This window comes from Dendrobates tinctorius, unplaced genomic scaffold (assembly GCF_039654945.1).
Source record: "Dendrobates tinctorius isolate UK_male_01 unplaced genomic scaffold, ASM3965494v1 ptg000158l, whole genome shotgun sequence".
In the NCBI taxonomy this organism is placed as follows: domain Eukaryota; kingdom Metazoa; phylum Chordata; class Amphibia; order Anura; family Dendrobatidae; genus Dendrobates; species Dendrobates tinctorius.
Genome location: NW_027361825.1, coordinates 13,825,087 through 13,897,175, shown reverse-complemented (window position 1 = coordinate 13,897,175; position 72,089 = coordinate 13,825,087). Strand labels below are relative to the sequence as shown.

The 72,089-nt window shown below is 43.5% G+C and overlaps 3 protein-coding genes across 9 annotated transcripts in view; 1 reads left to right on the top strand and 2 right to left on the bottom strand.

Annotated features, from left to right (window-relative positions):
• Positions 1 to 4,777, bottom strand: part of LOC141051882 (uncharacterized) — an 11,976-nt gene extending 7,199 nt beyond the window's left edge. The window contains exon 1 of the mRNA XM_073548997.1: positions 4,402 to 4,777. Coding sequence (XP_073405098.1) covers positions 4,402 to 4,735 — 334 coding nt within the window. The 5' untranslated portion in view covers positions 4,736 to 4,777. The remainder of the gene's footprint in view (positions 1 to 4,401) is intronic.
• A 19,261-nt stretch (positions 4,778 to 24,038) lies between these two features.
• GPANK1 (G-patch domain and ankyrin repeats 1) lies at positions 24,039 to 53,708 on the bottom strand. 3 transcript variants are annotated; one of them, XM_073548989.1, is made up of 3 exons: positions 53,557 to 53,708; positions 38,193 to 38,793; positions 24,039 to 24,551 (listed from the first exon to the last, which is right to left on the bottom strand). In XM_073548989.1, the coding sequence occupies exons 2-3, from the start codon at positions 38,774 to 38,776 to the stop codon at positions 24,092 to 24,094; spliced, it is 1,044 nt and encodes a 347-aa protein (XP_073405090.1). In that variant the 5' UTR covers positions 38,777 to 38,793; positions 53,557 to 53,708; the 3' UTR covers positions 24,039 to 24,091. The 3 variants fall into 3 exon arrangements, with proteins under 3 accessions (XP_073405090.1, XP_073405091.1, XP_073405092.1); XM_073548990.1 differs by lacking the exon at positions 53,557 to 53,708 and adding an exon at positions 53,441 to 53,548; XM_073548991.1 differs by lacking the exon at positions 53,557 to 53,708 and adding an exon at positions 53,357 to 53,474.
• A 520-nt stretch (positions 53,709 to 54,228) lies between these two features.
• On the top strand, positions 54,229 to 68,977 carry CSNK2B (casein kinase 2 beta). Of its 5 annotated transcripts, none has more exons than XM_073548993.1 (7): positions 54,229 to 54,379; positions 57,351 to 57,434; positions 59,666 to 59,768; positions 60,192 to 60,307; positions 65,849 to 65,924; positions 66,011 to 66,200; positions 68,674 to 68,977. In XM_073548993.1, the coding sequence occupies exons 2-7, from the start codon at positions 57,363 to 57,365 to the stop codon at positions 68,762 to 68,764; spliced, it is 648 nt and encodes a 215-aa protein (XP_073405094.1). In that variant the 5' UTR covers positions 54,229 to 54,379; positions 57,351 to 57,362; the 3' UTR covers positions 68,765 to 68,977. The 5 variants fall into 5 exon arrangements, with proteins under 5 accessions (XP_073405094.1, XP_073405093.1, XP_073405096.1 ...); XM_073548992.1 differs by having other exon boundaries at positions 54,275 to 54,431; XM_073548995.1 differs by having other exon boundaries at positions 54,283 to 54,431; positions 57,355 to 57,434.
• The last annotated feature ends 3,112 nt before the right edge of the window (positions 68,978 to 72,089 follow it).

Here is a 72,089-nt window from a genome sequence, read left to right as displayed (position 1 = left end):
TTTGCCACTCTCCCGTTCTGTGACCTTGGCCTGGACTGTCGACTCTGCCACTGCCTGCCAATTCTGTACCTCCGCAGCTCTCCCGATTTCTGTCTACGTTTTGGTTCCCTGCCTTTCCCCTGGTGACCGTCCTGCTCTGGTCCACTGCTCCTCTAGACAGCCACCCCCTGGGCCTTGCTACAATTCCAGATCCCTGTATAGGGGTTAAGGGTCTCAGGGTTTCTCGGGGTGCTGTCCCTACTGCAGCCCAGATTCGCGGACGGACGTTACATTATATCCGGCCAAAAAAAACTGCTTCTTGTGTATATATCCAACATTTACAAAAGCAGTCTCCCTGAAATTTTTTTTTCCCCATCTCCTGCCTGAGCTGATTTTTGGCCTAAACACCTGTTACTTGCTTCAATGCACAGCCTGGAGGATCACTCCCATCTTCCTGCACAAGCATGCTGCAGTCTGGAGACTTCAGGAAGAAAGCTGAACGAAAGAAATCCACACTCCTGGGACATCGGCCCCTGGGCAGCTCTGGCCATGGTTGCCCAGGGGCTCAGGTACTGCCTGCAGATGCGGCTAAAGTTTTCTTACCCATCTCTCTTTCATTTGTTCAAAAATCTCTGTGTTTAAAAGCTTATGTGGATTGTGGATCTGAAGGAAATTTTATGGATTCTTTGGCTGCTAGGAATCTTGGTGTACCGCTGCTAAAGCTAAATGCCCCTATTAAAACCATGGCTATTAATGGCACATCTATTATTCAGGAGGGGGTTAAATTTGTTACGGCCAAAATTGCTATGTCTGTGGGAACATTACATACCGAACTTATGTCATTTTTTGTGATGGATAATTTATCTGCTGCAGTTATTTTGGGTATGCCATGGTTACGCCAGCACAATCCTGTCATTGACTGGCACCAGGGTGATGTGCGCTGGAGTTCGCAGTGTCAGGATAACTGCATATTATTAGCAGTAATCCAAGTTAAGCTTAAAAACCCCCTCATACCGTTTGATTTCAGAGACTATGAGGATGTTTTTTCTATTGTAGAATCTGAGAAGTTACCCCCACATAGAGAGTACGATTGCCCTATAGACATGATTCCGGATGCCCGTCTCCCAAAAGGGAGAATATTTAATCTCTCCGGTCCAGAGTGTCAGGCCATGAATGACTATATAGCGGACAGTTTAAAAAAAGGGTTTATTAGACCGTCCATTTCTCCAGTTGGGGCCAGGTTCTTCTTTGTGGAGAAGAAAGATGGGGGTCTCAGACCTTGCATTGATTACTGCGAATTAAACGCAATCACTATAAAGAACCAGTATCCGCTTCCACTCATCCCTGATCTTTTTAATCAGCTAATGGGAGCCCGTTGGTTTACTAAACTTGACTTCCGCGGGGCATATAATCTGGTCCGCATAAGAGAGGGGGATAAGTGGAAAACCGCGTTTAATACACCCCTTGGCCACTTTGACTACCTTGTAACGCCGTTTGGACTCAGTAACGCACCTGCCGTGTTTCAGAACTTCGTTAATGATATTTTCAGAGACATTTGTGGGGTGTATGTCGTCATGTATTTGGATGACATTCTGATTTACTCTGCTGACCCTGACACACGCTCAACACGCCTGTTCTGTGCTGCAGAGACTGCGAGAACACTCCTTGTTTGCTAAACTAGAGAAATGTGTTTTTTTTGCTGAGGAGGTACAGTTTTTAGGGTACATGGTCTCAGGCAAAGGGTTCCGAATGGATCCTGCCAAGATCCAACCTATTAAAGCTTGGGTACAACCCAAATCGCTAAAAGCGATGCAGCGATTTTTAGGGTTTGCTAATTACTACCACAAGTTCATCAGGGGTTTCTCAGAAATTGCCAAACCACTCACAGATTTGACCCGGAAAGGGGCAGACGTGGCCAATTGGAACCCTGAGGCAATTCAGGCATTTTCTACGCTAAAGGAGTGCTTTGTGGCCAACCCGGTTTTGGTTCAGCCTGATCTGGACCGCCCGTTTATTGTAGAAGTAGATGCCTCTGAAGTCGGACCTTCTGGAGGAGATCCGTAGGTCCCCAGAACAAGCTCCTGACACTACGCCCCCAAAAAAATTGTTTGTTCCGGCTAGGTTTCGCCTACAAATTCTTAAAGAATCGCATGACTCTCTTCTGGCAGGCCATCCTGGTCTCAATAATACCACCAGACTGGTAACTTGGAATTTTTGGTGGCCGACGGTGGTTAAGGACTGTAAAGACTGTTTTAGCGTGTGACGTCTGTGCCCGCGCCAAGTCCCCCCATGATCGCCCTGCCGGCTGGCTCCAGTCCTTGCCCACCCCTGAGAGTCCATGGACCCACATCTCCATGGACTTCATTACGGACCTGCCGACCTCAGATGGAAAAACGTGTATCTGGGTGGTGGTGGACAGGTTCAGCAAACAGTGTCATTTTGTCCCCCTGTCGGGGTTACCTAACTCCGAAACTTTGAGTAAACTGTTCATTGTGCATGTTGTACGTCTGCACGGTGCTCCGGTGAATATTCTGTCGGACAGGGGTACCCAGTTCGTTTCAAAGTTCTGGAGGGCGTTCTGCAAACGCATTAGTATTGAGTTGTCCTTCTCCTCGGCCTACCACCCCGAAACCAATGGTCAAACCGAGCATACCAACCAGGCTCTGGAGCAATTCCTTTGCTGTTATGTGTCAGAACATCAGTCCGATTGGGTGGAACATCTGCCATTAGCTGAGTTTGCCCTAAATAATCGATACCAGGACTCCATTAAGCCTACCCCCTTTTTCTGCAAAATATACATCACTTAAAAACTCGAACTTGAAAGGGGCCCAGTTAGACAGGCTTCGGCTGTGAACAAACGGCGATCTAAGGGGCTGTACCTGGGAGTTGGAGACATCTCCACCAAAAACATCAACCTTAAAGTGCCGTCTGCCAAACTGGATCCCAGATTTATTGGTCCATACGAATTTATAAAGGTGATTAACCTGGTAGCCTTCCGTTTAAAACTCCCTCAGTCATTCAAGTTGCCCAACGTGTTCCATAAATCTCTCCTCAAGCTGTATCGCTCCCCAATTCATCCTATCCAGTCCCCTCCTCCTCCTGTTTCGGTCAGGGGTACCTTGGAGTATGAAGTCCAGGGTGTCCTTGACTCCCGTCTTGTGAGAGGGTCAGTACAGTATCTTGTACACTGGAAGGGCTATGGCCTGGAGAGGTCCTGGGTCCCCGCGGGGGACATCCATGCCAAAGCATTAATTAGGAGATTTCATCTCCTTCACCCTGACAAACCGGGTTTTGAGGGTCCGGAGGCCCCTCTTAGAGGGGGGTACTGTCACGTCGCCGTCAGACTCGGGGCCTGCTGTCCCGACCTCGGCCACCAGGAGGCCTCGGACTGTCACGTCGCCGTCTGACTCGGGGCCTGCTGTTCCTGCCTCGGCCACTGGGAGGCGCCGTGGTTCGCCCCCGAGTGATGGCGGCGACAGAGAAGGGGCTCCTGAGCAGGCATCTGGTGGATGCAGGCTCCGCTCCTCTGTCAGTCATGAAGGGGTTGGTGCATCACCATCTGGCCTGGTCCTGGAGGCGGTCCTGACGATATCATCAGTCCGGGAACCTGTGAGGGATGACCTGATCCCTCAAATACCTTGGGACTGGTCTTGCACGCCGCCGAATATATTCTTGGTTCCCCTGTGTGCTACTGTGTGATTTGCTATTGTTTGACTCTGACAGCCTGGATTGCTGACCCCTCTACTGCCTGACGATTTTGTACCTCTGCTACTCTCCTGGTTTTTGACCTTGGCCTGGATATTCGACTCTGCTACTGCCTGCCGTTCTCCTCTAGACAGCCACCCCCTGGGCCTTGCTACAATTCCAGATCAATGTATAGGGGTTAAGTGTCTCGGGGTTTCTCGGTGTGCTGTCCCTACTGCAGCCCAGATTCGCGGATGGACGTTACACACAGCATCCATCTCTGACCAAGGGAATAAGGAGTAAAATATCAAGTTTGTGAGGATTTAAAAAAAAAAAAAAATATAGTGACACTGTAGAAAAGCTAATTGTGTTAAATAATAAATAATATGTTCACGGCCTTCAGCTTGATCTCGAGCCATGGGGACTTGATGGATGAACGCTCTGTAGGAAGATCGATCTTACAAGTCTAGATAGGTCCACCAGGGACTTCTCTACCATTATTGTGATAGTATCAAGAAAATAACATAAGGGTTATAGAAAAGTATACAAAATGCTTAATCAATTTTCCCTACAATCTTGGGTCCAAATTGAGTCAGGCATCCGTCCTTTTATGACAAATTTCTTATTTCTCAAGTTGTATTTTTTGCTTTCCTCTGATGCAAAGTTATATAGGTCTCCTAGGTCCTGTTACACTTACAGTTCAATAGATGTGTATATAAACTACTGCTCATAACATACCTGAACAAAATGATTTCCGAGTGACTTCCAGTCTCGTTCCAGCTCCGGTTCCATTCTTTCTACCAGACGTTATATGACAGCAGAACGTTCCTGAATCGTTCTCTGTCAGGTTGTTGATAGTGATTGTGGTATTCCCCTGATAGGTGTTTACTTGTGCGTTGTATGGTGTTTGGACAGCATCTGGGGAGGAGATATTTACCCTACGCTGGTAACACGGGTTATCCTGAATTGCCTGGTTACTATTGCAGCCTATGGACCATGTCACAGAGTAGGAAGGAGACTCAGATTTAAACAAGCAAGTGATGGTCACCGATTTTCCAACTTCTTCTGTCATGTTCTCTGATTGCGTCACCACCAATCCTTCTTGGACAGCTCCTGTAAAAGTAGTAGAGATGGCCATACATATTAGATACAAGCAAGTCGATGGTTGAACAACTTTTGAATGACTGATTGGTAAATGATCATATCTTCACTTGGCCAAACACTTGTTTGACCATTACAGTTCAATTTCAGACATATCCAACTTCTTTACAGATGACAATGACCAAAATTTTTTTGCTAAAACTTCATTGCTAAATTTCGCCTACCTACACCATAGTTAAAATCACCTCTTGCCTTCAACTTTAAGCTGGCCATACAATAGATGGCTTTTGGCCTAAAATTTGTTTCGCAGATAACCATTTCCACAGATTCGCACATATGACCACTCTTTTGAGTTGAGTGGTTTTTTTTTTCAACGGTAAGAGGAAGAAAACCAGTACCAGGTTCCTCGATCAATCGCTTATCTACTCTGAAAACAAAAAGGATCTCCTGTTCAAATTCCAAAATCCTGATCCTTTTCTCCCTCATCTACTGTCACGGGACATATGCATTATATTAGATGGTCGGGCTACACTACTTACGTATATGAGCACTGCCTATACCATGGAGCTCAATTATGCAGGATACAGAACTTAAAGAGCACCTGTTATGCAAAAAAAAAATAGTTAAATTCTTTGTAAAAATCCCTGAACGCCCCCCGATTCGGCTGTTTTTCATTTTGTGCTGCATTGCTCCATTGCACAGATATTTACATTTGTTGCTTTTGGAGAAAAGTATGTGAAATCTCTGCTTGTAGTGCAACTGAGCGTTTCTTCAGCGTCTTCTCTGTAGGCATACACTTTTACCCAATACCCATCCCTCTCAAACGCAGTGAATCAGAGCTCAGTATCTGTGGCTGTCAGACTGCTAGATCAACTGCTGAGATATGATTGGCAGCATCTGGGAGGGAGCGGTAAAAGCGCACATCCGCAGAGGAAAAAAATGCTCAGTTGCACTACATGCAGTAATTTCACATACTGCACTCCAAAAGCAACAAATATGACTCTCTCCGCAGTAGACTGTCACAGTGCAAAATGGAAAATAGCAGCAGAATCAGGGGAGCTCATAGATTTTTACAAGGAATTTAAGTCAATTCCTTGAACAAGTGGCAGGTCCTCGAAGTATGGGCAGCATGAGTTTCAGACTGGCTGCACAATTGTACCCGGGTATAATATTCTCTGAAATGCTAGAGCATTTCAGGTATATCTTCAAGAATAGGATAAGACTTGTAAATCCTATGTATACATGAGGGAGAGACCAGTCAATCACCTCAAGTAGCACTGGGAGAAGCCATCCGGAAGTGGTGCCAGACTATTCTGGTCTCTAGGAGGCAAAACTTGCTAAAACAAGGTCTTCTTCCCAAAAATAGTACAAACCTAGGCAGAGAGCCTCTCTCTCTCTACTGGAACCTTAGGGTCCCGTTTCACATAGCGACGCACCAGCGATCCCGACAACGATACGACCTGGTAGGGATCGCTGGTGCGTCGCTACATGGTCATTAGTAAGCTGCCAAACAGGCAGATCTCTTCAACGACGCACCAGCGATCCCGATAACGGTGCGACCTGGTAAGGATCGCTGGTGCGTTGTCACACAGCAGCTATTCTGAACGATTCCAGCCTGCGTCGCCAACGAGGTGACTCGTCGGCGTCAATCACAGCGATGCATGCTGGCCAGCGGGACGCCGACGATGAAAAAATGGCTCAGCACGATCAGAAATATCCAGCAGAGGAGGCCGGTCGCCGCTATGTGTCACATGTAGCGAGATCGCTGTTGCATCACAAAATCAGTGACTCATTAGCGATCTGACTATGTGAGACGGGGCCTTTAGTCTTTAGAGAATAGGCCTTTGGGGTCACGCAGTCCTTCAGTTTTTTTACTGAATGAGAAAGTTACCAAGAACCTGGTACATGGGCTAACTTAAAATCAAACAGCAAACAAAAGGAACCAGATGATGACCTAATTAACCTGATGGGATTACAGTTTACCCAAAATTCTCACTTAGCATGTGAAACCCTTAATGATCACTGGGGTGGAATGGGATTGTTAAATCTATGACACCTTTAATTCTCTTACAAAATCTCTATAGCTCTATAGTTTTATGCACATTAGGACATTCTTTCTGTTTATGTCTTCCTTCATCTACTCTAGGCACACAATCATTTGTGGTCACAGAGTCAAGATGTGATAATATGATTGACAGGTATAGACCAATTTTTGTAGATAGTGGCTTCACACAGGAAACTTATTGCAATGGTGTAACCAAGAGCACAGTACCTGTTATATGTTATTTTGTCAAGAAGTTAGACTTTAAAATATGTTGCTCAGAGTGTGGGGCTTAATGCATCATTAGAAATAATCCTATTTAGAAATAAGAACATTAGGACTAAGATGTAAGACTCACACAGATGGAAAGAACATGAAACATTAGTCATTCAGACTGAGCTGCTACTTAGAAGAAACCTCTGTGGTCGTGAGGATAATAGATGACCCACTTCATTCTCGTGTGGCTTTTAGTTGACCACTAGTCCTATATGTTGTATTAGACATACATGTGATGTGGCTGCTAAGAACCCATTTCACATAATTTCCCGTACACAGCCACAATAAAACTAGATGCGGAGACATAGTACGGTGACCCACCGAGATTCTACCTCCATCAAGATTTAACCATTTCGTTTGTGAGACTTAATTTTGGACAATTGACAGTATTATTTAAAGAGGAGCTGTCACCAGGTCAAAAGTGTGCAGTTTCTGCTCCTATTTCATTCCTGATGCTCCCCCGAGAATTCCGGATTTTTATTTTTTTTTCTAAACCCACCATTTGGTTGTAGAGATATGGGTCTTTTTATTCAGTGCCCATTTTATAATTGTCTTTACATGGGGCTGTGGCTCACAGGGTAATTATGCAGCCCAAAGACACGCCCCAGAGGATTCCAAGAGTCTTGCCTATTTGGTAAAAAAAAAACGAAAGTAGAACTAACTAAAAATGCCCATCTCCCTAAAACCATATGATGGATTTACAAAAACAAAACAAGGAATACTCGAAGCAAAGGGATTAAAAGTGCTGAATCTGTACACAGATCCTCTTTAAAAACACATCTACACTATTCAGAACACAGTCACCAACCATCCATAAATTCATGGACAGTTCATAAAACGGGGCACTATAGCCAATGTCCATTGTAAAAAAAATTACCAAAAAAGGTATGGATTTTCCAGGTCATTGTCCTCAGAACAGTCATTGATTGGTAGTAAGTAAACAATAGAGAAGTGGGTAGTATAGACAGGGGTCATTAGCAAAGGGGAAAGGTTAGTAGTAGTGATGAGCGAATGTGCTCAGATAAGGTTTTATCAGATCATGCTCAGGTGCTAATAGAGTATCTTGGGAGTGCTCAAATAATATGTTCGAGTCACCGCGGCTGCTTGTTTCATGGTTGCTCAACAGACGCAACACATGCAGGTATTGTCTAACAAACAGGCAATCCCTGCATGTGTTGCAGCTGTTGAACAGATGCTGCAACTCGAATACAGTATTCCCGAAGATACTCTATTAGCACCCGAGCATGCTTGGATAAAACCTTTTCAGAGCACATTCGCTCATCACTAATTAGTCAACATTAGAAATCAAAGCGCAGGTACCAAGCAGCAAAATTGTCCAGAGGACCAAAAAAAAAATAAGGATGGTGAACCTGGTAGAGAACAGTTTGTAACAATTTTACTAAAAATGTGTCTCCTGAAAATGAATATTTTTTTCCTTCAATTGTTTATTTCTTTAAAGATTTACTTGAGGTCAGGCCAGATATCAAGGTCCATACACGGACTGTAAAACTCGAAAATGTGAAACGAGCCTAAGGCTGGGATCACACATGCGAGAAACACGGCCGAGTCTCGCATGTTAATACCCGGCACTCGGGAGCGGAGTGTGCGGCTCCATGTATTGCTATGTGGCCGCATGCTCCGCTCCCGAGGGCAGGCGGCAGTGCCGGGTATTAACATGCGAGACTCGGCTGTGTTTCTTGCATGTGTGATCCCGGCCTTAGGTGTGAACACTGACAAATACAGTGGGGCAAAAAAGTATTTAGTCAGTCAGCAATAGTGCAAGTTCCACCACTTAAAAAGATGAGAGGCGTCTGTAATTTACATCATAGGTAGACCTCAACTATGGGAGACAAACTGAGAAAAAAAAATCCAGAAAATCACATTGTCTGTTTTTTTTTCATTTTATTTGCATATTATGGTGGAAAATAAGTATTTGGTCAGAAACAAGCAATCAAGATTTCTGGCTCTCACAGACCTGTAACTTCTTCTTTAAGAGTCTCCTCTTTCCTCCACTCATTACCTGTAGTAATGGCACCTGTTTAAACTTGTTATCAGTATAAAAAGACACCTGTGCACACCCTCAAACAGTCTGACTCCAAACTCCACTATGGTGAAGACCAAAGAGCTGTCAAAGGACACCAGAAACAAAATTGTAGCCCTGCACCAGGCTGGGAAGACTGAATCTGTAATAGCCAACCAGCTTGGAGTGAAGAAATCAACTGTGGGAGCAATAATTAGAAAATGAAAGACATACAAGACCACTGATAATCTCCCTCGATCTGGTGCTCCACGCAAAATCCCACCCCGTGGGGTCAGAATGATCACAAGAACGGTGAGCAAAAATCCCAGAACCACGCGGGGGGACCTAGTGAATGAACTGCAGAGAGCTGGGACCAATGTAACAAGGCCTACCATAAGTAACACACTACGCCACCATGGACTCAGATCCTGCAGTGCCAGACGTGTCCCACTGCTTAAGCCTGTACATGTCCGGGCCCGTCTGAAGTTTGCTAGAGAGCATTTGGATGATCCAGAGGAGTTTTGGGAGAATGTCCTATGGTCTGATGAAACCAAACTGGAACTGTTTGGTAGAAACACAACTTGTCGTGTTTGGAGGAAAAAGAATACTGAGTTGCATCCATCAAACACCATACCTACTGTAAAGCATGGTGGTGGAAACATCATGCTTTGGGGCTGTTTCTCTGCAAAGGGGCCAGGACGACTGATCCGGGTACATGAAAGAATGAATGGGGCCATGTATCGTGAGATTTTGAGTGCAAACCTCCTTCCATCAGCAAGGGCATTGAAGATGAAACGTGGCTGGGTCTTTCAACATGACAATGATCCAAAGCACACCGCCAGGGCAACGAAGGAGTGGCTTCGTAAGAAGCATTTCAAGGTCCTGGAGTGGCCTAGCCAGTCTCCAGATCTCAACCCTATAGAAAACCTTTGGAGGGAGTTGAAAGTCCGTGTTGCCAAGCGAAAAGCCAAAAACATCACTGCTCTAGAGGAGATCTGCATGGAGGAATGGGCCAACATACCAACAACAGTGTGTGGCAACCTTGTGAAGACTTACAGAAAACGTTTGACCTCTGTCATTGCCAACAAAGGATATATCACAAAGTATTGAGATGAAATTTTGTTTCTGACCAAATACTTATTTTCCACCATAATATGCAAATAAAATGAAAAAAAACAGACAATGTGATTTTCTGGATTTTTTTTTCTCAGTTTGTCTCCCATAGTTGAGGTCTACCTATGATGTAAATTACAGACGCCTCTCATCTTTTTAAGTGGTGGAACTTGCACTGTTGCTGACTGACTAAATACTTTTTTGCCCCACTGTACATAAACCAATATCACATATAACCTAACATATCACCAGTGCTGGTATTCAAAAAGCAAATGTGCAAACTAAGAAACATTAACAAATACATTTAATATGAAAATAATAAAAGAATCACAAAAATAGAATGCAATAAAAAATGTATCAATTGCAATGAATATAGTTGTGTTCCACAGAGCTGCAAACAATGGAACACAGAAAAATAAAACAGAAAAAAAAACATACAATGGCTTGTTTTTACTCATAAGGGTAGGTGTATGAAGTAGTGGTATCAATGTTTATAATAGAAAATATATCAGCTTTTAAAAACATAAATCTAGATGAGATAGATGAAATGTATTATAATAGTCTCAAGTAATTCATATTAACTATTTGAGGAACATAAATATTCCAAACATTGTGTATTTGAAGCGCTTCTTTGGTTGATGTCTGTGCTGACTTTTTCACTCCTCTGTCTGCATTTCTTACGAACACTAGTGTGATTGATACATTCATAAGTAGAAATATTCTTCTGGTGCTAATCACCCATGAATAACCAAATCGCACAAGTCTCTAAAGACCAAGAAATTGTTTTGTTATGTTTGCCCTTCTAGTGTAGCAGTTAACGTTTCACTGTTGTGTCTTTTCCTACAGTACATGTTTCACGCTAATCCCAATTAGTTAATTAAGTCCCTTATATATTCTACCAGTAGTGTGGATGCGTAATAAGTGTTTTGTTTGTTTTTTTTATGCGTAGAATGCGTAGTATCATGAATCTTGAATATAAATATATGTACTTATATTCAAGATGCATGATACTACACATTCTACGCAAAAACAAAACAAACAAAAACACTTATTACGCATCCACACTACCAGAATGCCCAAAAAAAATACGGTGTGTGTACATAACTTTTTTGATAAAATGGTGGTGCTTCTTGCAATCCAGGCGTCTTATTGGTTACAGGGGGTGGTGGCTGTAGTGAAGTGGGGTTCCAGGGTTGCTGCAGGAGGAGGCAGGAGTGGGGCGATGGTGCAGACCCCAGACTGGGAGAAAGGGGTGTTCGGATGTGCGACGCTGCTGGTGTTTGGTGGTGCAGGCCGCAGTGGAGCAGGGTCCCAGGGTCGCTGCTGGAGGCAAAAGTGGCGCTGCGGGTGCTCCGCCGACATTTTGTGAAAGCCCAGAACCCCCGCACTGTTTACTATGCGGTGGACTCAGGGAAAATGGCTGCCTGGGCGGCACATGTGCAGATGGAGATCTTTGCATGATCTCTTCTCACGAGATCTTGATCTGCACCTGCCATTTTCCTGGAGACATTGCGTAGAGGCATGCGCAGATGGAGATCTCAGCTTTCCTCCATCTGCACCTGCGCCGAGTGAGAAGCCGGAAGCCAGACCCCGGAAGAAGAATGGCGGCCGCCATATGCCACTGCTGCAGGGCTAACGCTTGCCGCCATACCACCACACCCCCAGCTCCAGGCCCGCAGCATTGACCCCTTGGTAAGAACAGTGTTTGGTTGGAGCTTCTGTGCTCTGAAACCTTGAATATAATTTTTTCTGGTTCTCCAATAAAGGTATCACTCCTAGAATACTTTTGTAATTTTTTGGCATAAAAGTATTTCAATAGATATTTCTGGCTAACACAGTACCACATTATGATCATTTCTTATTGTACATCCTGAAAGACTAATCTATAGGAGTCCTAGTTCCATGGGAAAACGACTCTAGAACGATGCAAGTCACCGGCAGACTACTACATACCTGGCAAAAATGAGAACAGAATAATTGTAATAATCTATAAATTATGTAGATTAATTATTCTGTTCTTATTTTTGCCAGCTACGTAGCGCCCTGCCAGTGACCTGTGTTGTTCTAGAGTCGTTTTCCCCTGTAACTAGGGCTCCCATGTAAACAGTCTTCTTATGGTCCCTGATTGTGTCTAATACATTTCGGAAATAAAAGCTTCTATCTAGCTTCGTACAATTTTGCGGGATAAAAAAAAAAGACCCCATGACCAAGTTCTGTGAACATACAGTCCTTAGTTCTCAGGTTAGTAGAATGGAGGTCTACGATTAAGGAAATTAAAAAAAAATATAGCAGAAATAGAATCAATCGTGCATGCTGTGATTTTGAAAAAATGCCACAAATGCACTGTCGACTGTACTTTTTATGTACCGTATAGAATCTATTAGGCCGGTATCTATATTTCCTGTGTTTTTATTTGCCTTAGATGAGAAGTTTGTCTGGAGGATTCTTAGGCATGGCGTTCTACACTCCATTTCCTATTTAAAAAATTAACCTCTATTATTCTGTTTTTCGGTTATTATTGGGTCCTCTCAACAGTTAGAGGAAGCGATAGCCAAAAGAACATGTTTGGCATATTCTTTCAAGTTGTAGTTTTAGAATTTGAATTTAGCCCTTTAATGTACCCTGTGAAGAAACCAGATTGTATCTTAATTTCCCAGACAACTATGCTTTGAAAGCCAAGAAGAATTGACCTTTTGTCTGCATATTGGCTTGTGGATTTAAGTGTTGATTCTGGTGGGTCAAGAAGACAGACTTGTATTCTGATGTACCATATAACAGTGTGTGCTTGTCTTTGGCTATTGAGATCTGCTAATTGTGCATTGTATTCTGAAAACATATAAAAATAGCCTTTATTAATGCATTATGCCAAAAAACATATAAAACATTTAAAAAGAGATACATGTCTATTAAGCCTTACAAGGAAATGCATGTATAACCTGCCACATGGCAGACAAACACCAAGAAAGAGCATACAGTATAAAATATAAACTCATATAGCAGTACAGTGACTGAAACGAGTATATGCAAGTTGCTCCAAATTGTGCTAGGCCAAAAAACACTCTGCAAGCATGAAAGTGAGAAGAAAATACATCTGTAAAGATTATTCTAAGTAAGGAAATTCCATGTATTTCACAATGACCAGTTAGGTTGTGGTATATTGTCTGTCAAGTAATAGTCAGAGGTGGCTTGTAGTGCTAGATAGTATAGCATGCATATTTGTTAATAACATACAGTCCCTCACAACAGGAAACCAGCGCATAAAAAAGTATACACACACATATATATATATATATATATTGCAAAGTGCAGTAGTGCGCAGGCAAGAGATACAAAATAAAGTCTACGATAGAAAAGACTATGTATGAGACAGACTACCAGCTGACTCCGGTGTAATGATATACACCACCAAGCTATGACCAATCACTGCTGGCGATAAAGTGCAGAGTGCATACAAAACATATACAACCTTGTAAGGCGCAGGTCCCCGACGCGTTTCACTAGCTTCGTTCCAGGTCACCCCTCTGGGACCTAATATTTCAGGGTATATACACTAGTTTCCTTAATATTGCGTTGATCCAGGGAGCTAGTCTGATTGCCGTATGTGGAGTCGGGAAGGAATTTTTTTCCCCAATGTGAAGCTTACTGTTTGCCACATGGGGTTTTTTTTGCCTTCCTCTGGATCAGCATGTTAGGGCAGGTTAGGACAGGATATGGGTTGAACTAGATGGACTTAAAGTCTCCCTTCAACCTTTATAACTATGTTACTAACTGGTCATTGTGAAATACATGGGATTTCCTTACTTAAAATAATCTTTACAGATGTATTTTGTTCTCACTTTGATGCTTGCAGAGTGTTTTTTGGACAAACACAATTTGGAGCAACTTACATACAGTTAGGTCCATATATATTTGGACAGAGACAAAACTTTTTCTAATTTTGGTTCTAGACATTACCACAATGAATTTTAAACAAAACAATTCAGATGCAGTTGAAGTTCAGACTTTCAGTTTTCATTTGAGGGTATCCACATTAAAATTGGATGAAGGGTTTAGGAGTTTCAGCTCCTTAACATGTGCCACCCTGTTTTTAAAGGGACCAAAAGTAATTGGACAGAATAAAATGTTCATTTCTAGTACTTGGCTGAAAACCCTTTGTTGGCAATGACTGCCTGAAGTCTTGAACTCATGGACATCACCAGACGCTGTTTCTCCTCCATTTTGATGCCCTGCCAGGCCTTCACTGCGGTGGTTTTCAGTTGCTGTTTGTTTGTGGGCCTTTCTGTCTGAAGTTTAGTCTTTAACAAGTGAAATGCATGCTCAATTGGGTTGAGATCAGGTGACTGACTTGGCCATTCAAGAATATTCCACTTCTTTGCTTTAATAAACTCCTGGGTTGCTTTGGCTTTATGTTTTGGGTCATTGTCCATATGTAGTATGAAACGACGACCAATCAGTTTGGCTGCATTTGGCTGGATCTGAGCACACAGTATGGCTCTGAATACCTCAGAATTCATTCGGCTGCTTCTGTCCTGTGTCACACACACACACATATATATATATATATATATATATATTTTCAAACAATGTAAAGAACATATAGCCAGCTCACCATAAAGGAGTTCCTCTTAATGCAATAGTCGGTGTTCACCTTATATTCTGCACGGATCCAGGCAGGGAGTGTGCCCCAACAAATAGAAAATATAAGAGAATTGGGATCCAGCAAAAACATGAAAGTTCACCAGAATTATAAAATCTTCTTCTTTATTTATCCATTAATTCATATAAAAAATGTATGAGGAACTCCAAACAATTGGTAACATTCCAGCAAGGGACTACATGTTTCAGCACTATGTGCCTTCTTCACGGTCCTTTTCAAGGACCGTGAAGAAGGCACATAGTGCTGAAACATGTAGTCCCTTGCTGGAATGTTACCAATTGTTTGGAGTTCTCATACATTTTTTATATGAATTAATGGATAAAGAAGATTTTATAATTCTGGTGAACTTTCATGTTTTTGCTGGATCTCAATTCTTATATATTTACCTTAAACTGTCCGTCATCCACTTCCGTCTGGATGTCCTCGAATCCCACAATCCTCCTTTCAGTCACTGTACTGCTATATGAGTTTATATTTTATACTGTATGCTCTTTCTTGGTGTTTGTCTGCCATGTGGCAGGTTATACATGCATTTCCTTGTAAGGATTAATAGACATGTGTCTCTTTTTAAATGGTTTTATGTTTTTTGGCATAATGCATTAATAAAGGCTATTTTTATATGGCATAACTTCGTTGGTATTGTTGGATATGCTGTTGTATTGAAGTGCCATTGATTTAGGCCCACTCCCTTTAGATGTATTCTGAAAACAGTTTGTGACTTCGAAGGTAGATAGCCTTTCCCTAAGAGGGTGGATTGAAGGACACTGGGTAAATTCAAAAGTAGATCACCTACCTCGTGTATAAAAGAGACTTCTTTTCTTCTGGTTGGGGTCACTCTTCAGGATCTCAGCTGAGGGTACATCGGACCAGGGTGAAAGGTCACAGGACTACTCTCGGTTATCTCCCTATGCTTGTCGTTACCTCCTCTGTGTGCGTACACAGGTGGGGTAGCGATCCTGGGAGCTCTGACATATCATTCACCATGATCCCAGCGAGTCAGCGGAAGGGTGAGACCCTGTAATGCAGGGTTCCCCAACTCCAGTCCTCAAGGCCCACCAACTGGTCATGTTTTCAGGATTTCCTTAGTATTGCCCAGGTGATAATTGCATCACCTGTACAATACAAGGGAAATCCTGAAAACATGACCTGCTGGTGGGCCTTGAGGACTGGAGTTGGGGAACACTGCTGTAATGTGCACCATCTTGGGGTAATTGCTGGGAATGTGATTCAATAAAGCATTGCCACACTGTTTTACCCTAACCCTGTGTTGTCTGTGTAGTGTATTACCCACCGGAAGATAGAGCGGGCATTCAGTGGTATGAGCCCTGGTCCATGCAGTTCAGTGATATGAGCCCTTTCTAAAGGAAGCCAGGCCAGCGGACGAGAGCGCCCACTGACCCCATTTCTCCACATACGCCATATACAAAGACAGCAGAGAAAAAAAATCTCCTTTGCAAGATAACGGAACAGCAAAAGTGCACAAAACAGAAAATCAATCAGTGGATCTAAATAGGGTAATTTACTAGTTTCTGCAACACGTTTATTTAAGTGCTAAATAATCTTAAAAAGGTTATCCTAGAAGAAATAAAAAACACAAAAACTTCTGTCTTTAAAAAGTGAGAGCCTAAGTGCAAAATGTAATGTTCCCAAGTGTACGGTGGCCACACACAGATTTTGTAGTTTTCATTCTTATGATATATTGACAACACCAATATATAAAATTACAGTGCCTTGTGAAAGTATTCAGCCCCCTGGAACTTTTCAACCTTTTCCCACATATCATGCTTCAAACATAGATACCTAATTTTAAATTTTTGGCAAAGAATCAACAAGTGGCACACAATTGTGAAGTTGAATGAAATTTATTGGTTATTTTAAATTTTTGTGGAAATGCAAAAACTGAAAAGTGGGGCGTGCAATATTATTCGGCCCCTTTACTTTCAGTGCAGCAAGCTCACTCCAGAAGTTCATTGTTGATCTCTGAATGATCCAATGTTGTCCTAAATGACTAATGATGATAAATATAATCCACCTGTGTATAATCAAGTCTCCGTATAAATATACCTGCTCTGTGATAGTCTCAGGGTTCTGTTTGAAGCATAGAGAGCATCATGAAGACCAAGGAACACAACAGGCAGGTCCATGATACTGTTGTGGAGAAGTTTAAAGCCGGATTTTGGATACAAAATGATTTCCAAAACTTTAAACATCCCAAGGAGCACTGTGCCAGCGATCATATTGAAATGGAAGGAGTATCATACCACTGCAAATCTACAAAGTCCCGGCCGTCCCTCTAAACTTTCATCTCAAACACGGAGAAGACTGACCAGAGATGCAGACAGGAGGCCCATGATCACTCTGGATGAACTGCAGAGATCTACAGCTGAGGTGGGACAGTCTGTCCGTAAGACAACAATCAGCCTTACACTGCACAAATCTGGCCTTTATGGAAGAGTGGCAAGAAGAAAGCCATTTCTCAAAGATATCCATAAAAAGTGTAGTTTAAAGTTTGCAACAAGCCACATGGGAGACACACCAAACATGTGGAAAAAGGTGCTCTGGTCAGATGAAACCAAAATCGAACTTTTTGGCAACAATGCCAAACGATATGTTTGGCATAAAGGCAACACACTCATCACCCTGAACACACCATCCCCACTGTAAAACATGGTGGTGGCAGCATCATGGTTTGGGCCTGCTTTTCTTCAGCAGGGACAGGGAAGATGGTTAAAATTTATGGGAAGATGGATGGAGCCAAATTTAGGACCATTCTTGAAGAAAACCTGTTGGGAGTCTGCAGAAGACCTGAGACTGGGACGGAGATTTGTCTTCCAACAAGACAATGATCCCAAACATAAAGCAAAATCTACAATGGAATGGTTCACAAATAAATGTATCCAGGTGTCAGAATGGCCAAGTCAAAGTCCAGACCTGAATCCAATCGAGAATCTGTGGAAATAGCTGAAAACTGTTCACAAATGATCTCCATCAAACCACACTGAGCTTGAGCTGTTTGCCAAGGAAGAATGGGCAAGAATTTCAGTCTCTCGATGTACAAAACTTATACAGACATACCCCAAGCGACTTGCAGCTGTAATCGCAGCAAAAGGTGGCGCAACAAAGTATTAAGTTAAAGGGGCCGAATAATATTGCACTTTTCAGTTTTTGAAATTCCACAAAAATTTAAAATAACCAATAAATTTCGTTCAACTTCCCAATTGTGTTCCACTTGTTGTTGATTCTTCACCAAAAATGTATATTTGGTATCTTTATATTTGAAGCATGATATGTGGGAAAAGGTTGAAAAGTTCTTGGGGGCCCAATACTTTTGCAAGGTACTGTATCTCATAATTATACCAAATAGTAAATTCATCCAGCTCACCAGTAACCGCCACAGGTGCTCAAACAGCCGTGGTGTAGACAACGTGGATATCCAAATAGACAATCAAAGGGTTCCAGCTCCTTAAAATCGAATGATTTATTTCATCTTCTTAAAATAGCTATAAAGTGGCATGTTCTCATATAGACATATATACTAAGGCATTGCAAAGGCAACGCGTTTCGATCGGAAAGATCTTTATCAAGCCATATCACCGTCTATACATAGTTCACTTAAGTAGACGGAAACCATCAATGGAAATGTGTGTAGAGATCACATGACATATACACAGGTCCGGCGAACAATAAAAACTATAAACATATACAATTACAAAGATAAAAGATCTCAATAGAGATTCAGCAATGTAGCATAAGATCGTTGCGTTTATTTAAGCCTGCTGGAGATCGGGTACTAGCTGATGAATCCAAAATGCCTCGCTTGTAAGGAGACGCCGCTTGTGGTCTCCACCTCGCGTAGGCATAATTACAGCTTCTATACCTTGCACCTAGAAAAAAACTGTGCTTCGTGCAGGATTGAAGTGTTTTGACGCAGCAGAAACATTGCGGTTCCGGCTGGTAATGTTAGTAATGTCATACAAATGTTCCCTAACTCTTACTTTTAATTTTCTGTACATCCAACGTAGCTCAATTTACTAGCACTGTAGTCTATTTTACGTGCAGACATGCAATTGTAACAAAACATTTTCAGTCCCCTCATAATCCTGCTAGCTTTAATATCACGCACTATATAAACTGTAACACCTCTAATGTTATCTATAAAATAGACTGCAGTGCTTGTAAAATGAGCTACGTTTGATGTACTTCCAGAAAATTAAAAGTAAGAGTTAGGGAACATTTGTATGACATTACTAACATTACCAGCCGGAACCGCAGTGTTTCTGCTGCGTCAAAACACTTCATTGAAAATCCTGCACAAAGTAGTTTTTTTCCAGGTGCAAGGTATAGAAGATGTAATTATGCCTACGCGAGGTGGAGACCACAAGCGGCGTCTCCTTACACGCGAGGCATTTTGGATTCACCAGCTAAATACCCGATCTCCAGCAGGCTTAAATAAACGCAACGATCTGAGGCTAAGTGCAGACGGACTTTTTGGCCCTGCGGATTTTTCTGCGCAGAATTGAAGAAATCCGCAGGTCAAATTACCTGCATTTTTCCTGCAGATTTCTTCCTTCTTCCACAAAAGAAGTGACATGCTGCATATTTTGAACCACAAGAAAACCATGCGGAAAAATCCGCAGCGTCTGCACAGCGTTTTTTTTTTCCAAATTGACTAACATGCTACTGTACATCACAATGCGGATATGCAGCGTTTCTGCGCGGTAACATCTGCTGCGGATCCGCTGGATATCTGCATCGTGTGCACATGGCCTTATGCTACATTACTGAATCTCTATTGAGATATTTTATCTTTGTAATTGTATGTTTATAGTTTTTATTGTTCGCAGGATCTGTGTATATGTCATGTGACTTCTACACACATTTCCATTGGTGTTTTCCATATACTTAAGTGAACTATGCATAGACGGTGATATGGCTTGATAAAGATCTTACCGATCGAAACGCGTTGCCTTTGCAATGCCATGGTATATATGTCTATATGAGAACATGCCACTCTATAGCTATTTTAAGAAGATGAAATAAAGCATTAGATTTTAAGGAGCTGGAACCCTTTGCTTTTCTATCTCAATTATACTTGGATCCTGCAGAACCCATGGCAAACATGGCCTAAAGGTCACTAATCAAAATTAAGTAATTGTATAGTGAAAGAGACACATTTAAGCAAGAGAACCCAAAGTACAAACTGCAAAAAAAAAAAAAAAAAAAACACCGGCATATATCAAATTGAATATGTAAAAAGTTGTAAACAATTTTACAACTAAAAAAAACAAAACAAAAAAAAAGTGTAACAATTTTGAAATGTTCTGTGACCAGAATACAACATTTATATAACACATCATTGCTCTACACATTAGTCTGAACACACGATCAACAGTTCAAGAAAAATGGGGGATTGTGATGTAAATGTGATTAAAATATGTTGTAGTGGTGTCAAAAGCAACAATTTTTTTTATATATACACCGTATATATAAAATTTTACACACATACTTAGAAATTTAAAAAGATAAAATTAAAAATTATTGAATTGCCACGAAGAACGCCAGCATTTCAAAACTTTTTCTGGCATAATTTCAAAGTTTTTGATGCATGTTTAAATTAACAATAAATGTAGAAAAATGCTCCAGCTCACCTTCATCAGCATGGGCGAAGCAGTCCTCGTAAAAAAGCGCTCCAGCATTGAAGTACTTAAAAAATGTTTAGCCTTTATTTCGGACAATCATAAGACTATGACAGAAAAATATATTTTTGGGTCTGTTCTTGTTTTAACCACTTTAGTGCTTGAGCACATTTTATTTTCTTTGCCTTATTAGTTTTGTGTGATTTTAAAATTACGCTTAGTGTCTGATGATTTGTATTGTCAAAAACAAAATTAAAAAAGTATAAATAGAAAAAAAAAAATGGCACATATTGCCTAAAAATAAAACCAGACCCAGAGAATTCTGAAATTGTAAAGAAAAAAAAAACTTGCAGAATTATTTTTTAATTTGTGTGAAGGTTCTTTAAAAATATTCTAGAGTGGGAGGAATGAAGATTTCACCCCCCACCTCCGCATTTTCAGTTTTGTAGTATAAGCTTTATATCCAATTATAAATATTAGACATATTATATAAAGTTTTTCACTAGATTTAAATTAATAGAAAAAAATATGAAAACTGGAAAAGATAATTCTTTATAATTTATTTAAATCAAGTAGAAGCAGAATTACTAGGATTATATGCTAAATAAAATTCAAAAAAACTCAGTAGCAGTATTACAATAAACAAAAAATAAATAAATGCAAAGAATATGATATAAATTACTGCGAATTAAAAAAAAAAAATTATGGAACTATTGTGCCATAATATAAAGCCATGAATAATAATAAAAAAAAAAAAAAAATGCAAAAAAAATAATTAAAACCGCTACATTTTATAAACTACAAAATATTTTGTTTTTGATTTCCAGACAATTTAGTAAATATTAAATTGTAAGACAGAAAAAATTACAATTCTTTTCCAAGACTATAAGCTCCTTACCGGTTAGCAGAATGGAAAAAATTACTAGAAAAGTGAAAGGTGAGCAGCCGCGCTGAAGCTTCATTTTTGTCGGGATGGAGAAATGATTATTACAATGGTTATTTCTGCTTTTGACAGTCTTACCCCCCCCCCCCACAGCCCACCCATATGTTACACCTTCTGCTTTACCCTGTATGATTCACTCATCGTGGAAAATGTGGTTAGGTTGTTCGGGGTTAGCTATCAAAGCGTTGCCTTAAGGGTGACCACCGGCAAGTGCTGCCTCAATAAGTGTTATCGAGTTCGTGATCTGTCCAAAGAAGCAAACTTCAACTCTAGAGGAAGTGGGTACTGTGAGCACAAGATTTAATTCTTGAACACATGAAGGGTCTATCACTGATCTGTTGTCCGCAGAAGAGGCAAAAATCTACAAAATTATCCGTAGTGGAAAGGTGTTCTGGACGATGTCCCACCATTAAACCCAAAAACCAGGTTACCTTTATTGTAGAACATCTATTCGTCAAGTACGGCATATGCAGCACGCACCGCCTTAAGACAGAGCTGGTCGCCTCCACCTACAGTTGTGGACAAAAGTATTGACACCCCTGCAATTCTGTCAGATAATACTCAGTTTCTTTCTGAAAATGATTGCAAAAACAAATTCTTTGGTATTATCTTCATTTAATGTGTCTTAAATGAAAAAACACAAAAAGAATTGTCCTAAAGCCAAATTGGATATAATTCCACACCAAACATAAAAAAGAGGGTGGACAAAAGTATTGGCACTGTTCGAAAAATCATTTGATGCTTCTCTAATTTGTGTAATTAACAGCACCTGTAACTTACCTGTGGCACCTAACAGGTGTTGGCAATAACTAAATCACACTTGCAGCCAGTTGACATGCATTAAAGTTGACTCAACCTCTGTCCTGTGTCCTTGTGTGTACCACATTGAGCATGGAGAAAAGAAAGAAGACCAAAAAACTGTCTGAGGACTTGAGAAACCAAATTGTGAGGAAGCATGAGCAATCTCAAGGCTACAAGTCCATCTCCAAAGACCTGAATGTTCCCGTGTCTACCGTGCGCAGTGTCATCAAGAAGTTTAAAGCCCATGGCACTGTGGCTAACCTCCCTATATGTGGACGGAAAAGAAAAATTGGCAAGAGATTTCAACGCAAGATTGTGCGGATGTTGGATAAAGAACCTCGACTAACATCCAAACAAGTTCAAGCTGCCCTGCAGTCCGAGGGTACAACAGTGTCAACCCGTATTATCAGTCGGCGTCTGAATGAAAAGGGACTGTAGTATGGTAGGAGACCCAGGAAGACCCCACTTCTTACCCCGAGACATAAAAAAGCCAGGCTGGAGTTTGCCAAAACTTACCTGAAAAAGCCTAAAATGTTTTGGAAGAATGTTCTCTGGTCAGATGAGACAAAAGTAGAGCTTTTTGAGTAAAGGCATCAAGAGTTTACAGGAGAAAAAAAAGAGGCATTCAAAGAAAAAAAACACGGTCCCTACAGTCAAACATGGCGGAGGTTCCCTGATGTTTTGGGGTTGCTTTGCTGCCTCTGGCACTGGACTGCTTGACCGTGTGCATGGCATTATGAAGTCTGAAGACTACCAACAAATTTTGCAGCATAATGTAGGGCCCAGTGTGAGAAAGCTGGGTCTCCCTCAGAGGTCATGGGTCTTCCAGCAGGACAATGACCCAAAATACACTTCAAAAAGCACTAGAAAATGGTTTGAGAGAAAGCACTGGAGACTTCTAAGGTGGCCAGCAATGAGTCCAGACCTGAATCCCATAGAACACCTGTGGAGAGATCTAAAAATGGCAGTTTGGAGAAGGCACCCTTCAAATATCAGGGACCTGGAACAGTTTGCCAAAGAAGAATGGTCTAAAATTCCAGCAGAGCATTGTAAGAAACTCATTGATGGTTACCGGAAGCGGTTGGTCGCAGTTATTTTGGCTTAAGGTTGTGCAACCAAGTATTAGGCTGAGGGTGCCAATACTTTTGTCTGGCCCATTTTTGGAGTATTGTGTGAAATGATCAATGTTGTGCTTTTTGCTTCATTCTCTTTTGTGTTTTTTCATTTAAGACAAATTAAATGAAGATATTAATACCAAAGAATTTGTGTTTGCAATCACTTTCAGGAAGAAACTGAGTATTATCTGACAAAATTGCAGGGGTGTCAATACTTTTGGCCACAACTGTATATAATCCACGTCAAGCTCAAAATCACACATGTTCCATGTTCACTTGAAACCCGGCGCGTTTGTGAAGCTGGGTCATTTCCCCTGCGCTGTAAAGAGCAGCGCGTAATTTGCAAGCACCGCCCTTTCAGAGAACACCACATGTGCCAGACGACGTCCATCGAGGCAGAAGGATGAACTAAATGGCTTGGGAGAAGGTGCTGAAGTCAGCCGGGAATTACCCACTGGGTTAGCTGCCATTTTTATACGACGCGGAACACAGTTCACTTGCCACTAATTGGGGGAGGTGATAACAGTGGCAATGATGTGGTGGGATTTGTTCAGCTACATGAAACTTTGGCGAGTGTATATTTCCGGTTATGTTAGCTCATCCTGTCCTAAGCTTGGCAATCAGTTGACTTTTGTGAGAAGCGGGTACAAACTCTGCAAGAACACAAGCCCATTAATAAAAGATAAAGATTGGTTTATTAACATTACTGAGAAACCACACCGATACTATAGGTCAATATTCATGTACATCCTCAAGTCTCGCTCCCAGGCCTTCGCTTTGGCCTCTTTCCGCCTCTCCTCCTTCCTGCTGACAGTCGCCACTCGCTCGGTTCTCCTGTGTGTGATCGCCGGCCTGGCTACTGCCAAAGTATCGTTAGCGGCAAAATGGGTGACCTTAGGCTTCTCTTTGCTTTGGAAACCAAGGCCTTTGTGGTCTCTCTTGAGAACTGTCTGTACAGGGAACTTCCTGCCGGTGCCATCGGGCCCGAGCCCGGCCTCAGAGTCCCAGCCCTCCTTCAGCATCATCTTATACCCGATGTTGTGCTGCGGAATGACGTAGTAGGTGGAAGGAAATTTCTTCTTTGTGTTGAAGAGATGCACGGTGGAGCGATCGTGAGTCTCGGTACTGTCTTCTTGGTAATAAGCCTTGCAGACGTTGCAGTATTTTCTTTCCGGTGGATTTGCTCTGTGTAGGGAACAGACAGTGGTGGTGAATGTGGAGAATTACTCTTAAGTTATCTGGTCACTACTATTGATGGCCTATCCTTAGGATAAGAAACTAAGAACAACTGTGCCCATTGCTAGATGTGATCAGTTGTGGAGCTGCACAACGCCGTTAAAGGTATAGTGGTTATGACCGGGTACTGCAGATAAGCTAACTATTGATTTGAATACTCGGCTGCAACCACCTTGCTGTTGACTGAGCTGTGCTGATCTGCTCTACAATTCCGTATATCCGGCTGCCGCCAGACCTCAGAACAGCTGATCACAATAGTGCCATGTATCGTACCCCCCACCAATCTGCTATTGATGAACTGAGATGAGGGTCCTCAATGGGGATGTAGGGGGTGGTCTAAAACTTCCATCAAGATATCAGTACATTTCCTTTAAAAGGGACCAGTTTTCCACACATTTTGGATTCTTGGACTGTTATAGAAAAGTACTGTCTGTATAACACAAAATGTAACTCCTAAGAGATATATGCAACTTATTAAAAAGAGGAAAATTTCCTAATTAATTCTTGCTGCTAAAAGGGGTTGTCTATACACTTTATCATCTAAAAATTCCAAATATGGTGAAATGATTAAGCAAAAGAAAAAAAAAAAGCCATGATTTCATGGGTTTTATTTTTATGGTGATCATTGTGCAGTAAAATGTAGCCAGCCCAATTGTCCAGGATGCTCGAATTACGGCGATATCAAGCTTGTAGATAATTTATATTTTACAACTTTTAAAAAATTCTGAGTTAAAAGATAAATATTTGATGATTTGTGTCATCATATTCTGAGACCCATTACTTTATTTTTATTGGTACTCAACTCCTTACTGACCAAGCCAATTTTTTTTTATCTCACCATTGTCACTTTATGTAGCAATAACTCTGGAATGCTTTAAGATACTCCATTGATTTTGAGATTGTTTTTTCGTGACATCATACTTTATGACAATGGTAAACTTAGGTTGATATGTTTTCATTTATTTATAAAAATATAAAAAAATTTGACAAATTAAAAAAGTGCAATTTTCAAACTTTGAATGATTATCCCTTTAATATAGTCATAACCACACAAAAACATTAATTAATCACATTTCTCTCATGTCTGCTTTACATCAGCACCTTTTCTAAAATGTTGCCTTATTTTGTTAACATTTTAGAAGGTTTCAAGATGTAGCAGTAATTTTTCATTTTTTTTTTCAAGGAAATTTACAAAACTTATTTTTGTAAGGACCTGTTCAGTTATGAAGTGACTTTTGGAGCCCTATATATTGGGAAGCCCCCCAAAATAATACTATTTTAAAAACCACACCCTCAACATATTCAAAATTGCTTTCTGGTAGTTGATTAACCCTTCCTAAATTTTGGTAACTTCTGAATAGGCCGCTATAGCCGGCAGACTTTAAGGCTGTTATTTGGGCGTGAATTGCCATGGCAAGCATCAGGACCACACTATCAAGATCTCAGGTTGCCGATTAGGTTAAATAGAGAGCCCCCACACTCTTAACCATCTAGATGCAGTAGTTGCTATTGACAACAGCATTTAAGGGGCTAAATGACCATAGTCAGTGCCAATACTGATCGTGGCCGATGCAGCAAGTTGTTAGCTATAGAGTACAGCTGACAGCTACAGGATTGTTACTCGTCAGGGGATGCTAGTCTCTTATATCGCAGGTCAGTAAAAAGTATAGGTGGTCACTAAGGGGATAACATTTATGTTCACTTTTCCCGAATATGCCGATACCAAATAAGCTTATCTTTTCCAACATAGAGCTCTGGCAAAAATTAAGAGACCACTGCACAGTTTTATAAAAATCTGCTTCTCTACATGTCTGACAGCCATTCCATTCCAGTGTCAGTTGAATTCCAACCAGAGTACACCTCATTCTACTTAATGTGCTTCTGATTAGGTCCTCACCTGAACCAAATCTTATTTAACGAAGGAAAGTATAAAAACCCTGCTGTAGTGTTCACAATCTTCTTGCAATAGGACAAGCTGGATGGCAAAACAAGCGCTAGGAAATAGGAATAGCCCAAAAGTAATAGGAATGAAAAAATAACTTAACCATGCCAAAAGGAGTTGAAAAGTCTTGAGTGAGGAAAAGAAGGGCTCAATTCTGGCTTTACTAGCAGAGGGATACAGTGAGCGTCACGTTGCCTCCATCTTTAAAATTTCTAAGACGACAGTCCATTACAACAAGGTCAAGCAGCAGAAATTGGGGACAACAAAGATACGGACTGGCAGAGGGCAAAAACGACTCTCCACTGACTGTGATGACCGTCATCTTATTCGAATGTCACTCAGCAACCGCAGGACAAAAGGAATGGCAAATGGCAGCTGGGGTGAAGTGCAGGGCAAAAACAGTTCTTAACAGGCTCCTAGAGGCAGGGCTCAAGTCATGTAAAGCTAGAAAAAAAGCCTTTCATCAATGAGAAGCAAAGGAGAGCCAGGCTGAAGTTTGCCAAAGACCATGAGGATTGGCCCATAAAGGACTAGAGTAAGGTAATCTTCTCTAATGAGTTTAATTTTCAGCTTTGCCCAACACCTGGTCGTCTAATGGTTAGACGGTGACCTAGAGAGGTGTACAAGCCAAGTGTCTTGCACCCACTTTGAAATTTGGTGGAAGATCGGTGATGATCTGGGGATGCTTAAGCAAGGCTGGGATTGGGCAGGATAATCATTGCGAAAAATACACAAACACCTGTTGTTGTATTATAGATGATATAAAATATATATAGATATATAAGATTATTACAATTCTTATATACACTACCACCAGTGTTCAGCGAAATTAGTGGTTTACCCACTAGTTTATAAGACCAAATCCCAATCCACCAAAGGACCCATAGACCAGGAAAGACCAAACATGATATACCGTATTTTTCGGACCATAAGACGCACCGGACCATAAGAAGACGCACCCCAATTTTCAGAAGGAAAATAGGGAAAAAAATAAATGTGTCAAATGGGGGTCCATCTTACAGTCCGAATTCAGCTTACCTGGGAAGGGATCCGGCACAGGTGGAGGAGCGGTCACAGGGGTCATTCAGTGGTCCAGGCTCGTGCGGTGGTGGCTCTGTGCTGGGGCAGGTCGGTTGTGTTGGAGCAGCTGGGCTGGGCTGTGCTGGGGCAAATGGGCTGGGCTGGGGCAGCTGGGCTGGGGCTGGAGCAGCTGTCCTGAGGCTGGAGCAGGTGGGCTCTGTAGGGTGAGGGTGGTGGCTCTCTGTGCTCCGGTGCAGGGGCTCCGCCGGCATTTCCTCCAAGCCCGGAGGCCCCCGCACATCCCTTGCTGGCCGCCGCCATGTTGCGGTGGCCTCCGGGAACATGGACGCCGGGAAGATGGCCGCCGGTCAGGGGACGGCGCATGCACAGGTTCAGATCTCTTCCCGAGATCTCGGGGGACGAGATCTCGTTGCCGAGATTTGAACCTGCGCATGCGCCGTCCGGCCATCTTCCCGGCGTCCATGTTCCCGGAGGCCACCGCAACATGGCGGCGGCCAGCAAGGGATGTGCGGGGGCCTCCGGGCTTGGAGGAAATGGCTGCGGAGCCGCCGCCCCTGCACCGGAGCACAGCCCGCTGCCACCACCACACTACAGAGACCCGCGGCACCCGCACCAGCCATGATTGGAGATTGCGACCATAAGACGCACCCCCCACTTTCCCCAAAAATTTGGGGGGGAAAAAGTGCGTCTTATGGTCCGAAAAATACGGTAATCAATAATTTTTATTATATTGGTAGTAAAAAATATATAATAAAAACCAATTTAAAAACAATGTGCACGTATAGGGATGGCTTTACCACAACTGTATACCTCAAATAAAAAATAATGATAAAATAAAAAATTTTTTAGTGCAAGCAAGAAAGATAATAGAAGAATTATTTGATATTTTATAAACACCGTGAAAAAATTTTTTCTAATGAAAAACCACTGAGTCATTTGGTTTCAATATTTGTTTTTCTGCACATTGCACTTTCATATTGCAGGAAAATATGTGATTTATATTAGGACATACCGTATTTTTCGCTTTGTAAGACGCACTTTTTTCCCCCAAATTTGGGGGGAAAATAGGGGTGCGTCTTACAATGCAAACATACGTTTTTTGGGCTGCCGCTGCGGGTGTCCGTTACTTGCCGCCGCCGCGCTGGGTCCCTCGGGTGCTGCTGCTGCCGCGCTGTGTCCCCCGATGCCTGTCGCCGCCACCGGGCTCTGTCCCGTGCTGCGTGGGGGGCTCTGCCGTTCCATCCATGCCTGCGCGGTGGCTTGCTTCCTGGAAAATGGCCGCCGCGCAAGCGCAGATGGAGATCTCGGCACTGAAATCTCGGGAAGAAGTTGAGTGACTCTCTGCAATCAGGGCTGTGGAGTCGGAGTTGTGGAGTCGGAGTCGGTGCTCATTTTGGTGGAGTCGGAATAAAATGGACCGACTCCTAAAATATATAATAAATTGGGTACAGTAATTCAATGCAGAATGTGCTGAATATTTTTTCATAGGAATTTGGGAAAGTTATGAAATGTCCTATAAATGCCTGTTCTATTCCTGATCTAAGGCTACATTCACACCAAGGCTGTGGAGTCGGTAAGCCAAACCTGCGACTCCGACTCCTCAATTTCCCTTACACCGACGCCAACTCCAACTCCCACATATATTGCTTATATTTAAGTGAAAAATGTATTGTAGTACAATGTGAACATCAGACATTTAATCATTTCTATGATCCAATAATCAAGATATTTAGATAGAACATAATATTTATTGGAATATAACTTTAGAACACAAAAAACTGTAATAAATTGTAAATATGTAATACACTACGTAATATTGATTACACACATACATATATATATATATATATATATATATATACACACATATATATACATATATATATATATATATATATATATATATATATATATATATATATATATATATATATATTTTATGATTATTATGTGCATATGCACTTTATGTTATGCGTTCTAACCTTAAGCAGCGCTGGCTTCTTTTATATATACACATATACACATACACACACAACACTATGTAATAAACTATAAGTGGCAAAAAACAGTTTTCAACAAAAGCATACTAAATAACATTTGTGCAGTCTATGAATTTGTTCTAAGAAATAAAATTGCCTCCATCAGATCCTCCTTCATAGATGACCTCAAATCTAACCTAATTTTAAGGCTGGAGAACAACCTCTCTACAGTAACTTGGGTTGGAGGCAAAGCCGTAACCACATGGGCAACATCTCTAACAATTTCCGGGTATAAAGGAATTGCCTCATGCACAGTCAGTTTTGATGAACGGTTGAATTTTTCTATGTCTTTGAGAGCAAGTGAAACATTTTGCTGAAATACGGTCAATCTGCTTGCTATAGGAGACAGTGAAATCTTTTTCCTTGCAGCAACGCTTTGCCTGCTCCATGTCATCCAAATACTTGTCAAAGTCAAACGCCTCATCTGATGAGGATGAAGATATGGCAGCAGTAGCACTGTCAGGACCCAAGTCCTCTTGTGCCTGGCAGTCCTCCTGTAGGCCACTCATCCTAACTGCTACCTCAGTCAGAGCTTCTTTTCCTTTAGTAAGCTGTTGATCATCAAGCAATATACGATGACTTGGGTCCACATAAACAGCTGCTAGAAAAATTTTATTTTCAAATAGCTGTGTCTCTCTCTCTCTCCGTTTCATTGAAGCAGAAATGCCATCTGCGATTAAACAGCAAAATAGCAAGTTCTTCCACTCCCTCATGAAAATGCCAGGAGTTAAATCCTCAGCTTGTAATTTTTTAGTCACAGTAAATGGGTGATTAAGCAATTCCTTCAATTCAGCCACCTGTGTCCATTGACCTTCATTTAGGGTTACCTGAGGGTTCGCCAAATCTATAAGAAATGGTTTTAGTTGATCAACAATTGCCCTTTTCCAGCACGTCTCTTCAAGATGGAATCAATTTTAGGGGTTCTGGTGGCAATAACCAATTTCCTCACTTTTCCAATCAGATTTCCAGCATGTCCCTCTTGCAGACTCTCTCTTATTGCCAGCTGCAGCATGTGCACAACACAGCGCAAGTGATGAATAGGAAAGTGTTTTGAAGCAGCTTCAACAAGATCATCTATTTCTACAGTATAATTTTGCTGTTCTTCTGTTGTAATATCTGTTTGTTCCTCAGTTACATGAACAGCACTGTGGCCTTCCATCTCAAACATACTGAATCCTAAATGTTCCTCTAGTTGTTGTTCATTACTCTCATTCATCACTGTAATTGTACTTATGTTTGAAGCATTAACAGTTACAATAGCAAGAATCTGTTCTTTTTTGAGTTCGTAATCTTTCAGAACTTTTTCCACTAAGTCCTGGAGAAACTGGCTGCTGTGATGAGCTTTAGTGTCTTTTACTGACAGCGTGTTGGTAACAATTTTTGTTGTCACAAACATATCGAACATTGATGGCAAAATAGTTCACTCTGTGACGTGTGCAGGCATCCATTTTAAGAAACATGAAGCAAGTTTTGAGAGTCTTTTTAAGATCTTCCTATTGTTTAAGGGCTTCTTCAATCACTAATTTTCTAATACTTTCTCTTTCCAGAGAAACACCAAGTTTGCGGGCCATTTCTCCATTAAGAGCTGTAAAAGCTGGTCGTGCAAATAATGTTAATGGTACACCGTCCTTCACAACAAGCTGTATGAGCTGTCTTTTAGACATATCTGATGTCATTGTTACAGTAACTTTGTCACAAAATATCTTGTTAATGATGTTTGAGACGCTCTTTCCTCCTCCTTTGCGCGGCAGGAAGTGTTAGTCTGTGTGCTACCCAGCTTTCATTCATTTTGGTACAGATAAGATATGGAGACAGATATGGATAAATGGATAGATAGAGCAGATTTCTAATCTGCTTTTGATATTGAAAACATTATCTATGAGCTCAAAAACCTTTCAGGTGATGCAGTTTTTTAAAAATCTGATCTGCTTTTGCAGCTGAATAACGTATCCACAAAAAACGCTGCAAAAACGCTGTGTGTGAATGTAGCCTTAGATCAGGAATAGAACAGCCATTTATAGGACATTTCATAACTTTCCCAAATTCCTATGAAAAAATATTCAGCACATTCTGCATTGTACTAGTGTACCCAATTTATTATATATTTTAGGAGTCGGAGTCGGTCCATTTTATACCGACTCCAACTCCACCAAAATGAGCACCGACTCAGACTCCACAGCCCTGATTCACACACAGCGTTTTTGCTGCGTTTTTTGAGGATACGTTTTTCAGTTGCAAAAGCAGATCAGCTTTTTAAAAAACCGCATCACCTGAAAGGTTTTTGAGCTCATAGCTAATGTTTTCAATGGCAAAAGCAGATTAGAAATCTGCTCTATCTATATATCCATACCTGTCTATCCATATCATATCTGTACCAAAAAGAATGAAAGCCGGATAGCACACAGACTAATACTTTTTTTAAGCACCAGTCAGGTACACCTCATAGCTGACCAAAACGACGCCCAGGACAGGCATTGCTCATCTTCAGTAACACATCAACATCAATTGATAGTTGGAATAGATAGACTGCATTCACCACATCTTCTTAAGGTGCAGGCTTTATTTTCAAGAGTAGGGGTGTGAAGTATGAGGTTCTACAGCAGCTGAGGCGTGCAGTATGAAATTCTGCGGAACGGTATGAGGTTCTGCCCCCCCCCCCCCATGTTTGATCCTGGCCTAGCCCATAGTGTGAATGTAGCCTGATGATTTAGGCTTTATCTTAGCCAAGAAAAGTCATAGTGTGTGAATGTATGTATATACAGTGGGGCAAAAAAGTATTTAGTCAGTCAGCAATAGTGCAAGTTCCACCACTTAAAAAGATGAGAGGCGTCTGTAATTTACATCATAGGTAGACCTCAACTATGGGAGACAAACTGAGAAAAAAAAATCCAGAAAATCACATTGTCTGTTTTTTTTTTCATTTTATTTGCATATTATGGTGGAAAATAAGTATTTGGTCAGAAACAAGCAATCAAGATTTCTGGCTCTCACAGACCTGTAACTTCTTCTTTAAGAGTCTCCTCTTTCCTCCACTCATTACCTGTAGTAATGGCACCTGTTTAAACTTGTTATCAGTATAAAAAGACACCTGTGCACACCCTCAAACAGTCTGACTCCAAACTCCACTATGGTGAAGACCAAAGAGCTGTCAAAGGACACCAGAAACAAAATTGTAGCCCTGCACCAGGCTGGGAAGACTGAATCTGCAATAGCCAACCAGCTTGGAGTGAAGAAATCAACTGTGGGAGCAATAATTAGAAAATGGAAGACATACAAGACCACTGATAATCTCCCTCGATCTGGTGCTCCACGCAAAATCCCACCCCGTGGGGTCAGAATGATCACAAGAACGGTGAGCAAAAATCCCAGAACCACGCGGGGGGACCTAGTGAATGAACTGCAGAGAGCTGGGACCAATGTAACAAGGCCTACCATAAGTAACACACTACGCCACCATGGACTCAGATCCTGCAGTGCCAGACGTGTCCCACTGCTTAAGCCTGTACATGTCCGGGCCCGTCTGAAGTTTGCTAGAGAGCATTTGGATGATCCAGAGGAGTTTTGGGAGAATGTCCTATGGTCTGATGAAACCAAACTGGAACGGTTTGGTAGAAACACAACTTGTCGTGTTTGGAGGAAAAAATACTGAGTTGCATCCATCAAACACCATACCTACTGTAAAGCATGGTGGTGGAAACATCATGCTTTGGGGCTGTTTCTCTGCAAAGGGGCCAGGACGACTGATCCGGGTACATGAAAGAATGAATGGGGCCATGTATCGTGAGATTTTGAGTGCAAACCTCCTTCCATCAGCAAGGGCATTGAATATGAAACGTGGCTGGGTCTTTCAACATGACAATGATCCAAAGCACACCGCCAGGGCAACGAAGGAGTGGCTTCGTAAGAAGCATTTCAAGGTCCTGGAGTGGCCTAGCCAGTCTCCAGATCTCAACCCTATAGAAAACCTTTGGAGGGAGTTGAAAGTCCGTGTTGCCAAGCGAAAAGCCAAAAACATCACTGCTCTAGAGGAGATCTGCATGGAGGAATGGGCCAACATACCAACAACAGTGTGTGGCAACCTTGTGAAGATTTACAGAAAACGTTTGACCTCTGTCATTGCCAACAAAGGATATATCACAAAAGTATTGAGATGAAATTTTGTTTCTGACCAAATACTTATTTTCCACCATAATATGCAAATAAAATGAAAAAAAAAACAGACAATGTGATTTTCTGGATTTTTTTTTCTCAGTTTGTCTCCCATAGTTGAGGTCTACCTATGATGTAAATTACAGACGCCTCTCATCTTTTTAAGTGGTGGAACTTGCACTATTGCTGACTGACTAAATACGTGTGTGTGTGTGTGTGTGTGTGTGTGTGTGTGTGTGTGTGTGTGTGTGTGTGTGTGTATGTATATATATATATATATATATATATATATATATATATATATATATATAGTTAGTACAGACCAAAAGTTTGGACACACCTCATTCAAAGCGTTTTGTTTATTTTTATGACTATGAAGATTGTAGATTCACTCTGAAGGCATCAAAACTATGTATTAACACATGTGGAATTATATAATTAACAAAAAAGTGTGAAACAACTGAGAATATGTCTTATATTCTAGGTTCTTCAAAGTAGCCACCTTTTGCTTTGATTTCTGCTTTGCACACTCTTGGCATTCTCTTGATGAGCTTCAAGAGGTAGTCACCGGAAATGGTTTTCACTTCACAGGTGTCCCCTGTCAGGTTTAATAAGTGGAATTTCTTGCCTTATAAATGGGGTTGGGACCATCAGTTGCGTTGTGCAGAAGTCTGGTGGATACACAGCTGATAGTCCTACTGAATAGACTGTTAGAATTTGTATTATGGCAAGAAAAAAGCAGCTAAGCAAAGAAAAACGAGTGGCCATCATTGCTTTAAGAAATGAAGGTCAGTCAGTCTGAAAAATTGGGAAAACCTTGAAAGTGTCCCCAAGTGCAGTGGCAAAAAACATCAAGCGCTACAAAGAAACTGGCTCACATGAGGACCGCCCCAGGAAAGGAAGAACAAGAGTCACCTCTGCTGCGGAGGATAAGTTCATCCTAGTCACCAGCCTCAGAAATCGCAGGTTAACAGCAGCTCAGATTAGAGACCAGGTCAATGCCACACAGAGTTCTAGCAGCAGACACATCTCTACAACAACTGTTAAGAGACTTTGAGCAGCAGGCCTTCATGGTAAAATAGCTGCTAGGAAACCACTGCTAAGGACAGGCCACAAGCAGAAGAGACTTGTTTGGGCTCGAGAACACAAGGAATGGACATTAGACCAGTGGAAATCTGTGCTTTGGTCTGATGAGTCCAAATTTGAGATCTTTGGTTCCAACCACCATGTCTTTGTGCGACGCAGAAAAGGTGAACGGATGGACTCTACATGCCTGGTTCCCACCGTGAAGCATGGAGGAGGAGGTGAGATGGTGTGGGGGTGCTTTGCTGGTGACACTGTTGGGGATTTATTCAAAATTGAAGGCATACTGAACCAGCATGGCTACCACAGCATCTTGCAGCGGCATGCTATTCCATCCGGTTTGTGTTTAGCTGGACCATCATTTATTTTTCAACAGGACAATGACCTCAATCACACCTCCAGGCTGTGTAAGGGCTATTTAACCAAGAAGGAGAGTGATGGGGTGCTACACCAGATGACCTGGCCTCCACAGACACCAGACCTGAACCCAATCGAGATGGTTTGGGGTGAGCTGGACCGCAGAGTGAAGGCAAAAGGGCCAACAAGTGCTAAGCATCCCTGGGAACTCCTTCAAGACTGTTGGAAGACCATTTCCAGTGACTACCTGTTGAAGCTCATCAAGAGAATGCCAAGAGTGTGCAAAGCAGTAATCAAAGCAAAAGGTGGCTACTTTGAAGAACCTAGAATATAAGACATATTTTCAGTTGTTTCACACTTTTTTGTTAATTATATAATTCCACGTGTTAATTCATTGTTTTGATGCCTTCGGAGTGAATCTACAATTTTCATAGTCATGCAAATAAAGAAAACTCTTTGATTAAGAAGGTGTGTCCAAACTTTGGTCTGTACCGTATGTAAATCGATATTATACAGTGTATTACATATTTACAATTTATTACAGTTTGTTTTCTAAAGTTGTATTCCAATAAATAGATATTATGTTCTAAATATCTTGATTTTTGGATCATAGAAATGATTAAATGTCTGATGTTCACATTGTACTACAATACATTTTTCACTTAAATATAAGCAATATATCGTGGAGTTGGATTTGTGGAGTCGGTGTAAGGGAAATTGAGGAGTCGGAGTCGCAGGTTTGGTTTACCGACTCCACAGCCCTGTTTGCAATGTATGCCTGTGTGTGCCACATTAAGGATGGAGAGCAGACAAGGAGAAACTTTATGAGGACTTAAGAACAAAATTTGTTGAATATAAACAGTCTCAAGGTTACAAGACCATCTCCAGAGATTGTGATGTTACTTTGTCCACGGTGCCCAACATGATCAAGACGTTTACATCCCATGGTACTGTAGCTAATCTCCCTGGACGTGGAAGGCAGAGAAAAATTGATGAAAGGTTGCAATGCAGGATAGTCCGGATGATGGATAAGCAGCCCCAGTTAAGTTCTAAAAAAATTCCAGCTGTCCTGCAGGCTCAGAGTGCATCAGTGTCAACGCAAATTATCAGCTGACTTTTGAATGAAATACTATGGCAGGAGACCCAGGAGGAACTCACTGCTGACACAGATGTAAAAAAAGCTAGACTGCAGATTGGTAAATGTACTTAGTAAGCCAAAATCCTTCTGGGAAATCATCTCATGGACTGATGAGACCAAGCTAGAGATTTTTGTAAAAGCACATCATTCTACTGTTTACTGAAAATGGAATGAGGCCTACAAAGAAAAGAAAAGAACACAATACCTACAGTCAAATATGGTGGAGGCTCAAAGATGTTTTGGGGTTGTATTGCTGCCTCTGGCTCTGGGTGCCTTGACTGTGTGCAAGGCATCATGAAATGTGAAGCTTACCAAAAGGATTTTGGGTCACAATGTAGTGCCAAGTGTCAGAAATCTGGGTTTGCGACCTAGATCATATCTCTTCCGGTAGGACAATGGCCCCAAACATACTTCAAGATACACCCAGAAATGGATGGAAACATCGCGCCGGAGAATTCTGAAATGCCAGCAATTAGTCTGGATCTAAATCCCATTGGTCACCTGTAATAGATCTTAAAATTGCTGATGGGAGAAGGCACCTTCAAATATGAGAGACCTGGAGCAGTTTCCAAAAGAAGAGTGGTCCAAAATTCCAGTTAAGAGGTGCAAGAAGCTTGTGGACGGTTATAGGAAACAATTGATTTTAGTTATTTATGCCAAAGGGGGTGCAACCAATTATTATGCTGAGGGTGCCAACATTTTTTTCCGGCACATTTTGGGGGTTTTGTGTGAAATGATGTGCAATGCCTTTTTTCTCTCATTTATTTGTGTTGTTCCAATACACACAAAGGAAATAAACATATTTAACAAAACATGTGGAATTGAAGTATTTCTCCCAGAAAATTATTGCATTTTCTGGAACAACTTCAATGGCGCTAACACTTTCAGCCTTCACTCTGTATGTATGTATGTATGTATATGAATACATATGAGTATGTGATATATTTATCCCTATTTTTTATGGAGCCCCTTTCCTTTTCCCCTAAAACAAAACTATTATTATACAATGCACTGGAATATACAGTCCCAAATCTTGTACTAAACTCTTCAACAGTCCCCTGGCTGCTATAGGAGACCCACTGACATGCCCTTTGGGGAGATGGAAAACAAGATGCAGCCAGTCAGGATCTAATTGCTATGCCGCTGTCAGTGACTGATAGCAGCATCTGATAACAATACAGTGATTTAGCTCCTGATTGCTGATGTTACAGGAGGCACATATGGAGCGGACGCTGCCCAAAATTATCCATGTACGACCCATGTCCACTGTACATGAGTGGCAGGGTGTGTGGATGGGTTACGGGGGGGGGGTCCCAACAATGTCTTACAGCAGTTTGCTGAATATACAGACACTTTCTTGCTGGTGGATGTCCTAACTGCTGAAACCCACCATCATTTTTTTCCTGCAGGGCGGTGCGTTGGTATATCACTATGTGACTGTAGACTTGTGAATCCTCACAGTGCACACACTGCGCACTTTGAAATTTATCCAGTGACAGGAGAATGACCACACGTATGCAATTTGCATACATGCTGCCAAGTGCCGAATAGACAGGCACAACCTCACTCACTGCACGTGTATTGAGTGAGGCCGGACACAGTGTAGTCAGAATGTGGCCGGAAGTATGCAAATAGTATACTTGAGGTCACATGATCGCCGGTATCTGATAATCTTCACAGTGCGCCATGTGCACGCTGTGAGGATTTGCAAGTCTGCAGTCCCATAGCGCAACTGCGGACTAAATTAGTGACATCATTACTGGTAGAACCTCACCGGCCTGCTAATGTGATGCTGCTGTAGATGTCCCATATACAATATACGTGGTAACACCTGCACCCACCTTGGAGTCCTGTCTTGAGGGTGATCCTTCACGGAATCCTGTAGCATCTGTACCACGTCCCGATGACCGGCCTCTTCTGCTAAGGTCAAAGCGTCTTTTCCTTTAGTGTCACATACCCCAATCCAGGCTGCACCCCTCGTCAGCAGATACCCCACTACATCTTTTTTTCCAGCATATGCAGCGCACATCAGAGACGTCCAGTAATAACCATCCTGAAAATTAACATTGCAGCCCTCCTTCTCCAGGAGCCGCCTCACACCCTTTAGATCTCCATGTTGGGAGCAGTTTAGTAGTCGGTGGCCATCTAGTTGGTCAATGCCCCGAGGAGCGGTCGTGGTCAGTCTGTGCCGAGATTGTCCTGCTCCCTCATCTGAGGGCAAAGTGACCCGCTTACGTTTCTGAAAAGGTTTCTTGGCCGTCTCCCCTTCATTTGACAGGAGACTCTCATAGAAAGTTTTTGCCTCAGCACCAGAGATGTTCCCCTCTCCTGTCCGGGGTGAAGCCTTGGTTCTTTGTTCGCCATTTTCCCATAAGTCTGACTTTTCCCGAGCTTTGGTGAATGTGATGAGCTGCGGGAAGTTCATCTTTATGATTGGGGGACCTAAAAGGAAACAGAAGTCTTTACCACTGTCTAAAAAGAGTTAATAAATGGGTAATCTATAAACACAGGGAGGGGTCAGTTCTGTGGCTCCCTTCACAGGATCAGTGAAAATCCTATGAGTCAGATGCCACTGATAATACACTCCTTGAAATAAGTCATCACATTATATTGGGTTTCCTACTAAAAACATTTACCCACTATCCATAGGTGGGGTAGTAAAGGCTTGTCCTCTGATGCCCCTACAACCAACTATCCAAAGGACCGATAAGAAAAAAAAACTAACACCTATGCAGAGCAGAGAAAAGTTCTTCAGACATAGTATTGCATATAAAAATAATTTTTTATGGAAACATACACTTAAAAATATTAAAAAGAAGTGTTTTGCAGAGGTATACAGACCACACAGAAAAAAGCAAGCAAAAATAGATGAATAGTACCCCAAAAAATTATATTGCATCCATAAATATACAATCTGTGAATACCTGCACAGTAAACTCGTTATAAAGTACACATAAAGGGTAATAAGCAATGATTTCCTAAAAATGATATATAAAAGTGCACAGTGCAGAAAATTAGAATGCAAAAATAGGATGCTAAATTAGTAAATAAATTAGTGTTACTGGACATTACTGCGGTTATGTCCCTGGCTGCCCCAGATGAGGTGTATAGCGGGTTTATAAAAAGAATGAAATAAGTTAACACCGCAAAAAAATAAGATGGTGAGAAAACACCTATTGGGGAAACCAGAGACAAAAGGAAAATACATACCATGGCTCAAGGTACAGAGTTGAAAAATCATTCATAGACATATAATAAAGAACCAGGGAGAGCAGAAAATACCCAGTGTCGGAGGTCCCAGTGTAACCCCTCCCTCATGGCCCCTCCAACCCACTATTCACAGGAGGAGTTGTAAGCAGGTTCCGGAATGCAGTAACAGAGTGCAGAGCAAGGGTTAACAATAATGTAATCTAATATATAAAGCTCAATGTGTGTATATGATTGTATGTATGTACATGTGTGTATGTCCGGGAATGGCATCTGCACCGTTGCAGCTACAGCCCAAAATTTTGCAGTCACACGACTGGACCCCGAGAGTGTCATATGCTATGTTGTGAGGCAAAATTTTAACCCTGTGCGTTCCAATTCACCAAACAATTTTGCCGCTATCTACATAATGAGGAAAAAGTGAAAAGAAAAGTGTTGGAGGCAAATTGACAGCTGCCAGATGTGAACAAGGGGGACTTAAAGAATGAGAGCAATGGCGCCAAAGAGTATATACCGTACAGTTGCTAAGGTGGGGCCCTGACATGGGATACTCACTACACACGGGGATATGAACACACACACAAAATGCGCCACACACTACCACGTGCTTCAACACATATACCACCCTCAGCACACATTTCACCACACATACACCAACCTCGCCACATAAAAGTCCAAACACAAAAGTCGCCACTCAAAACTCGCCACGCTGTCCCAGAGCTGTTTAGAGAATGCTGTAGATAAGCCCCCAATGTCTATGCCGGCAGCTAATAGGGCAAAAAAAAAGGCTGAGACAGATTCCCTTTAAAAGATGAAAAATGAACTGTGATTGGTTGCTATCAGCAACAGTTTTCTTTGTAGACAGTTGTGGTAACTGAGGCCTATTATTCTTATCATTTCTGTGGTGCTATCGTCCTTCTGTAAAGCTGGAAAAACACAATTTATTACCGTGCCAACACAGACCACCCTCTGACAGACTGCAGGGGGAGCCCAGTATCACACAGGATAGGATTAGATACACGGCACAGCTGTCAGTATCACACAGGATAGGATTAGGTACACGGCTCAGCAGTCAGTATCACACAGGATAGGGGTAGATACACCGCTCAGCAGAAAGTATCACACAGGAGAAGATACTTGGGTAATCATTTAATTTGTGTTGCAAATCTGCAGTGTTGAATATATGATGTGAAATGTTTATATGTGCAATATAATCATTATAATTTATTATAACTAACCACAGTTGGTTACTATGCCCAGGCAATGCCGGGCTCTTCAGCTAGTTTAATTATAACAATAGAATAAGCTCCTCACAGAGAGACAATGGTTAATTGCCAAATTAAAGCGAAATTTAACACATCAATCTTGTTATGGATCTTATCATGACTCCTATGTCCCTTGGTCGCATGCAGTTCGATGGGGGTTGTAGTACCAGCAACGGCCGGCACGGTGCCTTCAGGCGTCACCCGCCCACAAGCTTCTGGCGGTCTCCGGATTTGCCCGTTGAGCCCCTAGTCCATTAATCTGTAGATCCGAAGTGGATAGCACCGTGGTAGTCTGTCTGATGTGTACTCCGTCACACGCCTGTCCACAAGGGGGAACACAGTTCACAATCTAGTACCTGGCACCCGTTCTTTACTGCGAGCATCTGACACTGTCTGGCAATATGACCGACGCTTTGCATGTTCCCAGTTTCCACGGGGTCTTGACGCAAGCCCTGGCGGATCTCAGCTCCACGTTCCCTCTGCAGAGAGCAGCACACCTGTCTTCACTCTCTGCCAGCGGGAAACTTGAGTCTTCCAGCACTTCCTGCTCTCTCCTCCCCCTCGCTGGGTCAGGGGTCCTGTCGGGTTCCCCATTCTTTCCCTTCAGCAACACTGGACGCAACCCTGACAGTTCCGGGCCCGGCATAACGCAGGTACCCGCAGCCCAGTTTTCCTCCTTACAGAGTAAGAAAAGCCTGTCTTCTGAGGGGCTCTCCAACCCACTATCCACAGGAGAGGTAATAAAGGCCTGTCCTCTGATGGCCCCTCCAACCCATTATCCAAAGGAGCGGTAATAAAGGCCTGTTCTCTGAGCAGGGCTGTGGAGTTGGTAAGCCAAACCTCCAACTACTCAATTTCCATTACACCGACTCGAGGACTCCGACTCTCAGACATGGCTCATGTTTAAGTTTGAGTGATGAATTTACTGTAGTAAAAAGGTAACATCAGGCTTTTATTATGTTACAACAATCAAGCCATTTAGATAGAACAAAATATATTTATTGGAATACAACTTTAGATAAAAAAAACTTTTGCATATTTACAATTTATTGTACACTATGCAGTAAGTGGAAAAAACAGTTTTCAACAAAAATGTACTGAACAACATTTGTGCAGTCTATGAATTTGTTCTGAGAAATAGTATTGCCTCCATCAGATCCTCCTTCATAGATGACGTCAAATCTGACCCAATTATTTTGAGGCTAGAGAACAACCTCTCTACACTAAAGGAATTGCCTCGTGCACAGTCAGTTTTGATGAACGATTGAACTCTTCTACTTCTTTGAGAGCAAGTGAAAAATCTTGCTGAAATATGGTTAATCTGTTTTCTATGGGAGTGGAATCTTTTTCCATGCGGCAACACTTTGCCTGCTCCAAATCGTCCAAATACTTGTCGAAATAAAACACCTCTTTTGAGGAGGATGAAGAAACGGCAGCAGCACTGGCAGGACCAGAGTCCTCTTGCTCGTGGCCATTCTGTAGCCCCCAGCTGCTACCTCAATCAGAGCTTCATTTCCTTCAGCAAGTTGTTGAACATCCAGCAATATACAATGATTCGTGGCCACATTAACAGTTGCCAGAAGAATTTTATTTTCTAATAGCTGTCTCTCCCCGTTTCAATGAAGCAGCAATGCCATCTGCAATTAAACCTCCTCTTTGGGACAGGCAAAATAGCAAGTTCTTCCACTCCCTTATAAAAATGCCAGGAGTTAAATCCTCAGCTAGTAACTTTTTAGTCACTGTAAATGGGTGATTAAGCAATTCCTTCAATTCAGCCACCTATGTCCATTGACCTTCAAGTAGTGCTACCTGAGGGTTGGCCATATCTATTAGGAAGGGTTTCAGCGCAAGCAATCGCTCAATCATTAAATAGGTGCTGCCCCACCGAGTGGCTTGATCCACAATTGCCCCTTTCCCAGCACGTCTCAAGATGGAATCAATTTTAGGGGTTCTGGCAGCAATAGCCAATTTCCTCACTTTGCTAATCAGAGTTCCAGCATGTCCCTCTTGCAGATTCGCTCTTATTGCCAGCTGCAGCGTGTGCACAACACAACGCATGTGTTGAACAGGAAAGAGGTGTGAAGCAGCTTAAACAAAATCATCCAATTGTAAAGAATCATTTTGCTGTTCTTCTGTAGTAATATCTGTTTGTTCCTCTGTTATGGTAGCAGAACTGTGGCCTTCCATCTCCAACATACTGAATGTGAAATGTTCTAACTGCTGTTCACCTTTATTATTCTTATTCATCTGTTTAATTGTAATAATCAGGTTTGAAGCATTGTCCGTTATAATAGCAAGAACCTGTTCTTTTTTGAGTTCATAACCTTGCAGAACTTTTTCCACTAAGCTCTGGAGAAACTGGCTGCTGTGATGAGCTTTAGTGTCTTTTACGGCCAGTGTCTTAGTAACAATTTTTTTGTTGTCACAAACATATCGAACATTGATAGCAAAATAGTTCACTCTGTGACGTGTGCAGGCATCCATTTTAAGAAACACAGTGTCTCTTGAGAGTCTTAACATCATCCTTTTGGTTAAGGGCTTCTTCAATCACTAATTTTCTAATACTTTCTCTTTCCAGAGAAACACCAAGTTTGCGGGCCATTTGTCCATTTAGGCTGAGGTCACACGTGGCGTTTTTTTCGCGCTTCCACGGCGGTTTTAACCACGCGATTTTGCTGCGAAAACGCGAAGAAAAAAAAAAAAGCATCCCATGCATTCCTATGGGATTCCGCAATGCTATGCTAATGCTGCGGTTTTTACCGCAGCGGAATCGCTCCGCTGTAAAAAACGCAGCATGCTCATTAATTTCGCAGAATCGCGGCGATCCCGCACCCATAGGAATGCATTGTTCTGCTGCTTACTTTCCGCATGTGGCTGTGCACACCATGCGAAAAGAAGCAGAACATTTGCGGATGGTACCCACGGCCCGAAGGAGAGGAGACTGTCCTCCGGGCTTTGGGTACCATATCCCTGTAAGGCCGGGGTCACACTAACTGACGCAAAATACGGTCAGTATTTTACTTGCGTAATACGGATGAATGGCCCCTAAACAGTGCTCCGTATGTCATCCGTAATCAAGGTGTGGTCGCGTATTTTGCGCATGTAAGCATCCGTATAGCGAGATTTTCTAGCAGGCTTGCAAAATGGACATATAATGGAGCCCTATGACAGGGTTTCTAACAGAAACCAAAGAAAATATATATATATATATATATATATATATATATGCATTCTATGTGTCTATATCTATTCTTTCTTTATTAAAACAGTCAGTGTGAGTTTACTGTATAGAGCACTGAATTGCCGGCTTTGCTAAAGGACACCGGGTGCGTATTTCTCGCAAGTCACATGTGTGGTCCGTGTGTAATCCGTATTTTTTGCGCACCCATAGACTTGCATTGGCGTACTACGGCCGTAGTACGCTGACAATCGCAGCATGCTGCGATTGGCACGGAGCGTAGGACATGGATGAGAAATATACGCCTGGTGCGAGTGACCCCAGAGAATCATTTGTCCGTGTCTAATGCGTGCTTTTAGCGCCTCTCATTCGCCCGTATTCCTCGCCAGTGTGACTCCGGCCTAAAAAATAGAATTTAAAATAAAAAATATTGTTATTCTCACCTTCCGACGTATCGCGAAGCCTTCCCGCCTCTATCCACGCTCCCGATCCCAGTAAGCCTTTGTGAGTGAGGACATCCGTTCTCGCGGGATCGTGACGTCTCGTGGTCATTCGCGAGACGTCGCAATCCCGCGAGAACGGACGTCATTGAGGTAATTCGCACAAAGGACTACTGGGACCGGGAGCGTGGAGAGAGGCGGGAAGGCAGCGCGGGACGTCGGAAGGTGAGAATAACATTTTTTTTTTTTATTATTATTTTTTACATCCTATCTTTTACTATTGAGGCCGCATAGGCGGCCTCAATAGTAAAAAGTTGGTCACACTCGTCAAACACTATGTTTGACGAGTGTGACCAACCTGTCAATCAGTTCTCCAAGCGATGCTCCAGATCGCTTGGAAAACGCTAGCAAAATGCTAGTTTTTCCGCGGGAAAATCGCAGGAATTTAAAATGCGATTTTCCCGTGGAATGGAATTCCGGGATTCTCGTGGTAATTTCCGAGAGAGTTCCGATACGTGTGAACCCAGCCTAAGAGCTGTAAAAGGTGGTCGTGCAAATAATGATAATGGTACACCGTCCTTCACAAGAAGCTCAATGAAAAGTCTTTTAAACTCATCTGCTGTCCTTGTTACAGTAACTTTGTCACTTACAAAGAATCTTGTAACTGATGTTTGAGGCGCTCTTTCCTCCTCCTTTGCCTGGTGGGGGACGTGCTGGGCTCTGGTTTCTTGGTGCTGCCGTCATCTTTTTCAATCACAGCTTTGTAGACTTCTGGGTGGCAGCGTTGAAATGTCTTTAGATTTTTACCACTGCCTGAGTATACACTGATTTTGGCATCACAGCATGTGTTTTCATCTGGGTCACATATACACTGACACAAAATATTTTTTTTATCTGGAGTCACTGTGAAATGCTCAAATACGGCTGACTTCATAAGATGCTTCTTAGACATTGTAATTATGTAAATTCGCCCTCTAAATAATAATATCCTGCAAAAAAAATAAGGTACGGTATATTGTAATGCTTGCAAGAATCATGCACTGTATAAAGACAGATTAGTATAAATATGTTCTTAGATACCTTTACTCTGAACTTTCAAGCAGGGCTGTGGAGTCGGGAAGCCAAACCTGCGACTCCGACTCCCACATATATTGCTTCTATTTAAGTGAAAAACTTATTGTAGTACAATGTGATATCAGACATTTAATCATTTTTATGGTACAATAATCAAGATATTTAGATAGCACATAATATATATTTATTGCAATACAACTTTAGAACACAAAAAAACTAATAAAATGTAAATATGTCATACACTATGTAATATTGATTACATATATACAGTACAGACCAAGAGTTTGGACACACCTTCTCAAAGAGTTTTCTTTATATGCATGACTATGAAAATTGTAGATTCATTCTGAAGGCATCAAAACAATGAATTAACACATGTGGAATTATATAATTAACAAAAAAGTGTGAAACAACTGAAAACATGTCTTGTATTCTAGGCAGGGCTGTGGAGTCGGTAAGCCAAACCTGCGACTCCGACTCCTCAATTTCCCTTACACCAACTCCAACTCCCACATATATTGCTTCTATTTAAGTGAAAAATTGATTGTAGTACAATGTGAACATCAGACATTTAATCATTTCTATGATCCAATAATCAAGATATTTAGATAGAACATAATATCTATTTATTGGAATACAACTTTAGAACACAAAAAACTAATATATGTAATACACTGTATACATGTACATGTATATGGTACAGACCAAAGTTTGGACACACCTTCTCATTTAAAGCGTTTTCTTTATTTTCATGACTATGAAAATTGTAGATTCATTCTGAAGGCATCAAAACAATGAATTAACACATGTGGAATTATATAATTAAAGTGTGAAACAACTGAAAATATGTCTTATATTCTAAATTCTTCAAAGTAGCCACCTTTTGCTTTGATTACTGCTTTGCACACTCTTGGCATTCTCTTGATGAGCTTCAAGAGGTAGTCACTGGAAATGGTCTTCCAACAGTCTTGAAGGAGTTCCCAGAGATACTTAGCACTTGTTGGCCCTTTTGCCTTCACTCTGCGGTCCAGCTCACCCCAAACCATCTCGATTGGGTTCAGGTCTGGTGACTGTGGAGGCCAGGTCATCTGGCGTAGCACCCCATCACTCTCCTTCTTGGTCAAATAGCCCTTACACAGCCTGGAGGTGTGTTTGAGGCCATTGTCCTGTTGAAAAATAAATGATGGTCCAACTAAACACAAACCGGATGGAATAGCATGCCGCTGCAAGATGCTGTGGTAGCCATGCTGGTTCAGTATGCCTTCAATTTTGAATAAATCCCCAACAGTGTCACCAGCAAAGCACCCCCACACCATCTCACCTCCTCCTCCATGCTTCACGGTGGGAACCAGGCATGTAGAGTCCATCCGTTCACCTTTTCTGCGTCGCACAAAGACATGGTGGTTGGAACCAAAGATCTCAAATTTGGACTCATCAGACCAAAGCACAGATTTCCACTGGTCTAATGTCCATTCCTTGTGTTCTCGAGCCCAAACAAGTCTCTTCTGCTTGTGGCCTGTCCTTAGCAGTGGTTTCCTAGCAGCTATTTTACCATAAAGGCCTGCTGCACAAAGTCTCCTCTTAACAGTTGTTGTAGAGATGTGTCTGCTGCTAGAACTCTGTGTGGCATTGACCTGGTCTCTATTCTGAGCTGCTGTTAACCTGCGATTTCTGAGGCTGGTGACTAGGATGAACTTATCCTCCGCAGCAGAGGTGAATCTTGGTCTTCCTTTCCTGGGGCGGTCCTCATGTGAGCCAGTTTCTTTGTAGCGCTTGATGGTTTTTGCCAATGCACTTGGGGACACTTTCAAAGTTTTCCCAATTTTTCAGACTGACTAACCTTCATTTCTTAAAGTAATGATGGCCACTCGTTTTTCTTTACTCAGCTGCTTTTTTCTTGCCATAATACAAATTCTAACAGTCTATTCAGTAGGACTATCACCTGTGTATCCACCAGACTTCTGCACAACACAACTGATGGTCCCAACCCCATTTATAAGGCAAGAAATCCCACTTATTAAACCTGTCAGGGAACACCTGTGAAGTGAAAGCCATTTCCGCTGACTACCCCTTGAAGCTCATCAAGAGAATGCAAAGAGTGTGCAAAGCAGTAATCAAAGCAAAAGGTGGCTACTTTGAAGAACCTAGAATATAAGACATTCTCAGTTGTTTCACACTTTTTTGTTAATTATATAATTCCACATGTGTTAATACATAGTTTTGATGCCTTCAGAGTCAATCTACAATCTTCATAGTCATGAAAATAAAGAAACCGCTTTGATTGAGGTGTGTCCAAACTTTTGGTCTGTAGTGTGTGTGTGTATATATATATATATATATATATATATATATATATATATACATACACACATACACACACACATACACTATGACTTATCTCAGCTAAGACAAAGCCTAGATCCTAAGGCTACATTCACACCATGGGCAAAGCCAGGATCAAACCTGGGGGGGCAGAACCTCATACTGCACATTTCAGCTGCTGCAGAACCTCATACTTCACACCCCTACACTTGAAAATAAAGCCTGCACCTTAAGAAGATGTGGTGATGAATGCAGTCTATTTATTCCAACTATCAATTGATGTTGATGTTACTGAAGACGAGCAATACCTGTCCTGGGAGTCCTTTTGGGCAGCTATGAGGTGTACCTGATTGGTGCTAAAAAAAGGAGTGTTAGTCTGTGTGCTAACCGGCTTTCATTCTTTTTGGTACAGATAAGATATGGATAGACAGATATGGATAAATGGATATATACAGTGCCTACAAGTAGTATTCAACCCCCTGCAGATTTAGCAGGTTTACACATTCGGAATTAACTTGGCATTGTGACATTTGGACTGTAGATCAGCCTGGAAGTGTGAAATGCACTGCAGCAAAAAAGAATGTTATTTCTTTGTTTAATTTTTTTTAAATTGTGAAAAGTTTATTCAGAGGGTCATTTATTATTCAACCCCTCAAACCACCAGAATTCTGTTTGGTTCCCCTAAAGTATTAAGAAGTATTTCAGGCACAAAGAACAATGAGCTTCACATGTTTGGATTAATTATCTCTTTTTCCAGCCTTTTCTGACTATTTAAGACCCTCCCCAAACTTGTGAACAGCACTCATACATGGTCAACATGGGAAAGACAAAGGAGCATTCCAAGGCCATCAGAGACAAGATCGTGGAGGGTCACAAGGCTGGCAAGGGGTACAAAACCGGGGTACTGAATTAACGTTATAGAGATATAGTTACCAAGAGGCATACCCACGGTACCCACCACACCTCGATGCGCATTTCGTACTGAAATGCTTCGTCCAGGGAAATGCGCATCGAGTGTGGTGGGTACCGCGGGTATGCCTCTTGGTAACTATATCTCTATAACGTTAACTCACTATATACCCCTCATTATAGGCGTTTTTCATGTGGTGTATTTCCATTTGTTTTATGTTGTCATGGACACAACTTCATAATATATTTCCCAATGAGGTCTTTATTAATTACTCTTTTTGTGTCCCTGCTACATAAAATGCATGGAGTCTTATACAAATTCTTTATGTTACCCACCTTTATTCTGTACTTGTGGTATCTGCCTTGCTTTTATCTATTTACGTCATTAATAAAGATTTTGTCAATTTTTACTATATGGCCTTGTGTGAAGTGCTTTTGTAGGTTTTATTAGACATACGAGAAGTAATAAAGGCCTGTCCTCTGATGGCCCCTCCAACCCACTATCCATAGGAGAAGTAATAAAGGCCTGTTCTCTAAGGGGCCCTCCAAACCACTATCCATAGGAGAAGTAATAACGGCCTGTCCTCTGAGGGCCCCTCCAACCCACTATCCATAGGAGAAGTAATAAAGGCTTGTCCTCTGAGGGCCCCTCCAACCCACTATCCATAGGAGAAGTAATAACGGCCTGTCCTCTGAGGGGCCATCCAACCCACTATCCATAGGAGAAGTAATAACGGCCTGTCCTCTGTGGGCCCCTCCAACCCACTATCCATAGGAGAAGTAATAAAGGCCTGTTCTCTAAGGGGCCCTCCAACCCACTATCCATAGGAGAAGTAATAAAGGCCGGTCCTCTGAGGGGCCCTCCAACCCACTATCCATAGGAGAAGTAATAAAGGCCTGTTCTCTAAGGGGCCCTCCAACCCACTATCCATAGGAGAAGTAATAAAGGCCGGTCCTCTGAGGGGCCCTCCAACCCACTATCCATAGGAGAAGTAATAAAGGCCTGTCCTCTGAGGGGCCCTCCAACCCACTATCCATAGGAGAAGTAATAACGGCCTGTCCTCTGAGGGGCCATCCAACCCACTATCCATAGGAGAAGTAATAACGGCCTGTCCTCTGTGGGCCCCTCCAACCCACTATCCATAGAAGTAATAACGGTCTGTCCTCTGAGGGACCCTCCAACCCACTATCCATAGGAGAAGTAATAACGGCCTGTCCTCTGATGGCCCCTCCAACCCACTATCCATAGGAGAAGTAATAAAGGCCTGTTCTCTAAGGGGCCCTCCAAACCACTATCCATAGGAGAAATAATAACGGCCTGTCCTCTGAGGGCCCCTCCAACCCACTATCCATAGAAGTAATAAAGGCTTGTCCTCTGAGGGCCCCTCCAACCCACTATCCATAGAAGTAATAACGGCCTGTCCTCTGAGGGGCCCTCCAACCCACTATCCATAGAAGTAATAAAGGCCTGTCCTCTGAGGGGCCCTCCAACCCACTATCCATAGGAGAATTAATAATGGCCTGTCCTCTGAGGGCCCCTCCAACCCACTATCCATAGGAGAAGTAATAAAGGCCTGTCCTCTGAGGGCCCCTCCAACCCACTATCCATAGGAGAAGTAATAAAGGCCTGTCCTCTGAGGGCTCCTCCAACCCACTATCCATAGGAGAAGTAATAACGGCCTGTCCTCTGATGGCCCCTCCAACCCACTATCCATAGGAGAAGTAATAAAGGCCTGTTCTCTAAGGGGCCCTCCAAACCACTATCCATAGGAGAAATAATAACGGCCTGTCCTCTGAGGGCCCCTCTAACCCACTATCCATAGAAGTAATAAAGGCCTGTCCTCTGAGGGCTCCTCCAACCCACTATCCATAGGAGAAGTAATAACGGCCTGTCCTCTGATGGCCCCTCCAACCCACTATCCATAGGAGAAGTAATAAAGGCCTGTTCTCTAAGGGGCCCTCCAAACCACTATCCATAGGAGAAATAATAACGGCCTGTCCTCTGAGGGCCCCTCCAACCCACTATCCATAGAAGTAATAAAGGCTTGTCCTCTGAGGGCCCCTCCAACCCACTATCCATAGAAGTAATAACGGCCTGTCCTCTGAGGGGCCCTCCAACCCACTATCCATAGAAGTAATAAAGGCCTGTCCTCTGAGGGGCCCTCCAACCCACTATCCATAGGAGAAGTAATAATGGCCTGTCCTCTGAGGGCCCCTCCAACCCACTATCCATAGGAGAAGTAATAAAGGCCTGTCCTCTGAGGGCCCCTCCAACCCACTATCCATAGGAGAAGTAATAAAGGCCTGTCCTCTGAGGGCTCCTCCAACCCACTATCCATAGGAGAAGTAATAACGGCCTGTCCTCTGATGGCCCCTCCAACCCACTATCCATAGGAGAAGTAATAAAGGCCTGTTCTCTAAGGGGCCCTCCAAACCACTATCCATAGGAGAAATAATAACGGCCTGTCCTCTGAGGGCCCCTCCAACCCACTATCCATAGAAGTAATAAAAGCCTGTCCTCTGAGGGCTCCTCCAACCCACTATCCATAGGAGAAGTAATAACGGCCTGTCCTCTGATGGCCCCTCCAACCCACTATCCATAGGAGAAGTAATAAAGGCCTGTTCTCTAAGGGGCCCTCCAAACCACTATCCATAGGAGAAATAATAACGGCCTGTCCTCTGAGGGCCCCTCCAACCCACTATCCATAGAAGTAATAAAGGCTTGTCCTCTGAGGGCCCCTCCAACCCACTATCCATAGAAGTAATAACGGCCTGTCCTCTGAGGGGCCCTCCAACCCACTATCCATAGAAGTAATAAAGGCCTGTCCTCTGAGGGGCCCTCCAACCCACTATCCATAGGAGAAGTAATAAAGGCCTGTCCTCTGAGGGCTCCTCCAACCCACTATCCATAGGAGAAGTAATAAAGGCCTGTCCTCTGAGGGCTCCTCCAACCCACTATCCATAGGAGAAGTAATAATGGCCTGTCCTCTGAGGGCCCCTCCAACCCACTATCCATAGGAGAAGTAATAAAGGCCTGTCCTCTGAGGGCCCCTCCAACCCACTATCCATAGGAGAAGTAATAAAGGCCTGTCCTCTGAGGGCCCCTCCAACCCACTATCCATAGGAGAAGTAATAAAGGCCTGTCCTCTGAGGGCTCCTCCAACCCACTATCCATAGAAGTAATAAAGGCCTGTCCTCTGAGGGCTCCTCCAACCCACTATCCATAGGAGAAGTAATAAAGGCCTGTCCTCTGAGGGCTCCTCCAACCCACTATCCATAGGAGAAGTAATAATGGCCTGTCCTCTGAGGGCCCCTCCAACCCACTATCCATAGGAGAAGTAATAAAGGCCTGTCCTCTGAGGGCCCCTCCAACCCACTATCCATAGGAGAAGTAATAATGGCCTGTCCTCTGAGGGCCCCTCCAACCCACTATCCATAGGAGAAGTAATAAAGGCCTGTCCTCTGAGGGCTCCTCCAACCCACTATCCATAGGAGAAGTAATAATGGCCTGTCCTCTGAGGGCCCCTCCAACCCACTATCCATAGGAGAAGTAATAAAGGCCTGTCCTCTGAGGGCTCCTCCAACCCACTATCCATAGGAGAAGTAATAAAGGCCTGTCCTCTGAGGGCCCCTCCAACCCACTATCCATAGGAGAAGTAATAAAGGCCTGTCCTCTGAGGGCTCCTCCAACCCACTATCCATAGGAGAAGTAATAAAGGCCTGTCCTCTGAGGGCTCCTCCAACCCACTATCCATAGGAGAAGTAATAAAGGCCTGTCCTCTGAAGGCCCCTCCAACCCACTATCCATAGGAGAAGTAATAAAGGCCTGTCCTCTGAGGGCTCCTCCAACCCACTATCCATAGGAGAAGTAATAAAGGCCTGTCCTCTGAGGGCTCCTCCAACCCACTATCCATAGGAGAAGTAATAAAGGCCTGTCCTCTGAGGGCCCCTCCAACCCACTATCCATAGGAGAAGTAATAAAGGCCTGTCCTCTGAGGGCTCCTCCAACCCACTATCCATAGGAGAAGTAATAAAGGCCTGTCCTCTGAGGGCTCCTCCAACCCACTATCCATAGGAGAAGTAATAAAGGCCTGTCCTCTGAGGGCCCCTCCAACCCACTATCCATAGGTGAAGTAATAAAGGCCTGTCCTCTGAGGGCTCCTCCAACCCACTATCCATAGGAGAAGTAATAGAGGCCTGTCCTCTGAGGGCTCCTCCAACCCACTATCCATAGGAGAAGTAATAAAGGCCTGTCCTCTGAGGGCTCCTCCAACCCACTATCCATAGGAGAAGTAATAAAGGCCTGTCCTCTGAGGGCCCCTCCAACCCACTATCCATAGGAGAAGTAATAAAGGCCTGTTCTCTGAGGACTCCTCCAACCCACTATCCATAGGAGAAGTAATAAAGGCCTGTCCTCTGAGGGCCCCTCCAACCCACTATCCATAGGAGAAGTAATAAAGGCCTGTCCTCTGAGGGCCCCTCCAACCCACTATCCATAGGAGGTGTAATACCCCCAAAATGACCAAAGCCATTAGGGGGCAGCGATTTTTGGACAAAACACACCCAAATATTAGTCTGGGGAGAAAAGGGTTACATAGGTGTCCATTCACCGACAGCAAGCAGAATGCGGCGCTATGACAGCAGCTGAGGTCGCGCTCTCCCCTTCCCGGTGCTGCTTCCTGCGGTAGTCACACCTTCTCCTGAGCTGCACTCACGGCCCCCAGTAAACCACCACAGTCACTGTCTTCTCTCACAGCCGTCACTTCCAGCCATCATTACACTTTTTAGGTTAAGAAAGCCCAAAACTCACCAGAAAAGCGCAGCCCTCCGACCACAACAATAATGGCGGCGACGTCGTTTTCTGTACGGAAGGGGCGGAGCTTTTCCTTTCACGTATAAAGGAAGGGGAGACAAATGAACGCGAGAGCCAATCAGCGGATGAGAGTAAAAGACAGAGCTCGTGATTGGTCAGAATGACGCGTGAGAACGCAAGCGCGGTCAGCCGGCTTCCATCAGCACAGCACGCGTGCGCAATGCCTAACGAGCTGCAGGCTGAGTGATGTCACCTGCAGGGGACTACCAGCGGCCACGCCCTCCTGTAGGATGTGAAAGAGGAAAACGTTTCTAGTGTTAGAATCTATCATTATCCTGCTCAAAACACATAGTGACTGCATGGGAAGATATGGCTTTAGGCTGGTTTCACATTAGCGCTTTTTAAGCGCACGCACGGCCGGGGGTAGCTCCGCCCCCGAGCCGGCTCTCTGCCCGGCATGCCCGCCCCTTGCTTGTAGCGCCGCCTCCTAGCGGACAGCGGCGCCTGCGATCGGCGCACCCTATCTTTAGCATAGGGTGCGCAGATCGTGCGCAGGCCGTGCGCTAGTTGCGCTTTGACCTGCGCTGCGCACTTTTGACGGTGCGCCGTGCGCGCCAAAATCGAACTTTTCGGTTCGATACATGTGGTGGACGGCCCGTTACTATAGCGACAGGACAGCGCTGACGTCACGGCCCGGAACTCCGTACTCTGGACTACACTTCCCGTCGGTCTCGGTCTGCGCTTCCGGACACGCCTCTTCCGTTCCGGACTGCTGCTGCGGCGCATTCAGAGGACCGGGCCTTGGGTGTAGCGGAGGCGGGTGAGAACCGGAGAGAACCGCCGCGTTTCCTGACACCGGGGAGATAGAGCAGGTGTGAGGCCGTTCCGTGCTGCGGAAGAGAGCCAGAGCCTAGCCGGCCCCGTACGGCAGCTGTTGTCAGTGTCTGGACGCTGCCGCCTCCTCGTTGTACGTCACTGGTTTCCTCCTAGACCCTCCACTGCTCCTGCCTCATTGGGTTCCTGACACTCATATTCAGCGATCTACATTTATGAGACCCCCCTCTAGTCCCCCGTCTGCCCTTCCTCCCACTCCCTGCTGTTTCTCTAGTACCCCCCCATCTACCCTGTTCCTGCTGCCACTCTAGTGCCCCCTGTCTACCCTCCCCCCCCCATCTTCCCACTGCCCCGCTCGTCTACCTGCTGCCCCTCTCGTGCCCCGGTCTACCCGCTGCCTGACTACCCTGACCCCACTGCCCCTCTAGTTGCTCTGTTTCCCCTCTCCCCGCTACGATTCTAGTCCCCATCTACCCTTTGACCATTGCCCCTCTCGTGCCCCCGTTTACCCTCTCTCCTTCTAGTTCCTTGTCTACCATTTACCCTTTGCCGCTGCCCCTCTCATGCCCCCCGTCTCCCCACTGCCACAGCACACACTACCGCTCCTCCTGCTGCCCCTCTATCTGTCCCCGCTGCCTTTTTAGACCTTGTACTCCTCTTGCCCCCTCTCCGATACCTCCTAGCCCCTCTTCTACCTCTCTGACTGTTGAGCCCCCCTCTGGTCTCTATCCCTTTGCTCTCCTCCTGGTTCGCCTTCCCTGTGCTCAGCTCCTTGGTTTCTTCCCTCTCCACCATGCTGTTTCCAATTTTGTCCCCTCCATGCTTTTATACTCGTGTTAGGTCTGAGTCTCCATGATGCCCCTGCTGTAAGGCTGTGTGCCCACGATCCGGAACTGGCAGTGCTTTATACTCAGTGTATGCTCCCTGCATCCAAAACGTCGTCTATTGACCGCAGGCGAGTCTGCATGTGTTTACTGAACTGCGCAGATTAACCGTGTCCAATACATTGTGCGGGTGAAATTTCTCTTTTGGAGACTAGCATCAACGCAAGAGAAATAGACACGGGCGCCTCATGGAAAGACGCGCAGCGCGGGTGATTCACAGGCGTCTGTAGACAGGAGATGCATAGTGGACATGGAATTTCTAGAAATCCCATCCACTGTGCTGTAACATCTGGATGCTGCGGATTGGACGCTGCACAAGTACACCGTGCCCATCCCGCAGTGTTTACTGATCATGTGCACATACCCTTACACAGAACCCTGTGGCTCTTCGTGTGTTAGCAACTTTTGGTGTTGCGCTCCTGATGTCACATGATGGGATCTAAGCCGAAACCTGTGACATGTACGTTCTCCCGCATGATGCCCTGTCCTTCAAACCGCACATCCAAGCTCTCTCCACCTCCTGGCGCCTCCAGCTCAAAAATGTTTCCAGAATTCGTCCTTTCCTCAAACCTCAGTCTACTAAAATGCTTGTGCATGCTCTCATCATCTCCTGTCTTGACTACTGCAACAACATTTTAGGTGGCCTCCCGCTAACACCCTCGCACCTCTCCAGTCCATCCTTAACTCTGCTGCCCGACTAATTCATCTCTATCCTTGCTACTCCTCCGCTTCTCCCCTCTGCCAATTTTTTCACTGGCTCCCATTCCCTCAGCGTATCCAGTTCAAATTACTCATACTGACCTACAAGGCCATCTATAATCTGTCTCCTCCATATAACTCTGAACTAATCTCCCGATACCTTCCCTCACAAGACCTCCTTCTCTCCTCCACAATTATTCGCTCCTCACCCAACTGCCTCCAAGACTTCTCCCGAATATCCCCCCATCCTCTGGAATTCTTTGCCCCAACACGTCCGACTATCAACCACATTCGGATCCTTCAGACAGAGCCTGAAAACCCACCTCTTCAGGAAAGCTTACAGCCTGCAATGACCCCCGCTGCATCCTCACTAGTGATGAGCACATATACTCGTTGCTTGGGTTTTTTCAAGCATGCTCGGGTGTCCTCCGAGTATTTTGATGTGCTCGAAGATATAGTTTTCGTCATCTAATCTGCATGATTTGCAACTTGTAGACAGGCTGAATACATGTAGGAATTCCCTAAGGCTAGTTTCACAATAGCGCTTTTGAGCGCAGCGACGGTCTGCGCACGGCCGCCGCTAAGCCCCGCCCCCTGCCGCTCCTCCGCCAGTAGCTCCACCTACCGGCGTATGACGCTGCATGCATCCTGCGTCCCCTATCTTTATCACTGGGGGCGCAGGCCGTGCGCAGTATGCGTTTGGCGGCGTATGCGTCCCTTTGACAGTGCACCGACCTGCGCCAAACGCAACCTGCTCCAGTTTGGTTGCACTCGGCGCACCGTCAAAAGGACGCATGCGCCGCCAAACGCATACTGCGCACGGCCTGCGCCCCCAGTGATAAAGATAGGGGACGCATGCAGCGTCATGCGCCGGTAGGCAGAGGCGCGGCAGGGGGCGGGGCTTAGCGGCGGCCGTGCGCAGGCCGTCACTGCGCTCAAGAGCGCAAGTGTGAAACTAGCCTAACAAACACGCATTACACACATGTATTCAAGCTATCTAGCAGCCGCAAATCATGCAGCTGAGACGATGAAAACTAAATCTCCGAGCACACCAAATTACTCGGAGGACACCCGAGCATGCTCTGAAAAACCTGAGCAACGAGTATACTCGCTCATCACTACTCCTCACCATCACTGGAGCTGCTGCAACCCCCCCCAACCTACTGTCTCCTTCCGCACCATCCTGTAGCATGTAAGCCAGAAAAGGCAGGGTCCTCTCTCCCCTCTGTATCAGTCTGTCGTTAGTTTGTTTACTGTAAGTGATATCTGTACTTTGTATGTAACCCCTTTCTCATGTACAGCACCAGGGAATCAATGGCGCTATATAAATAAATAATAATAACTGTATCCATTTACCTTTTTGTTTCTTGACAGACAGCTGGGAAAATGAGTAGTTCAGAAGAAGTGTCATGGATCAGCTGGTTCTGCGGGTTACGGGGCAACGAGTTCTTCTGTGAGGTGAGATCTCTGGCGCAGAAATCAAGCGGCATGCCAATTCGGAACGGGACGTGCACATGAATTGACATCAGTATGACGTCCCATCATCTTAAAATGCTGGGATCCGCATGTGATGACCTTGCAGAAAGATCGTGCAGCTGCGAGAGCCGCGAAGGCTATAAGAGGAGGCCGGACTCTCCACAGAGAAGGCTAAGAGGGTTTATTACCATTAATATGTCAACACCCTATGTTCCTTTTATAACCTTTTGGATGGGTGCAAATTCTGAAAAATAAACTGGTTCTCAAAAAAGAAAAGGCTAACACCGGTGCAAGCCGCAGTGTCCCGCCGCGACGCCGATGCAAGGCCACATGCACACATTGAGTATTTGGTGCGGTTTTTTACCCCAGTATTTGTAAGCCAAAACCAGGAGTGGACCAGTCAGAGGAAAATCATAATAGAAACATTTGCACCCCTTCTGCATTTATCACCCACTCCTGGTTTTGGCTTACAAATACTGGTTGTGTTCATGTGGCCTAAGCCGCAGTGTCCCTCCCGCCGCAACGCTAAATGTAAACCACTATAGGACAGTATTTGTCATAGGTGCACATTTGTAGGTTTTTGTTTTTTATTTGTACCATATATCCCTGAAAGTAAAAATAGAAAACCTGATCTAAGAATCAAGCTTCAACTATGAACGGATCTCATGAAGATCAAGCAAACGAGGGGAAAAAAAGCTTTAGAGCTCTTTAACCCACATGTCCAGGAAAACACCCCTGAAAATAGCTGGGTGAGAAACTGATTAGAATATGCTCCCACGACGAGTATTTGGTGAATTTTTGATGCTGTAAATTGCCTGCACCCATCAGCTGAATTCGGTCTTGCATTTTTTTTGTAATGTGTTTTTATTGTGTTTTTGATGCTGCGGTTTTAGTCTTTTTGGTATGTCACGTTTTATGCTTTGTTTTTGATAATTCCATGTATTTCAATTAGACCGCTTTATTTATACCGTCATGTGAGAATTACATTTTTATTTAATTTAGTGCGTTTCAGCAGCGTGTACTTTTTTTACTTGCAGATTTTCCTCCTCTAAAGCAAATCTATGGGGAAAATCTGCTCATAAAACGTACCCGTCAGTGAAGCTGACACGAAAAACGCACCGCAGGGCAGTAAAGGATAAAAGCACAGCAGGCAGGAGATATGTATAAATCCCATCCACTGTGTTGGAAATGTACAGTGGGTATGAAAAGTATTCAGACTCCTTTAAATTTTTCACTCTTTGTTTTTATTGCAGCCATTTGGTAAATTCAAAAAAGTTCATTTTTTCTCATTATTGTACACTCTGCACCTCATCTTGACTGAAAAAAACAAATGTAGAAATTTTTACAAATTTATTAAAAAAGAAAAACTGAAATATCACATGGTCACAAGTATTCAGACTCTTTGCTCGGACGCTCATATTTACATCACTTGCTGTCCATTTCCTTGTGATCCTCCTTGAGATGGTTCTACTCCTTCAGTGGAGTCCAGTTGTGTTTAATTAAACTGATAGGACTTGATTTGTAAAGGCATACACCTGTCTATATAAGAGCTCACAGCTCACAGTGCATGCCAGACCATATGAGAATCATGAGGTCAAAGGAACTGGCCAAGGAGCTCAGAGACAGAATTGTGGCAAGGCACAGATCTGGCCAAGGTTACAAAAGAATTTCAGAGATTTGCAAACATGTCTACATTTCTGTTTTTTTTCAGTCAAGATGAGGTGCAGAGTGTACATTAGTGAGAAAAAAATGAACTTTTTTGAATTTACCAAATGACTGCAATGAAACAAAGAGAGAAAAAATTAAAGGGGTCTGAATACTTTCTGTACCCACTGTAAGACACTGCTTTATTCATTAAGTGAAAATATGCAGCATCAAAAAACTCATCATGGGAATGTAACCTTAAAGGGAGATCTCCGATGCCCCATGTGAGTGTTGCTGATGAGATCGGTATATGATCTGCAGGTATCGGGGTCACGTCCTGGCAGCCGAACATCATTAGCAAAGCTCAGTCTCTCTGTCGCGACGGCAATAGCCCTTTAACACAAAAATGTGCCAGAGGTCCATAAATGGCATTTACTCACATTATTCAGTGGTGGTCTAGTCTCAGGATCTGCCTTTTTGTGCTCACTGTTTCTGCTCATTGTGTCCTATTGGGGTCCTTTATTCTTGCACCGCGACCAAGTGTTAACAATCTTTTACTCTCTTTACAGGTAGATGAAGATTATATTCAAGATAAATTCAACCTGACAGGACTCAACGAGCAGGTCCCTCACTATCGACAGGCGCTGGACATGATCCTGGACCTAGAGCCTGGTTAGTGTGCCGAGACCCTGTACATTTCTTTATATGAATGAAATTATGTAAACCACTCGCGGACAATCAGTACAGAGCCATATGCTTTTTTGTTGATGTACACATATTTTTGGGGGGCAAGATGCTCACTAAAGTCCCGCAGCCCCATCCAACAGCTCATTGACATTAGTGCCAAAATTCTGATTCGCTCAGACTTGATATGGATGGTCTGTGTTGGTAATGTTGGAGAACAGGATAACACGTAAATGTAAAATGCTCCCCCTCCAAACTGGGCACAACAAGGTGATACGGGCAGCCATTTTCACTCGTTCGCAGTCTGTTTGGGAGTGCGCCGTCACATGGAGATCCCGGCTGATTTCAGTGGAGGACTGCACTGATTTGGGTCGGTTTCTCATTGTATTTTCTCACCTGTTTTGTTTCCAGATGAGGAGCTGGAGGACAATCCGAACCAGAGCGACCTGATTGAACAAGCGGCTGAGATGCTGTACGGACTGATCCATGCTCGCTATATTCTCACTAACCGCGGCATCGCCCAGATGGTGAGAACATTTGCATTTCTATTAGGAGAAATTCCCCTTCCTCCAATACTGAAGGCCTTGTAGCATATGTAATATGTTAGGTGGATATTTAATGTTTCCTCACTTTATGGTTGCTATATTTAAAGAGGTTTTCTAGCTTTGGAAACTCCTAAGCTCTGTTCCAAAACAAAAACTTTCACCCCCCCCTCGGCCCACGTCTGATCGCTGTTCTCAGTGGTGTCTGTTATTGTCTGCAGTACTAATGACGTCTACAGCGCTGCTGACAATCACAGAGTTCAGAGGGTGTTTTGTTTGAAAAAAAAAAATTCAGTCGGCTGAAGGGGTTTTTCTTCTCTGCCAAGAGTTTGTCAGGGGAACTCCACTCCAATCGTGAGGGCAGTCACGCAATTGTCTGACGAGTGATGGAAGAGGCAGCGACTGTTTCCACTGCTTGGCTGTTATTGAGGAACTCACAGTGAGTGTGTGGTATATAGATCTCCGATTCCAAAGCATGGAATATTTAAATACCTCGATATGGTCACTGCAAACTCCACAATAACAATGGGAACTTCTACCTGGCACCACCAACCGTCTATACAGGCCAACTGGACCACCGTTCCAGGTAGCTTGTGGCTTCAGGGGTGTGGTTTACAGAGCAAGAGAACAGAGCTATTACATTTTATATATTCACTCCAGGTAGGTAGTGTGTGTATGTGTGTATATATGTGTGTGTGTGTGTGTGTGTGTATATATCTATCTAATATATAAAGCTCAATGTGGGTGTGTATGTGTGTATGTCCGGGATTGGCATCCGCACCGTCGCAGCTACAACCACAAAATTTGGCACAGTCACACGTCTGGATCCCGAGAGCGTCCTAGGCTATGTTGTGAGGCGGAATTTTAACCCCGCGCATTCCAGTTCACCAAACAATTTTGCCCCTATCTACATAATGGGGAAACAGTGTGTGCGTATCAAGCCCCGCCCCTCATTGTCAGAATGGTTGCCATGGCGACGCTGATGTCGTCATAGGTTGCAAGCCCCGCCGCTCATTATGATGTCATAATGGTTGACTATGGGATGGAGGATGTGTGATGGGTATATGGGCACTGGACTATGGGATGGAGGATATGTATGATGGGTATATGGGCACCGGGACTATGGGATGGAGGATGTGTGATGGGTATATGGGCACTGGACTATGGGATGGAGGATGTGTGATGGGTATATGGGCACGGGACTATGGGATGGCGGATATGTATGATGGGTATATGGGCACAGTACTATGGGATGGAGGATATGATGTATGATGGGTATATGGGCACGGGACTATGAGATGAAGGATGTGTGATGGGTATATGGGCACTGGAATATGGGATGGCGAATATGTATGGGTATATGGGCATGGGACTATGGGATGTCGGATATGTATGATGGGTATATGGGCACGGGACTATGGGATGAAGGATCTGTATGATGGTATATGGGCACTGGACTATGGGATGGAGGATATGATGGGTATATGGGCATGGGACTATGAGATGAAGGATGTGTGATGGGTATATGGGCACTCGACTATGGGATGGCGAATATGTATGATGGGTATATGGGCATGGGACTGAGATGAAGGATGTGTGATGGGAATATGGGCACTCGACTATGGGATGGAGGATATGTATGATGGGTATATGGGCACGGGCCTATGGGATGGCGAATGTATCATGGGTATATGGGCATGGGACTATGGGATGGAGGATGTGTGATGGGTATATGGGCATGGGACTATGGGATGGAGAATATGTATGATGGGTATATGGGCATGGGACTATGGGATGGAGAATATGTATGATGGGTATATGGGCACGGGCCTATGGGATGGAGGATATGTATGATGGGTATATGGGCACGGGACTATAGGATGGAGGATAATTATAATTTGTTATAACTAACCACAGTTAGTTACTATGCCCGGGCAGCGCCGGGCTCTTCAGCTAGTATATATATATATATGAATGATGATACAAGGTGGGAACAAAGCAATACTAGATATAGAATTACATAAAAAGGATTAATGAAAGAGAATTGCTAAACCTGATGTCATGGAAATGGCTCAGAGCTTAGCGGAGGGTGTTACTCCGTAGGAAAGCAGACCGAACCCGCAGCAAGAACAAACCTAAATTCTGTTCTTTATTCGGTCGAGGTTAACGCCCTTATACCTCCCCTTGATCAGCTCATAAGGGAGTTGGTTGTGGGATATGCTATGTCTTTTAGAAGTTTGAGGTCCCAACTTACAGGATATCTTCGTCTCTGGAGGACCCAGGTGGTAGATATTGTCGTCGTGTCTACAACAGTGACTATCTTTCTGTAAAGCCGAAACATGACATGTATTGCGTTATCTATCTGACTTTAATATTAAGTTGGATGGGGTAAAATGGTCTTACGGTGATGTGAGTGAATGTGTTAATTGTCCTTTCGCTACAACGCCAAAAATATATTTCCTATTAATATCAGATTGACGCAAAACACTAATATTCATCATTGATCAGTGACTCCAAAAAGTCTTTTATAACTTGCTTTGATCAGAGGAAGCTCTGGCCCTGGGAAGGGTATTTCCCCGCCTTTGATTAAACTCTAGTCTAGTCTGTTTCCCCAGCAGATATCCTGCTTTAATTACCTGTCCACTGCATGAGGCCCCTGCTTCAATGGAAGTTGCAGTGTCAGCTCTTTCACCCTTCCCAGTTAATAAGTTTATCTTCCCTAGTTGTAATTATTCACATATATTCAATGTGTAGTCATACTTCAATGGAGCGTTCAAGTGTCAGCTCCTTCTATGTCCACTCTCCGGAGAGAGGGCTTGATGGGTTTTAATTTTTCTCCATGACACTGGAAACCCCTTTTAGTGCAGTTTTGCTATTGAATAAGAAAGTGTCCATCGTATCGACAGCCTCTTGGAGATGATGAATTACAACGCCCCCCTCAGGAAGTGACAGGAGCTACATACAGAGTACAGTGTTGCTCTCCTCCCTTGCTTGTTCCGCTGGCAATAACATAGAGATAAATAACTTTGGGCGACATAAATATTGTGCAGCTGCTTCACGGAACAGGCCGGAAGGGGTTAAATCTTAGTTGTAGAGTCCTATTAAATATGTATGATATCAGCATATGTTTGCCGACAGCACTTCAATAGGGAGATGCACGTTCTGGACCAATGACCCAATTGGAGCATATACCATCAAATAGAGAAGAACAGCATCCCTTCCAGGTGATTAGAAGTTTTCAAAAACTTTATTCTGCCAACTAATCACCTGGAAGGGATGCTGTTCTTCTTTTCTATTTGCTATTAAATATGTACGAGACGTAACTGCACGGCCTACTCCTCCCATTGCTGTACTGATCCAGTAGTAGTGACCATATTGATTGCCGCAGTGGCCTGGCAATAACAGGAGCACCCAACCCTCCTCCCGGCGGTGGCCGTATCCTGCCGCAGTGTGGAGTCCGGAGAATCTCCCCGTCGGTCAGCAGACATCAATCATTCAGCAGTTTTACCGCAGAGGCCGCTGCTCTATAGCTGCACCCCAAGCCTCGTCCCTGGATCAGTGCCGCTGAGCAGCTGCTGACCTGGGGGTATTTCTGGAAGGTGATGGCATGAAATATGAAGGGCACTGCGCCAGTCTCCATCTGTGCTACCAACACTTGTGCAATCCTTGTTTATTTGCCACGTTCGTCCTCCTGTGAAGCTACAGTCTGAGCTCCGTAGGTGAAGCACAATGACGCCATATACAGTGAGATCGCAGTATAAAGTATTAGCAACAGACAGATCGCACTTTCAAGCATCTCTGGGGATTAACAAGCAAAGTGTAAAACTAAAATATAAAATTAGAAAAATATTAAAGTTTTAAACTTGGCCCCTTTTTTTTTCCCTCAAACAAAGAAATGGATGTCTTTAAAACTCAACCTCCCTTGACCATTGTCAGTTTTTATTTTTTTTTATATTTTTTATGTTTTTGTTGCTATTTTCTGAGGCCTGAAATGTATTTTTCTGTCCATGGAGCTAGGGAAAGGCTTGTTATTTTACACGCTAAGGTGTTTTGTTTTGTTTTTTGTTTTTAAGATTCTTTAATTATTTTATTGCATTCTTTGTAGTGTGGCGGCAAAAAAATATGTAATTCTGGTCTTTTTTGTTTAAATTTTATAGTTACATAATTTAGGTGGAAAAAAAAGATCGACAATGGTCAAGAAAGGTTGAGTTTTAAAGACATCCATTTCTTTGTTTTCGAGGGAGAAAAGGGGCCAAAAGTTTAAAACTTTAATATTTTTCTAATTTTATATTTTAGTTTTACACTTTACTTGTTAATCCCCAGGGAAGCTTGAACCTGCAATCTGTCTGTTGCTAATACTTTATACTGCGATCTCACGGTCTCACTGTATATGGCGATATTGTGCTTCACCTACACACCGTATTTTGCAGATTATAAGGCGCACACCAAATTTTGAGGAGAAAAATAGGGGAATAAAATGGTGGTGCTTCTTATAATCCGTGCGTCTTATTGCTTACTGGGGGTGGTGACTGCGGTGAAGCGGAGTCCCAGGGTCACTGCTGGAGGAGGCAAGAGTGGTGCTTGCTGCAGGCTGGGATGAGGGATGGGGGGTTCCGATGTGCACCACTGTGGGTGAAAATGGCTGTGGTGCTGGGGGGGGGCTCCACCTGCATTTTGTGAAAGCCCGGAGCCCCCCTATATCAATTACTGCGAAGCGGTGGTCTCCCGGAAAATGGCCACGGAGGCGCATGCTCAGATTGAAATTTCAGCAATGAGATCTCGTTGCCGAGATCTCAATCTGAGCATGCGCCGCCCCTGGCGGCCATTTTCCCAGAGGCCACAGCATCGCAGTAATGGATGTGCGGGGTGCTCCAGGCTTTTAGAAATGCCGACGGAGCCCCCCATCCCCCCCCCCCGTAACACAGCCATTTTCACCCACAGTGGCGCACATCAGAACACCCTCTCATCCCAGCCTGCAGCAACGCGCCACTCTTTCCTCCAGCAGCGACTCTGGTCCACCGCAGCCGGTAAGGTATATCTGCAATATAAGACTCACCCCCATTTCCCCCCAAATTTGGGGGAAAAATTTGCACCTTATAATCTGAAAAATGTTTGTTTTTGCCACTAAAATAGTAATAAAAAAACTGGATAAGTTTGGTATCGCCATAATCTGCCTCACATGGAGAATCATGTTGTCAGGTCATTTTTGCAACAAAATGAATGTAAAACAATGCGGAATTGCAATTTTTTTATTTTTTGGGGGGCAGTTTTTCTCCACAGGATTCTTTTCTGTTGTGATAAAACGATTGCTCACTCAGAACTACAGCCCAATCACTATAATTCTTCTCAATAACACTCCCTCCTATGGCCGTGTAGATGAAAGAGGAGGAGAAAAAAAACAAAATTGCTAACAAAATTGAGGTGGCAGGTACAGCTGGATCCCCCGGCTTGTAATGTCTGCCCTAGTCTCCCAGCGGCATCAGGTCTGGACCCCCGATAACTACTTGTTGTTTCTTTTCTTTGCAGTTGGAGAAGTATCAGCAGGGAGACTTTGGTTACTGTCCCCGCGTTTACTGTGAGAACCAGCCCATGCTGCCCATCGGTAGGTCCCTGTCTTCTGTCCCTGAGGCTTCCCATTCTCCACAATGTATTAACGGCAGCTCTATGTCCCCCCCCACCTTCCCGCAGGTCTATCTGACATCCCCGGTGAAGCTATGGTAAAGCTGTATTGCCCCAAGTGTATGGATGTTTACACCCCCAAGTCCTCCCGTCATCACCACACGGACGGAGCATATTTTGGCACTGGATTCCCCCATATGCTCTTTATGGTTCACCCCGAGTATCGACCCAAGAGACCCGCTAATCAGTTTGTCCCCAGGTAAGACCAACCATTTCACGATCCGAAAGAAGCTGGTGACACTGGTTAATGGGGGACGGATGGGTTCACATCATTAGAGTTTGCAGTACCCAACTGTCCATGGCCATCAGACAGGAAGTCCTCAGAGCCACGTCCTACCTGGCGTGATGCACACATGTCATGCGGAAGCCGGCAGATCAAAAGAGGGGCAAGTAGGAGGCAGCTTGCAGGTCGGCAGCCACAGTATACTGATGTGACTTGCAGACCCAGGTCCTGCGAAACAATTTGCTGTTCTCTATTTAGGTTATGTTGCTGCATTCCGCACTGTGTCCAGCAGGGGGCACTCTCAGATATGTCTGCTTCGTATAGGTTCTTGTTGTCAGATCTTGTGATGGAGCTTTTAGTAATATGCATTGTAAATAGGGAAGGATCACGCAAGGGTAATGGCTGCCTCTTTCTATATTTAGTCATCATAAAATCATTCTCATAAACTTTTGTCACTTTACATCTGCAGCTCATCAGTCGCAGGCTTCTAATTGCTTCTTCCCAGAGTCCTAGATCTGAGGTGACGCTCGTCCTCCGCTGGGAGATCAGACAAAGCTTTTAATTAGGGGAACCAAAAAGATTCAGAGACTTTATATAATCCACCACATACAAAAAGAAAAAAAAAAGTTGGGAGGGGTCCACAACTTGCAGAAAAAAAATCACGGCAGCAATGCGACTGTAGCTTTTTACTATGCGAGGAGGTAGTAAAGGTCCAGGAGACACAAACATCCAACCAATAAAAATTCTGTTTATTTGCGTATTTGAGAAACAACAAACCAGAGAAAATCTCCAATTGTAAAGTACACAACCGTGAATACATTAGAGGAAATAACCTGGCGAAACCGCTCATAAATAGTTACAGAAGCAATAAAAGTCAAGGTCAGATAGAGTACACAGTGATCTACCTGAACCACATGAGAAAAATCAGACAAATGTACGAATGATAATGACTGAAATGCCATGGACCACGGCTCATCCACTAGGACGCACCTGTGTTTCGCATCCGCTTCATCGTTGAGATGCTGCAGCGTAGGGAACCTTTTTATATTTTTGTTTTCTTAGCGCCACTCCCTTCTTTATCGCTTCTTAGTTTTGCACACCAGGATGGGGGGTGGCATGTGTATCAGGATGGGCATGAGGGGGGGGCGCATATATACCACATTTTCCAAAAGCATTTGATACCGTGCCACACGAGGTTGGTACACAAAATGAGAATGCTGGGTCTGGGGGAAAATGTGTGTAAATGGGTAAGTAACTGGCTTAGTGATAGAAAGCAGAGGGTGGTTATAAATGGTATATTCTCTAACTGGGTCGCTGTGACCAGTGGGGTACCGCAGGGGTTGATGTTGGGACCTATTCTCTTCAACATATTTATTAACGATCTGGTAGAAGCTTTGCACAGTAAAATATCGATATTTGCAGATGAAACAAAATTATGTAAAGCAGTCAATACAAGAGAAGATAGTATTCTGCTACAGATGGATCTGGATAAGCTGGAAACTTGGGCCGGAAGGTGGCAGATGGGGTTTAATAATGATAAATGTAAGGTTATACACAGGGGAAGAAGGAATCAACATCACCATTACACACTGAACAGGAAACCACTGGGTAAATCTGACATGGAGAAGGACTTGGGGATCCTAGTTAATGATAAACTTACCTGGAGCAGCCAGTGCCAGGCAACGGCTGCAAAGGCAAACAGGATCATGGGGGGCATTAAAAGAGATCTGGATACACATGATGAGAGCATTATACTGCCTCTGTATAAATCTCTGGTTAGACCGCACATGGAGTACTGTGTACAGTTTTGGGCACCGGTGCTCAGGAAGGATATCATGGAACTAGAGCGGGTACAAAGGAGGGCAACAAAATTAATAAAGGGGATGGGGGAGCTACAATACCCAGAGAGATTAGCAAAATTAGGATTATTTAGTCTAGAAAAAAGACGACTGAGGGGCGATCTACTAACCGTGTATAAGTATATAAGGGGATAATACAAATATCTCTCCGAGGATCTATTTATACCAAGGAAGATGACGGTCACAAGGGAGCATTCTCTGCGTCTGGAGGAGAAAAGGTTTTTCCACCAACATAGAAGAGGACTCTTTACAGTTAGGGCAGTGAGAATCTGGAATTCCCTGCCTGAGGAGGTGGTGATGGCGAACTCAGTCGAGGGGTTCGAGAGGCCTGGATGTCTTCCTGGAGGGTAACAATATTGTATCTTACAGTTGTTAGGTTCTTTAGAAGGATTTAGATCTGGGGATTTATTCTGACGGAATGTAGGCTGAACTGAATGGAGAAATGTCTTCTTTTTGCTAACTGTTTTGTTACATTTTTTGCTTAAATTTTTTTTTCTAATTTCCTTCTCTAAAACCTAGGTGCGTCTTACAGTCCGGTGCATCTTATAGTCCGAAAAATACGGTAATTCTCGTGTTCTCTCTGTTCCCAGGTTATATGGCTTCAAAATCCACCCCATGGCGTATCAGCTCCAGCTCCAGGCAGCCAGCAACTTCAAAAGTCCTGTGAAGACGATGCGCTGAGTATCAACCCTGCTAGACGGTTTCAGTATCGGGCCCGATCACCCACCCCAAAGCCACACATTGCGCCACTTCACGGTGCAATGTTTTTTGGGGTTTTTTTTTCGGTGTATGATTTTCCAACCTTTTATTTTCATTTTAGTCCTGTAAAGAGTGTGTTCAAATACAGCAAGCGACTGTGGTGACAGAAATAAAATTATATAGAATGAAACAAAATCGGCACGTCAAAGATGCATGGCTTTTTTGGTCTAAAGAAACACAAACTAGAACACTAGGAGGGGGGATGAGTAGACTTTATGAAAGGCCTGCTGAGCTCTAGACTTGCAGCTGCACGAGAGGGAGAAAGCAAGAAAGGAGTCAGCCAGCAGCATAGAACCGCTATCTAGAAATCATGTGTGTTATGTATTAAGGAAATGTGCAATATCCATCTATGATCCTGTGGGCAACAGTGCCACTGTTTTTACAGGAAAAGGGTCCTTTTTTTTTTTTTTTTGTTCTCCAGTGGGGACAGTCTAATGTTGCCATGTTAAATACCGATTTATCATGCAGACTCTTTACATTCAGCTGCAAAGCAATTGACTCCCTAGTCTAATATCTGAAGGGTTTTCTCCCACTTCACCTACTGGAATGCAATTACTTTATGATAAGAGCGAGCGCCACATAACGCCCTCTGCTGTGTACATTACAAAAAAAAAATCCTCTGGGGTTCAATGAATTTGTGTAGAGACTTAACAACATAGTTTTCTTTTGTATATATTTATAGTTATTTCGGAAATATATTTATTTTGGAGTGAGAAAAAACTATATCATATTTTGTGGACAATAAGATGCATCCCAAATTTTGAGGTGGAAAATAGAAAAAAAATATTTTTTTAATATGTTAAATGTGGGTCCATCTTGTAGTCTGAATTTGACTTACCGCAGGGGTGGAGTGGGGTCACAGGAGGCAGGGTCGCTGCAGCAGGAAGCTGGCGGTGGCAGGAGTGGGGTGATTCTTTGGACCCTAGGCTGCGAGGAAGGGCTACCCTGGTGGTGGGCTTTATGAAAATTTTAGCAGTGCAGGCAGGAGTAGAAGCCCCACTCTACACATTGCTCTCCCGGGAGTGGGCTTCAGGAAAATGTCTGACAGAGGCGGCGCTTTCGCATATTGAGATCTCTGCTCGTCATTGATCTCGTCTAACGATTTAGTTGTCTGATTAGGAAAACGGGGGGAAAAAATTACGTAGCTTTGCAAAAGGCATTATAGAAAAATTAGGGGTTTTTTTAGCCTCCCCTCCCTTCTTGTGTCTCCGATTTAGACTACAAGCAAACCATCATTTCTGCTTATTTTTCCATTACTGTGGGCTAACTTTTAGATGGTAGATTAGCAAGAAAATATGGGACAAGATGAAGGACGTCTTACTACGCAGGTTTTGTTTGTAGTCTGTTACCATGGAGATCTGTAGAAACATAACAGTAGTGAGTATTTACTTGTGACCCATTGCGAGGTTGATTCAGTTCATTTATAGATGGCATTTAATTGTGATATATATCCCAGAGTCCAGGGGGATCAGATGTGGTGTCCTCGCTGCGCCAGATAATGGGTTTTGCTTGCAGTTGTCCTGATTTATGTTTAATGTTTAGCTGGATCTTCATTTTTTTTCCCGCAAACCAGTTTTCTTTTGCCTCACTTTGAGCACAGGGGCATTTGCTATGATGAGGAGTTAGTCTGATGTTTTTCTTATTTTGGGGAGAACCCATTTAAAGATTAGTGTCTGCTGTACAGAATAGTACAAGGTATTCTCTACTAGATTGAGTAACTGAAGACTCTGCAGAAACTCATTGTCTCAAGTCATAAATTCTAAATTTGGACTCCTACGTGCCAGAAGGGGATTGTCATGTGTTGTTGACTCATCCATTGAGGTGAGCGTAACTGGCCAGTGGTTTACATTTCAGTGCCCATCCAAATACTCATTTGCGCTCTTCATCTTCCTTGAACGGGTTTTCTCCTGGAGGTCTATTTTGATAATTACACTTGGCATGAGGGAAGGATGTTTTTCATCTGTTACTTCCCCATTGAAACCCGCAGGCAGATTACATGTGACGACCTAATTTCACATATAGCTTGACGGAATATGATTAGCTCATCCCGTGACTCTCATCCGGAGAGGCCGATATATTAGGCAGCAAGAGGACAATTGGTTCCTGAAGTTGAGGTGTTGGAAACAGCAAGTGTAAGCATGAGTGACCATATAGAGCCAAGCTGTGGTAGGTAAGGTCTGAGCAGCTCCGGGAGTTAGTAACCATCAAAAGCTGTTCAACCAAAGGAATCCAGTGAATGGCTCATGGATGGGGAGCGAAAGAGTCAGGTCAGATTTATGGTAGCACAGGTTGATGGGAACCTCACTGTTGGCTTTAATCTAAAAAAAATTGTCAGAACATGAGAGGCTTTCAGGGTAGTCGTGGAACATTCACTGTGCCCATGCTGGCCCTTGCACCCCACTGAAAGGCTGTGCAATCTGCAATGGTTATGAAATCTGGGCCATGGAGCAATGGAGGAAGGCAGCCTGATTTGAAGAATCACATTTTCTATTACATCACTTACTGGGACAAAGAGGGCACAAAAAGCATTATGGGAAGAAGACGAGTCGGTGTTGAAAGTGTGATGTTCTGGACCTAAATAATGTACCGACCAAGTACCCCTCCTTATGACAGCAGGATTCCCTCGTGGCAGTGGTCCCTCCAGAAGGATAACGTCTCTGTGATAAGGGTGCTGGAATAGTTTGTGAAATACGCCGAAGAGTTCAAAGCAGGGATGTGTCCCCTAAATTTCCCAGCTCTGAATCCGATTGATCATCTGCAGCAGCTTGCAATTCCCTTTCCCTGGCTGCAGGCTGTCTGTAAACATTCATATACAATCTCACACTCCCAGTAATTCGTCTAAGACTGTGTGCACGTACTGAGTATTTGCAGTGGATTTTTCTGCAATAAAAATGCATGTCTTGGCAAGAAAACTACAGCATACAATAAGCACGTTCTGAAGGATTTTGACTTGCATTTTTTAATCATTCATTTGAATGGGTGAAAAATGCTGCAGTCTCCGATGTATGTACCACCCCTAGTTACAAACATCAGATGTTCAAAAAAACAAAACAAAAACCTAATACATAACCACAGACCTGTCCGACCATCATCCAGCCCTCTTCACTGGTACGCGCATCACATCCATATCTTCACCATAGAACAGCACTCTAGACCGGAGCTCGCTGCGTGTCACCAGGTCACGTCTTCATGCGACCTTCGGTGTGGATGCTGCCGGTAATATTAGCCTATGGAATAGTGGCAGAAA

Excerpts from the sequence above, each read along its gene's own strand:
- GPANK1 (XM_073548989.1), bottom strand. The coding sequence starts at position 38,776 with ATGAACTTCCCGCAGCTCATCACATTCACCAAAGCTCGGGAAAAGTCA. Across the intron at positions 24,552-38,192 it reads CCTCAAGACAGGACTCCAAG|AGCAAATCCACCGGAAAGAA; the intron begins GTGGGTGCAGGT and ends TTCCCTACACAG.
- CSNK2B (XM_073548993.1), top strand. The coding sequence starts at position 57,363 with ATGAGTAGTTCAGAAGAAGTGTCATGGATCAGCTGGTTCTGCGGGTTA. Across the intron at positions 60,308-65,848 it reads ACCGCGGCATCGCCCAGATG|TTGGAGAAGTATCAGCAGGG; the intron begins GTGAGAACATTT and ends TTTTCTTTGCAG. Across the intron at positions 65,925-66,010 it reads CCAGCCCATGCTGCCCATCG|GTCTATCTGACATCCCCGGT; the intron begins GTAGGTCCCTGT and ends ACCTTCCCGCAG.